This window comes from Sphaeramia orbicularis, chromosome 22 (assembly GCF_902148855.1).
Source record: "Sphaeramia orbicularis chromosome 22, fSphaOr1.1, whole genome shotgun sequence".
Lineage (NCBI taxonomy): Eukaryota > Metazoa > Chordata > Actinopteri > Kurtiformes > Apogonidae > Sphaeramia > Sphaeramia orbicularis.
In genome coordinates, this window is record NC_043978.1 from 25,295,185 (window position 1) to 25,367,273 (window position 72,089).

Below are 72,089 nucleotides of genomic sequence, written 5' to 3' on the forward strand. Positions count from 1 at the left end.
TTAGATAGAAAACCAGCCCAATTCTCCTCAAATTTAACCCATAAAGCCCCAGACAAGCACAAGTGACTAAAAGCATCCACTGATCTAAACTGTTTAATACTTGATGATCCACTAATCTTATCAACATGTAAATAATTAGTGTAAAATACAGTTTGTCATCTTTTCATGGTTATCAGATATGACCCATTTGGATGTTCAGAGGCTCTGTAGTTACCGTGGAGTTAGTCAAACATGTCGTTTTTCCATTCACCCTCAAACTGCGCAAATATAACTAGGGCATAAAAATTTACCTAATGGAAAAATGACAATTTCGCCAAAAGTCAGATTTTTTGATTAAAAGTTTTTACACTGGCAAGAGGTGATTTTTCGGGCATAGCGCAAATGGTATATCATGCAAAACTGCAATGGAAAGAGCTTTTTTCGCAACTAGAGTCAGGGGAATTAAAAAAAACGGATGTTGACGTACGTTACAACAAGTGAAGAAGAAGAAGAAACGTGTGTATGTGTGGACACACCAGGAAACCCAATCATTTTATAATTTAGTACAAGATAGAGGGGTAATATATAATAATAATGAATATATCTGTAAATCAACACCATATTTACATTCGTCACCATGTTTATGGAATGACTTCTCGTGTCATCTCGCAACAACAAATCATCGCATTTGTGATTTAATGGAAAAACCAACATTACGCACTTCTGTTTTTTCGACATTTAGTAAATATCGGTAAAGATTTGGGCAGATGTCCAATGGAAAAGCGACTACTGACAGAAATTTCACATGGGGGTAAATGAGAGGAAAGTGGTCACTGTGTGCTCAGAGGCCTGCAGATCCAAAACAAAATGTTTTAAGATTAACGTGTAAATAGTCTTTGAAAAAAAAGTTTTTCCAACATTTTGATGTATAAATTGTTACTGAAATCCCAGAAATGTGTGAGTTATGAAGAGTTGTTTTTAGATTTTCTACATAAACCCCAAGTCTCTCCACTCTTAGTTAAAGTGAGAGGGTCTCAGCCAATCAGCTGTCAGCATTCTGTTCCCTGTGTGTGTATGTGGTTTGGTGTTTTGTGATGTGCGAAAACTGTACATGATATCGTTACCATGTGTCACAGATAATCTTTTCATAAACATTTGTCTTATTACAGAATAAATTTAGGGTCAAATGTGGTAGCCACTTGAAAATGGCCCAGTTCATTTTGGATTGACAAATTTGGCCAGTTTTTCCACAACTTGAACAAAATCCGTGCATTGGAATGTTAATCTGAGTAATAGCACATATTTGGAGACCAGGCTGCACATTTTTGCAATAATATGTTTGGGTCCATTTTCCAATGCTCTGGGCTACTTTTTTTTTTTTTTTTTTTTTTAAGTTTTGTGATTATAATAAGTTAGAATGATAATAAATATGACAAATAACAGTACCCTGTGCTTTGCATTACATGCAAGTGCACAATAATTATGTTCCATGACCATTTTTGTATTACTACAAATATGTCGAAATTACCAAAAATCATAACTTAGGCAGTTATGCAATGAGGCAGTTTCAATCAGTAAGCACCAAATGCTTTTAAGACAACGAACAACACAATCAACAAAATGTGAATGTATCTTTGTATTTTTATATGATTTAAAAAAAATAGAGTAAAATAAATAGAAACAAAATATCTGGTGCTGTTCTTTAACTTGTGAAATATAGTCAATAGTCATTAAGGGGTTAAAATTGAACCCACCATCAATAATTCTTGGATGAAAATATATATAATTTATATAATCCATACATATTAAAACAGTTAAAGTAAGCAGAGATTATTCAGCTGTGCTTTAATTCATTCATGCTCATGCATTTATTATTGTATGATGCATAATGCAACAGTTAAATCTATCTATCTATCTATCTATCTATCTATCTATCTATCTATCTATCTATCTATCTATCTATCTATCTATCTATCTATCTATCTATCTATCTACTATCTACTATCTATCTATCTATCTATCTATATCTATCTATCTATCTATTTCTATCTATCCTTCCCACTCTTCAATTACATAGAGGTTGCATTTGTTGCTTTCTAGTTGTTATATTTCTGTTTTCTCTTGTGATCGATGGATCAGTTTATTAATTTTGCCCTTTTTCCAATATGTTCAAATAAGTTACTACATTTTTTTCAGAATCATTATGACTCTGTTACATTTAAGGTATTTATTCATGCATTTACTTGCATCAATAGTATAAATAGTGCAGCCGTTGATATTTCACTATGTGTTTTATTCATAAATCCTCGTGGTGCAGTGGATAGTAGTGGATAGTTGTACTTAATAGTCGTCTTCTATAAAAAAAAATGCTACCTCGTGGATTGTATTGTATGTGGATCTTTAAGGATGGATGAGTGGAAATGACAGCCATTGTTCAACTGTTCAGTAGTATATAAACCTGTTTAAAATATGGTGGAAAATGTAAGGGAGAGCAGGGGTTGGAAGATCATCGCTGTTGAAACATGTCTTGCATTTTTTCTTTCTAGTGTGTATTACAGAGATCTTGTAAAATGTTGGACTATGTATGACCTCCTTGATAAAAATAAAATTATAAAAAAAACAAAAAAACAATGCTAGCATTGAGATGGCAACCGCCTCATACTTTATCACAGCAACGATGGATCAATTATTTTTGTAGATATATGATGCAGAGGTCAGTGGTCCAGATATATGCAGCCAGTTGAAACACCCTTAGTATGTGGGACGGTGTTTACATTATGGTTAAAGAAAGAATGCAACACAATTGTCCATGACTATCCTGATCACAGTTTATAGCTGTAAATTATATTCATTTTCATCGATATGTGTTTTTTTTTTTTGTTTGTTTTTTGTTTTTTTGTGGTTTGTGCATTTTGAGATCCAAGTTGGGTTGATATGAGGGGTGGGGGGGGGTCGCCATCAGTCCTGGTGGGGGTTATATACTTTGTGTGTCACAAAATCTTGTATCATAAAATGTGAATTTCTTTCTTTTTTTTTTGTAGTGTACTTTTGGAGATGCACAATGAAAATAACCCCCCCAAAAAAACATTTGATTAAAAAAAAAGTCATCTTCTACCACAAGGTGGAGGCAGAGGCCTTTAGTTGAACTTGGCCTGTGTTTATAGACAGTGAATGAGCGATGAAGAGTTGCACTTATTCGGATGATAATCAGCAAATGGCCTTGGGGGGGGGGGGGTTATTAAGCATTACAGAGCACTAAAACAGATGTTCCACTGATTTCAGATCAGGTTGGTGGGGATGCAAACAGTATGCAAATTGTTAGATTTCATACTGTGAAACATCTGATGTCTTTCCTTTGCCAAGAATCTGTTTTCTTCATCTGCTTGTGTAAAAAAAAACAAACAAAAAAAAAAGAAACAGACTAAACGTACATCTGTTAATATATGAACTGGACAAAATTAACATGATGCCTTTACATCAGTGTGCCTCATTGTTAGACACTTTTTTTTCCATATATTTTATTAAAAGCAGTGACAACAAAAACAATATTTAGCCCAAAGTACAACAGCAAATAATGCGAAAACTGTAGGAATACTCATTAGTACTGCACAGTCACAGCCCCTCATGCCCAATGTAAATCATTATATTTGACTTCTGTACAATAATACACAGCTTGAAACAAAATTCAGGGAAGTTGTAAACGTAAGATAACTTCTCTGTTGTATCAGAGAGTTGAGATAAACAAAGCCCCCCCACTCCCCATTAGCAGAATCTCTGCACAAGCTAAACAAGAGCTGAAGGGGATTTATCATCATAAGAGGCAAAAGAAAAAAAAAAAAAAATCTAACGCTTTAAAACTAAAGTAATCCCCATATCAGCCATTAATGGATTTGAATATTTTACATGCACTGTGTTGCTCGTGTGCAACCGTGTCTTTACTGCAAAAACGAATATATGCTTTTTTATAGCCTTAAAAACCTTCATAAAATCGCTTTCCTTTAATCAAGAGTGGGTGGCCTCCTCATGCGTACGAAAACTTAGGCATTAAACAGTATTCCAGTAAAACACACAAAGAAAAAGAAATGAATGCAATATTAATTCCATAGAAAGGCATTTCTCGTGGGACTGTCAAATAACCTTCTTTATACAAGAAAACATCAATATACCTTTGAAATGAAAATGATAGGCTACAGTTACACAGACAAAACTGAATAGTGTGTGGGAAATTTAATTAAAAAAAAGCACAGCTGCAGCACCCTTTTTTTTCCCTACAAAATCACAATGTATATTATATAATCTAATGGTTGAATATGTAAAACTGCTAATGTGCTATTTGGGTTTGTTTTGTGCTGGGAGTTTATTGGAATTCATTTCTAAGCTAGAAACTGAATGATTACACTGGTCAACAACAAATTTATTGTTTAAGTTTTTTGAGCTGATCACATTAATTTTGCTCAATCAGGTCAATTTTCTGAACTATGCTACATATTGGCTTTTTAACATTTTTGCTTACATTTATGGGCATTTTCACATCATATGATACAAAATTCTTTCATATTTCTTGCAATAAACGAGTTCTGAAGATTTTACTTTTGCCAATTTATGATTAATGTTTTTTTTAATATTACAGGTGAATGAAATGGCTTCGACTAGAAGATCTTGCAAAAATAAGCCTGACGTATTCTGCTACAGTTTGTAACACTTAATAAATACATCCTGTTAGAAAAGGATTTTTTTTCTCTTAAAACCTATTTTGGGTGAGAACTATATAAAAAAAATCAACTGATAAAGTCAGAAAAATGTAATCAATTTTGTGAGAAGATCAAATTTTTCAAAATTAAATTAGCAAAAAAACCTGACCTGATTGAGAAAAACAGATGTCATTTTTGGATTTAGCGGTGCAAAATGGTCCTAATTCAGTTGAAAAAACCTAGACAACTTGCAAAAAATGTTTTTTTTGTAACCCAGTGTAATAGCCCGTACAATGGTTATTATTTTTGTTTTTTGCAGAATAATTCCTTAGTTCAGTCCTGAGCAAGGTTATCGTTAACGAAAACTAACGAAATGACGAAAACTAGACTTGATAAAACATTTTCGTTAACTGAAATAAATAAAAACTATAATTACAAAAAAAAAAAAAGATAACTAACTGAAACTGTATTGTGTGCTTACAAAACTAACTAAAACGTATAAAAATTATGTATAAAATTCCCTTTGTTTTCGTCTTTGTCAATGTCGGATTGATATGAAAGCGATTTATTTCGCTCTAACAATTTTAGCTAGCGGCACCATATGGTACTTCACGGTCCATCACTTCTCGTCACTTGTCGTTTATAGTCGTCTTCTCGTCCCAACTCCACCTGGCAACATGGAGATTAAAGTTGAGAGAAAGCAGCAGAGTCCTGTCTGGGATTTATTTGAATATGACGGCGAAGAAAATAAAAGATATGACAAAACTAAAATTAATACTAAAACTAAACTAAAATTAAGCATTAAGAAAAAAATGAAAACTAATTAAAACTAGCAAACCTGCTCTAAAAACTAATTAAAACTAACTGAATTAGAGAAAAAAAAAGTCAAAACTAAATAAAACTAAACTATAATGAAAAATCTAAAACTATTCGAACCTTGGTCCTGAGTTGTTGTCTCTCTTCGACTGTATAACGCTTGCTAATGTTAGCTTAGCCTAACGTCTACAAACAACTTGCTCCCAGCACCAAACAAGCACCACAAATGAGTCTTACATATTAAACCTTTAATAATCATATGGGAAATATTCTGCATAATTGCAGAATGCAGAACGATTACATAACTACTGATGTAAATAAATCATTTTAGAACTAACAGCCTACTGAAACATGGTCTAGTGTTTGCCTTTAAAACAACTCCACGTTTCATTTGTTGTAATATCAACCCTATGCAAAGATGAATTTAATAAATACAACGTGATGACATCATTTTACATCAGAACTGAACACATCTGCAGCTGGAGGATTGAAAGTAGGCTACATCTACAATCCTTCGTCACTGGTCTCTCCATTGTCTATGCCAGGGGTGTCAAACTCATTTTAGTTCAGGGGCCATATTCAGCTAAATTTGATCTGCAGTGGGCCGGACCAGAAAAATAATAAATAATAACCTATAAATAATGACAACTCCAAATTTTTGTCTTTGTTTTAGTGTAAAAAACCCAAAACATTAAATTATGAAAATACTTACTTTCATAAACTATCCAAAAAAAAAACAACCTGAAATTTAAATTAAAAAACATAAGAAAATTTAGTGCAATTTTAACAATATTCTGCCTCAACTCATCATTTGTCCATGTGCATTTATGGATCAGATCTACAAAGACACTAAACACTGAGGAACAGGCAGAAAATAGTTCAAATTGTGGTGAATTTTCTTTAGACATTTCAGGTTGTTCATATTTGTTCTGGTCATTCACATTTTAGTGTTACAGGATGGTTTGTAAATGTAAATATTTTTATAATTTAATGTTACTTTTGCACTAAAACAAAGAAAAAAAAAAGTTGTTGATTCTAGATTTTTTTTTGGCTTAATTGAAGATTTTTTTACTTAATTGAAGTTTTTTTTTTTTTTTTTTGCTTAATTGAAGATTTTTTTTAACTTAATTGAAGTTTTTTTTTTTCCCTAATTCAAGATTTTTTTTTTTGGCTTAATTCAAGATTTTTTTTACTTAATTGAAGATTTTTTTTTTTTTTTTTGCTCAATTAAAGATTTTTTCCTTAATTCGAGCTAATTTTTTTTTTTGCTTAATTCAATTCAAAACTGTTGAATTTTTGCACTTGGTAAAACCATCCCAGGGGCCTAACTGGACCCTTTAGCGGGCCGCATTTGGCCCCCGGGCCGCATGTTTGACACCCCTGGTCTATGCGGTACATTCAGACATATTCAAACGTCTTCCAGCACCTCAACACAACACGTCCTCAACACAACTGCACCACAGTCACAGTATGCCATTTGTTTCTATTTTTAGACATTCATATTAAACTCCTTCCAGAGGGAAAGAGCTCGAGGGACAGACGATTTAATCAGATGGAGGTGTAGTGTCTCCCAAAGCTTGTGAGTCTAATCTTCTCCGGCAGGATGATGTTTACCGAGTGCTCCGGCTCCTCCTGGCTCGAGCCGCCCGTCTCTCTCAGCAGGTGTTCTCTCTGCTGTCGAACAAGCTGGCTATACTTGGCATTAGCCAGCCAGGTCTCGCAACGGCCAAAAAACACAATACCCGTAGTGCCCAGGATGACCAGACAGGTAAGCAGGGCCAGCATGCCGAAACAGACGAGCTGACCGTGGGTGACGAGGACGCCAGGGGAGTGGACGGTCTCCTTTAGCGTGATCTTGAGCAGATCTCTATCGGGCGGTCGTAAGAGCTTGTGGAAGGCGTGAGCGGGGAGGGAGTAATGTTGAGGAGTCAGTGCAAACACTCTGTGGTCCACCGGTCTGGCGCTGACCTGTTTGGACCTGGCCTTCGATCTGTGCTGCACGGAGCATGTGGGGCCCGTAAACCATTTCTGGCAAACGCAGCGGAAGGTTCCGTCAGGTTGGCCCACACATGTTCCTCCGTTGGCGCAGGGCCTGCCGGCACACGGAGACAGGCTAGATGTGTCGTTACAGGTGAATCCGGTGAAGTTTTGCGGACACACGCAAGTGAAGGCCAGGCCGTGGTTTGTACAGTTGCCACCGTTGAGGCAGGGGTTAGGCTGGCAGCTGTCAATGTTGATCTCGCAGTAGTCGCCAGAAAATCCAGGGGGACACACGCAGGACGAGTAGGCGGCGGAACCATCGACGGCCAAACATGTGCCTCCGTTCTGACAAGGAGATCTAAAGGACAAAGCAAACAGGAAGTATGAGACCTAGGATCGAGACGGCGCTCGACTACAGCAATCAGACAACAGCAATCAAACGCAATCAATCCTGGCTTTGAGGTTGAGTTCAAAAGGAGGATGTGTGGTTGTTAGAATTTCTGGAGTCCCTCAGGAGACTGTTGTGGGGACCTTGTTGAGCCGCATTATGTAATAAATTCCCATTATGTAATAAAAGTTCAAAATGTAATAAGAATGTCACATCATCTTGTAATAAAGCCGCATTATGTAATAAACGGACACATTTTGTAATAAACTACGTCAACGCGTTTTGACACATTTTTATTTAACCCTTTCATGCACGAATTATGAGAACCTTAATCAAGATTTTTTTCCCTGAGTGTTTTCATTTCTCTTCAAACATGAAAAAACAATGTGATTGAAAAGTTTCTTATAAAATAAATAAATAATAAATAAATAGCTAAAATAAATAGAAAGTAAAAAAAAAAAAAAAAACATTAGAAAATAAAAAAGTAAAAAAATAAAATATAATAATAATGAGAAGAAGAAGAATCAGCTGAATCCGTGTATCATTCGTTCATTCGTTTTTCAATTTAAAACCAAAATCATCAAAAAACAAAAATACGACTCGTTTTTTGTTTTTCATTTTCAAAACCAGAATGAAAAACGGATAACGGTTTGTTTTTCCATTTCCTGATTTTGTGTCAAATGAAAAATGGAAAAAAAAAAAAAAGGATAACGACTGTTTCATCCGATTTTGCCATTTTCAATATAGTTAAGTTGTCTGACCCGGAATTAGTCGTAACTAGGGAAAAAATAAACAAATAGAATCATGGCTGGACTGGAGGAATATTTGCTATAATTAAAATGCTGTTAATCTCGTTAATTCAAAAAAATAGAGCCGAATTTATTTTTCTGAGTGAATGCAATACGCTTCAAACAGTAGCTTAATTATAGCAAAATATTCCTCCAGTCCGGCCATGATTCCGTTTGTTTATTTTTTCCCTAGTTACGACTACTTTCGGGTCAGACAACTTAACTGTATTGAAAATAGCAAAAATGGATTAAACGGTTGTTATCCGTTTTTTCCATTTTTTAAAATTTGAGCACAAAATCGGGAAATGTAAAAACGAACCGTTATCCATTTTTCATTCTGGTTTTGAAAATGAAAAACAAAAAAACGAGTCATTTTTTTAAATGTTTGATTTTTGATTTTAAATTGAAAAACAAATGAACGAATGATACACGGATTCAGCTGGACACCGTGCGTTTAATTTTTGAAGCAAAGAAACATGTATTTACCGATACATTGTGTGAAAACTATGGGGGGGGGGGGCTTGTGATTCTGGGGGTTTATGCTCAGGGGAGATCTACACAAGGTTACCAATTCATGTCAGAAATGATATGTAGTGTCTTAAAACTTTAATAAAGATATGTGTAAAAAAAAAAAAAATCAAAAAAAAAAAATCCATGAATATACAAGAGAACAGCTGTAGAATAGCTGTCCACTGTAGTGACCGCTATGCATGAAAGGGTAAAAAAAAAAAAAAAAATGTAATAACATGGTTCATTATGTAATAACAATCCAAATTAATATAATTTCAGAGCAATTTAGGAGAAATTAGTCACAGGAGCAACAGGTAATGTAATCACAACTTTAACCACACTGTTTAAAGATGAAAATAAAAAAGTATCAAGTGCATTTTGTAAGAAATTTCTCAAATTGTAATAACTTACTACATGATGTGAAAAAATTTACTACATAATGCGTTGACATAGTTTATTACAAAATGCGTCAGTTTATTACATAATGCGGCTTTAATACAAGATGATGTGACATTCTTATTACATTTTGAACTTTTATTACATAATAGGAATTTATTACATAATGCGGCTTAACAGGCCTGTTGATTTGATGTATTTTGTAACTTATATTTTATTAATTTTAAAAGAACAACAACAAACTGAAAACAAAACAACATGAACATGTCTGGGTAGCACAGTCTTACCAATTATTTTGCTTACATAATGTCCATTTTTTCCACTTTTTGTTCATTTGTGGTTCTTGTAGTCTCAATCTGCGTGTTAGTTTTTCCATTAGAAATACGTCCTCGATCGTAGTCATCCACTGATCCTTTGATGGTACGTTCATCTTCCCCCATTTCCTTGTTATACATTTTTTTGTAGCTATCAACATCACCTTTACCAAATATTTATCGTACTCACGTATAGTGCCATCACCAAAGTTGCACAAATAAAGGAATTTCAGGTTTCTTTGGAATTGCGTACCCTAATACTTGACATAGGACATTGTAGATCATTTCCCAATATTCCAAAAGTTTTGAACATTTCCAAAAAACAAGAGAATGCTCAACATCCATCTGCTCGCATTCTCTCCAACATTCCTGATGCCTCTGTAACTGTTTACTTTTAAACTTGGGTAGAATAAAAAATCTTGTAAGGTTTTTCCAGGCAAATTCCCTCCATGTCCGAGAGCTAGTAGTTGTATGATGTAATTTCCACGTTTAGCCAATCTATAACATCAATTTCTATGTCAAATTCTCTTTCCCATTTTACTTTTGCATAGTCAGTTGTTTGCTTATCAAGATTTATTAAGGCTTTATTGTTGATTTTATGTATTAATACTTCTGTCAAGGACGATATGTGATGGCCTCTATGTATCTGTTTGTGTTTCTGAAGGATTATGCACAAAATACAACAAAGATTTACACACGGATGTTGCTAATGAACAAAAATTAGGTTTGATTTTAAAAGTTGAGTGTGGAGGTAAAAGACTAAACTGTTGTGCATTTTGTAAACTGCTTTGTTAAACCCCATAATAGTGAAAAATTTCTCTGGTGTTGGACAGTTCTGTTGCAATATACTGACTTTGAGTTCTTGCCAATGTAAGTTTTATTTGTTGACGCTAATCAGTAACACAAGTCATAATAGGTCATAATTTATGGTTTGTTGCGTAATAACATATATTAACCCTCCGGTATCTGGGTGCGCTTTTTCGGCACACTTTGCACTTCGTGTTAAAAAACTTCATATTATTTTTCACAATTTAAATAAGGTTAGAATTCAAAAGTTGTTCATTTGTGCATGATCTTTAAAAATCTGGCCATCAACTTAAATGTGCACATTGTAAACAAAAGAAAATTACAAGGTTAGCATCTGTCTTCCAAATGTGCCTAAAACGCGCTATTTCTTCCATTATAACCACTGTTTTTGATCCGAAACCCATTAAAGCATAAATCCTGCTTTTACTGATATCTGGGCTTCATTTGAGAGGTGAGGGTCTAAATGAAATTATTAATGTTGTTAATGTTGCTGTTAATCACTGACATATGCCAGGCTGCAAAACTCAAATAATATGAAATCCAATTTTTATGTAATATTTAAAAAAAAAAAAAAAAAACAAACCAACATATTCTGTGTTTTTTGCATCAAAAAACGTAGTGACATCATGATGAAAAGAGATCGTTTAAAGGGTTAAAAAAATCTAAAATGAATGATTATTTGATATGTATGATTAGGGCTGACCTTGACTTACAAAAATAAAATCAAATTAAAGCAGAAAAATAAATCAATATATAATATTTAATAGTTTGATTTATAGGTGTGCATTTTACGCACACTTGGTGACAAATGCTAGTATTTTTGAACATTTGACCTAGTGCCAAAAATAATAATGCAAATTAACCAATGTTGGAGTTAATCATTGACATATGCCAGGCTGCAAAAATCAAATATGTGATCCACTTTTTATGTAGTATATTGGGAATTTTTTTTGTTTGTTTTTTTGTTTTTTGCATCCAAAAAATGGTTTGTTCACATTACAAACACGGCATTTAAAGGGTTAAAAATGTGACAATTATTGAGTATTTGGTATTTTTATTTACGGCTTAAGTTGATGAAATACAAAAAAGTGTAAAAGAATTAAAAACAAACTGTATGAAATTTTTTTTGACATTATTCCACAAGTGTGCATGTTGCAACAGAACTGAAATCCTGTAAATTTGCAGAACTTGCATTTACCAACACAAAGTTCCTTTGGGGATTCACTTACATTGATTTCTTATGCACAAAGACATAAATAACACCTCTAAGCAAATTTTAGCTGTTATACATTTTAATGGCTCAAATATTTGAGACAGTATACTTAAATATACTATAAAACCACAGCAATTAAATGCGATCAATCCTTTCTTTGAGGCTGAGTTCAAAAGGAGGATGTCTGATTGTTATAATTTCTGGAGTCCCTCAGGAGACTGTTCTGGGGACCTGTTGTTTTATGCATTTATACTTCTGTCAAGGACATTATGTGGTGACCCCTATTTATCTGTCTGTCTGTGTTTCTGAAGGATTATGCACAAAATATAACAAAGACTTTCATGAATGCTGGTGAAAGGGTAGGACGTGGGCCAAGGACAAACCCTCTTACATTTTGCAGCAGACATAAAAAGGAAATGTTTGGAATTGTTTTTGTTTTTTCATTTTCTTTAACAATGAAAAGCCCAAGGCTAGCTGTATAATTTGAGAGAAAATAATAACCCATGGCATGAACTGCTGAATTAGAACTAAGGTGCACACACAATGGTAGGTTTTCATTTCAAATCAGACTATCGCCGTCCACACAAGCATGTTCTTTAAGTTCCATTCTTAGATGAATAGAACATTACCGTTGCCAATTGCTTGAATAAGCAGCTTGGCTCCTGTGAATGTACAGCTGTATTCAGTGGCAGCACAACAGAATATAAATGCAACCGCACAACAGCTGCTAGCAGAAGCATCAATGATACAATTTAGTCCATGTTGAACTGCCCTGAATCAGCAGCCGACAGTCAGGGCTGATATTTTCTTTCTTTACAAATAATGGACGGACATATAGGAACTGATACGACCCAATCGAACAGAGAACACACATATATCTACATTATCGAGGTTTTGTCTGTGCATCACAACACAACCATGGAGTTTCCACAGTAAGACAGCATCAGCAGCACTCCCCCAAAAGCATCCGTTGGGACAGAACCAGACCTTTAACCTCTGTTACCATGGTTACAGGCATTTACACCAAAAGGATGTAGATGCAAAGATGTGGAACTGGAGCTTTCAGTGCACAGTGGGGGAGGTCGATACACACTGATGTTGCTAATGAACAAGAATTAGCTTTGATTTTTGAAAGTTGTGTGTGGAGGTAAAAGACTAAACCGTTGTGTATTTTGTGAACTGCTTTGTTCAGTCCCATAATAGTGGAAAAGTTCTCTGGTGTTGGACAGTTCTGTTGTAATATACTGATTTTCACTTCTTACCAATGTAAGTTATGGTTTTTTGTTGACATTAATCGGGGATACAGGTCATAATCGGTCATAATTTATTGTTTGTTTGTTGTGTAATAACATATATTAAAGGGGTCATATTTTGCTAAACCCACTTTTATTAGTCTTTGGTTCATTTATTTGTGTATTTGGACCCTAATAGTTCATAAAGTTTGAATTTGAACCCTCCAGGTGCTGCAAAGCTATCTTTATATTCATTTTGGCAAAAATCAGGTGGATTTCTACAACCTGTTTGAATTCCTGCTTCATTTGTTACGTCTATAACTAGTTACATCCCGACATTTCCACATATAAGGTCAAGACTTCTGATGAACATTTCTCCGAGTATGATATAATTGTACTGAAAATATGTCCAACCTTTGAGCTGATTACCTAAAATGTTCAGTTGTTGGTTGACCAGGACAGAGCAGCACAGCCAACAACCTGGAGGGGGCGGGGCATGAAGTGGCTCATTTGCATTTAAAGGGCCAGCGCTCAAAACAACCTTTCTGGTGTCATTACTCAGAAATAGGGTTGAAGATGGACCTGTGGAGTTGAATTAATGAAGAATTCAGACCCAAGCAGGGGTGTGAATTGGCAAGAATCTGGCGATACGATACAAACCACAATACTAGGATCATGATACGACAGCGTTTTTCAACCTTGGGGTCGGGACCCCACATGGGGTCGCTTGGAATTCAAATGGGGTCACCTGAAATTTCTAGTAATTGATAAAAAATTAAGAAAAACTTACTAATAAAAACTATATGTGAGTTGACAGAGACAATCCCAATCCATAAAAGACATGACAAACTGCGAGTCTGAAACTGAAGCACTGTGGTACTGTTTATCTGTCAAATGTTCATTGTGGTCAGTTTCAGATGCTGCAGCTCTTTCATAATTCATAGTTTGAGTTCTTGTTTGTTCAGTATTAATTGTCAGCCTTGTAAATCCAAGCTGGACTGACTGTACATATCCTGACCAAGGAAAATCAAATTCTCACTTTGTGCAGTAATCTACACCTGGCTTTTCTGCCTCCGTCCATAATAATATACATTATATAGCTTAAACGTTGTCTAAAATTAACGTTTATTTGCAACATAGTATAGCAAACTGCTACATGATCAAAAACAAATTAATTTTAGCAAAAAAATGTCTCAGTTCTGGGGTTGCCAGAAATTTGTAATGTTAAAATGGGGTCACGAGCCAAAAAAGGTTGGGAACCACTGTGATACAATATATCACGATATATCATGATACTGTTAAAAAGGCAATTTTTTGTTTCTTTTTTTTAAATGATTATTTCCTTGAAGAATTTAATTACACCCGAAATATGCACACATTCTAAACATATTTTTATTTGATCATAACAGGATCTAATGCTGTATCACAAAATGTTCCTGTGTTCAAACTTAAATTATATTTTACAGACATCACAGTTTAAGATCCTGTTCAAATGATCATATTCTAAAAGTTCATAACTAACATCATAACATTATTTTTGTGCAATCCCCAACTAAGGAACTAACATTATTTAATAAGAGTGTTAAATAATAATAAATAAAATATAAACAAAAAAGAAAAACAAATATTAACCTCCACAATATCTGCATTTGAATAAATACCTAAAAAATACTGATACAGTACTTTTTAATATCAATACAGTATCTTGAAATGAAATATCATGATATATTGCCGAACCGATATTTTTTTACACCCCTACACCCAAGTATAGCATTTACAGTTAATGTAGACCACAGGGAAATGTTTGAAAATGCAGAATTCTATTTTTAAAAAAACAAAATATCACTCCTTTAAAATGAAGCACAGACTACTGACTATGACTAGTTCTATTACACACCATATAATATACATTACAATTCATATGCAGCATTTAGGTAATTATACTCAAGAGTTATAATATATACCAGACATAAGTGACTGAGGGACATGCTTTGTACAAAAAAAATATTGAATCTTTTAACCCTGCTATTGTGTTTGTGTCAAATTTGACCTGTTTTATATAAAATACTGTTAGTTTGACATGGTTTAGCCCTAACTCTAATATAAGTATCTACAGAACTGGGGATATAATGACATAAGGGGAACATAGGACAAAGCTTCGACTCATGTTTTGACATTTCTTTCGTTTGTATTCAGTTTAATGGCTCAAATATTAGATTCAATATAGTTAAATATATTATACAATTACTATACAATATAATTTAGATATTTATGTTTAGCAGTGTTTTATATGTTTCATTGTGTGATTGTTTCTTTTATACTGCGAAGCGCTTTGTTCCATTCTATGTAGATAAAGATAATATTATATTATTGAAATAACAATTATTAAATGCATAAAAAATTGTCATCCATAGATTTTGTCTGCATGTTGTTTGCAGTGTAGCTAAATTAGACAATGTTTTGCTGCTTTTATGACTTTAATTACATTTTCATATCGGAAAAAACGTTGTCACATACAGTCGTGGAAAAAATTATTAGACCATCAAAAGTCATCAAAAACAATGGTTATGCAATCAAGTACTAACTCCTATGTGTATCATGTGACTAAAAAATATAGAAAAGAAAACATGGAATGCCTAAAAGCACTGTTTTTGTCAGTACAATGCCATAGATATTGATGTAAGAACTGAAGTGATTTTGGTTATTATCAAGAAAACATGGAAAATGGATAGATATCAGCTCTGAAATTAAACTGTTATGAGCTATTTTTGTTGTTATCATTATATTTGTCCAAACAAATGTACCTTTAGTTGAACCAGGCATTAAAATAAAAAAGAAATTAAAGAAAAATAGGGTGGTCTAATATTTTTTTCTGCAACTAGATTTGTTTTAAATGTTTTACTTGAACATTTCTGAGACATTGGCACATGTTTGTCACATTCTGCCCATTGAGAACGGTTTAAAACCAAAAAAAAAAAAAACTATTGCGTTTCTACAACTTCTACCCACAACCTAAAAGTATCCTTCAAATATGTGATAAATAATGAATTAACATTTATTATACTGACTTGCATGAAAATATTTATTGTAATATATGCCGAGCTCTTTTAATTAAAAAAAAAAAATCAAAGCAACTGATTTAGATTCATCCTCTTCTGACTCCAACATGACAGGAATATAAATAGGTATTGATTACAAAAAGAGCTCTTAATTAATCTTCTGTTAATGTACCAATCAATTATTCAACTGGTCATTTCAGCTTTATATATAAATACAGATGTATCGACCATCAAATAGACAGACCCTAATGAAAAAAAAAAACTGTATGGCACATTCTGAAAATAAATTATCTGTACCTGTAACGAGCTTTACAATGAAAGTCAGTGATCACACACCACCTCCACCTCCACCACACACACGAAACACAATAATCAATGGCAGCCACCTGAGTGCAATGATGAAAAAACAGGATTAAAGTAATCAATACCTCTCACAGGCAGCTTGTGTAATTACACAAACGCCCTAAAACGTCTCCCTGCTCATCAGAGGGAAAATATGTTTCAGATATCACTAGACCGTCACGGAGGATTCGATGAACAAAACCGTATGCCAGTCCTTTTTATTAGATAGGACAGGGGTGTCAAACTCATTTTCTTCCGGGGGCCACATTCAGCCCAATTTAATCTGAAGTGGGCCGGACCAGTAAAATAATAGCATGATAGCCAATAAATAATGACAACTCCAAATTGTTTTAGCGCAAAAAATAACATCCAATTATGCCAAAATTTACATTTACAAACTATCCAAACAAAAAGGATGTTGATAAGCTGAAAAAAAATTAAATTTGTTAAGAAATTCAAGTATAATTTTCTCAATATTCTGCCTCGACTTATCATTTCTACATATGCATTACAGATCTGATCTACAAAGGCACAAAACATTCAGTAACTGGCAGAATATTGTTAAAATTGCACTTAATTTACTTCAGACATTTCAGGTTGTTCACATTTTATTGTTAAAAAATAGTTTGTTAATGTAAACATTTTCCTAATTTAATGTTTTTTGCACTAAAATCAAAGAGAAAAAATTGGTGTTGTCATTATTTATAGATTATTATTAGTGCTGGGCAGTGATTAAAATTTTTTAATCGCAATTAATCGCATGGATTTCTGCGATTAATCGCATAGTTATGGGGGGGAGGGGAGGGGTGTGCCAGCATCAACAGCGTGTTTTGCCTTTAAGTGATACTTGAAGTACTCCGGTGATAAAAAAAAAATTCCACATTGCAGTGCTTACAAACAACTGTGTCCTTCTCAACCCCACCGTCTGAAGACATTTAAAATGAAAATGTCCATGGAAAAGACCGCTACTTTCCTCCATGTTTATGTCCACACCAGTGTATTTCTGCTTGTGAGTGATTGACAGGAGTCTTAAGCCCACTAATAAGTACTAATACTAATAAGCCCAATAATATGTGATGTTCAGTTGTTCAAAGCAAACAAAGGGGGCCATCTAGTGGTCGGAGTAAGTTGCACTAACGTATGTTTTGTCCTTTCAGTGTTCCCGTAGTCAGTTCAGACATAAGAAGGAACTAACAGACACATTTCTTTCACTCTGTTTGTATGGCCCCAAAAACGTTTGCCTGTGAGTATTTTATGTTCAGTTGTTGTAAGAATGAATAGTATAAAATATATAAAGGCTGGCATATTATACCTAAACACAACCAATGAATTTACATAAACTTAATATGAGCCTGCATAAAGAATTAGCAACCCATCTCTGACTGCTACCATAAACGAATTAGCTCAAACATGTTAATAACACATTGTAATAAACACATCCAAAATAACGTCATAAACATGTTTCTAACGGCACGTTTGCATGTGAAGTTATTTAGTAAACAACAGAATGATTGATACATACAGGCGTTGAACTGCAGGAGTTACACAAAATTTGATTCAGCATTACTTGTAAAGTTCACTTTCTCCTCTCAGCTCGTGCACAGTTCACACAGAGCACCGGCATGTGGAGTGCCAAAATAAAAGCATGAGTTTCAAAATAAGAGTCCGTATGTATAATGAACTAAGACTTGTTTGAAAGGCAGAACGGCATTAACGGGAGATTAAGAAAATTGTCGGCATTATTTAATGAATGAGTTAACGCGGTAATAACGCGTTAACTTGCCCAGCCCTAGTTATTATATTATTTTGAGTTTGATGCCCTAGCTTGCACTTTACAAATTCATCCAACCTTGGAACCTTTGGTGGGCCGGTTTTGGCCTCCGGGCCACATGTTTGACACCTGTGAGATAGGACATTGTTGAGCCGCATTATGTAATAAATTCCCATTATGTAATAAAAGTTCAAAATGTAATAAGAATGCCACGTCATCTTGTAATAAAGCCACATTATGTAATAAACTGACGCATTTTGTAATAAACTACGGCATATAGTATATATATATAGTAAATTTTTACATTGTTAAAGACACTTTCCCGACAATTTTTTTTTTCAGCTGCCATAGACACTTTATATTGATTGAAATATATTCAGCAAAATACATTTTAGTTACAAGTTAGCCCCCAAAGGTGAGACGGTTTAGCTCTTTTTTATATCCAGAAATGCTGTTTACATTGTTAAAGACACTTTCCTGAGTTTTTTTTTTTTTTTCAACTGGCCTAGACACCTTATATTGATCAAAATATTTAAATTTGCCTTAAAAAGGTTCTTTTTAGAAATAAAGCCATTTATTGTTCAACATCAGCATTTTCTATTTAGTGTGTGCATCTTGGAGTGTGTGTATTGATTGTGAATGTAATGGTAATAGATTGGCTATCATTACCACTACTACAGCTACTAATCTGCAGGACTACTTCAATTAAAGAGGGCAAAAAAATCTACTTGAATGTCGTTATTACGTAATGAACCATGTAATTACATTTTCCTGAAAATAAAAATGTGTCAAGTGCATTTTGTAATAAATTTCTCAAATTGTAATAACTTACTACATAATGCGAAAAAAATTTACTACATAATGCATTAAGGTAGTTTATTACAAAATGCGTCAGTTTATTACATAATGCGGCTTTATTACAAGATGACGTGACATTCTTATTACATTTTGAACTTTTATTACATAATGGGAGTTTATTACATAATGCGGCTCAACAGACGTCCCCTGGTACATAAGTCATCACCATCACCATCCCTCAACCTTCAGTCATCACTTTGTTGAAACTGTAATTACACTTAGATGAGTATTTCTTAAGCTAAAGCGGAGACTTGTCAATTTACTGACGCTGAGGTATAGCCTATTGAATTTTAGGCGTGTCTTTCAAGTCAATTACAAGGCTTTCTGACAGAACAAACGCACCGGGGTTTCTAATGTGAAGGCCTGTGTCAGCTCACTGAATCCCCCGAGTGTTTCATATGCATTTATGGGCAAGACGGGGATTTTCTTCACACATCAGTCCTGCCAGTCAACCAACAGAGAAGACACAGGAGATAATTCTAGGACTTAAAGGGGGCGATCCACTCTTTTGCTAAGGACATATCAACCTTGAATGTTTCCTACAGGCACAAAAAAAAAAAAAAAAAAAAAAACGTATTTCCATTTCTATAATAGCCACTGTCGGCTGTAAATTTTGCATTCAGAGGTGCACTCAGACTGGTCTTTGAGGCAGCTGTGACCAGATGCTTAAACGGATGTCATCCATGAAGGTGGGTACATCATGTGACCTTAAGGCATGGCTGAACCCGTAACTCCTCTTCTCAGCTGAGGATAAACCTACCGGTGCGTTCAGCTGGTCCTTGTAAAAGTAGGTCCTTGTTTAAGTGGGCAAAACACTGTTATTGCTGCTGGCCAAGGCCACAGCAGTGCATCATTTGTGTTTCCCAAATGTGGCTGTGTGGGTGAAACACTCGAGTCTGAATAAGTACCTCTCACAGCTCCTCTCAGAACAATCCCAGCAATCATTGGAAGACATGCTAAACACCAACTTAACGCCACAAAAGAGTCAATTGTGATTTTAACACTTTGCAGTCTATGGCACTTGGATCAGTCTCAAAGCTCTCAACCACCTTCATTTTCTCAGATATTTTAATATTGAACTGATGACAGTCTGCAACAAATGGTGCCAGGCACAACAAACCCCACCACTAGCACAGATTTTACCCATTGAAGTAAATGGGGAAGATTTAATAGAATTCATTAAAAAATTGAACTTTAACCTACTGTTCCCAAAATGTAGATGAGATCTATTCTGGGTCACTGGTAATCTAGAAGTCAGTTTGGTATGATTCAACAATAGTTTTTGTTTGCTACAGACATTTGAAATTTCACCCATTATAAGTAAATGGGGGAAAAGAGAATGAAAAAAATTCATAAAAAAATTGAAAACTTTGACCTATTTTTCCGAAATTGTTAATGACATCTATTCTGGTCACTGGCAATATATAAGACCATTTGGTAGGAATTCAACCAATAGTTGGGCTGCTACAGACATTTGAATTTCACCCAGTATAAGTAAAGGTGGGAAAAAATGATTTTAAAAAATTCATTAAAAATTTCAACTTTAACCTACGGTTCCCAAAAATGTAATGAGATCTATTCTGGGTCACTGGTAATCTATAAGTCAATTTGGTATGAATTCAACCAATAGTTTTGTTCCTACGACATGAGAATTTTGCCCATTATAAGTAAATGGGGGGAACAAAAAAGATGAAGAAAAATAATAAAAAAATGAAAACTTTGACCTACTTTTCTGGAAAATGGAATGACATCTATTCTGGGTCACTGGAATCTATAAACCAAATTTGGTATGAATTCACCAAATAGTTTTGCTGGTATAGACATTTGAGATTTTGCCCATTATAAGTAAATGGGAAAAAAAAAAAGATTTTAAAAATTCATTAAAAATCATAACTTTGACCTACTTTTCCCAAAATGTAATGAGATCTATTCTGGATTACTGGCAATCCATAAAGTCAATTTGGTATGAATTCAACCAATAATTTTACTGGTAGAGACATGTGAAATTTCTGCCATTATAAGTAAATTTGGGGGGGGGGGGGGACTGAAAAAAATTAGTACAAAATTTCAGCTTTGACCTACTTTTCCCAAAATGCAATGACATCTATTCTGGGTCACTGGAAATCTATAAAGTCAATTTGGTATGAATTTGCCCAAAAGTGTTGCTGCTACAGACATTTGAAATGTCAAGCATTATAAGTAAAATGGGGAAAAAAAAATTAAAAAAAGATTTTAAAAATTCATTGAAAATTGTAACTTCGACCTACTTTTCCTAAAATGTAAAGACTTCTATTCTCCGTCACTGGCATGCCTTAAACCAAATTTGGTCTGAATTCAACCAATAGTTTTTCTGCTACAGACATTTGAAATTTCACCCATTATATTAAATATATATATTATATTAAATAGGGAAAAAATAATGAAAAAAAATCATAAAAAATGTAAACTTTGACCTACTTTTTTCAAAATGTAATGAGATGTATTCTGGGCCACCAGCAATCGAGAAACCCAATTTGGTATGAATTCAACCAATAGTTTGCTGCTAGAGTGTTAACAAACAAACAACCAAACCAAAAACAATACCCTTGTGTCCCCTTTGGGGGCAGGATAATTAGATGAATATAGTGAATACAGGCTCAAAGGATTTTCTGGAGCAAGAGAATAGTGAAAATAACTGTCATCTAAATATGTTAGTGCTCTCTATCTTTAGATTCATAAGAATTCATAACATGTTCGGTATGCTGCAGTTTACAGGTTGTTATGGTGCACATCAGTGGTCAAATTAGTAATAACAGTAATCCAGTTTTGACACAGTACATTCATAAAAGGTCATACTAAACTGCAAAGCATGGTAGCGCTTTGCTTAATATGATCTCCATGCTTCCTTAATGCATCCTGAGTCAGTCATAGCCTCCATTAGAGGTGGCCAGCTGTGATCAGATCACTCCTCATGTATGTTAATATCAGGCCTGAATGGTGAATTTCACATTACAGCTGGAGGCTGTGATGACGTACAATGTGAGCAGCTCTGCTTTTGTGTACTGGTTTTCCTTTTTACTCTTGGTTACATTATATAGGGTGTTAATAGGTTTTTTAGTGGGCTTTTTTTCCTGACTAGTATGGGGTATTGGCATTATTTTTAAGTGCATTAAATATGTATATATATATAAAAAAAAAAAAGCTCATATTGTCTTAGAGCGTAAAGCCTTGTCTTCAACGTGCTTATTTCTGCAATGTTTGACTCCCTTATTAGACAAAACACTAATTAAATCTCAGAAGCTAGAACCGGAACAAAGTTTGACACTTTTTGCTTGAAAAGAAAATCACAAGAATGATTAATTGGTCATTAAAATAGTTGTCTTTTCATCCTGAAAATTGTTTTAACTTAACGTGATGTTCTTAATCTTGTCAGTTTCTCCACTGTACTTATTAAGGCATACACAGACACATTTATCAACTGTGAAATGAGAACTGGGAGATCATTCACATGGAGTTTTCCTTCCTGAAGTTGTCAACCTGCCAGTTTTTAGCACATTTGCATCTGAGAGTGTCTAGCAGACAGGCAAAAAAAGACACAAAAATCAAACATTCACAAGTTTTTCTAGCAGTCAAAATAAAAAATATCCTATATTATATCTATATCTATGTCATGGAATGCCTAAAAGCACTGTTTTTGTCAGTACAATGCCATAGATATTGATGTAAGAACTGAAGTGATTTTGGTTATTATCAAGAAAACATGGAAAATGGATAGATATCAGCTCTGAAATTAAACTATTATGAGCTATTTTTGTTATCATTATATTTGTCCAAACAAATGTACCTTTAGTTGTTCCAGGCATTAAAATGAACAAGAAATTGAAGAAAACAAGGATGGTCTAAGAACTTTTTTCGCAACTGTATACATCATTTTCACAGCTAATACAGCTATATTTCACTATTTTCACTATATTTCACAGCTATATATATTTCACAGCTATACACACCCAGGACAATGAAACACAAAACAATAAGAAAAGCACTCAGAGAGCGCAGACCTCTGCCAAGACAGATCTGCCCCCCCCCCCCCATCACCACCAAAATTTAATAATTTCTTCCTTGTGCCAGTATCAACATTTCCTGAAAATTTCATGAAAATCCGTCCATAACTTTGAGTTATCTTGCTAACAAACAAACAAACATGCAAACACACAAAGCAAAGCGATCACAAAACCTCCTGGCGGACATAATAATACAATAAAACAAGTGTTCAGAGAGCGCAAACCTCCGCCAAGCACCCCGAACAGTGTGCATGTGTGGATTGACTATTTCTTTTTAAAAAATGGGATTTTCGATGTTAAATTGAAATGTCCACAGAGTCCCCATTCCACAGTGGATGTGGACAATTTCGTGCCAGATACACGATATTGTTATAAGCTACGGGTGGATCAAATTGGAGGCTAATTGGAGTTGTTTTGAATTTTTCATGAATTTCCGAAAATTGCTCAGTGATGAGAGATAGGAAAATTTGAGATTTTGTGACCTTGCTGTGACCTTGAACTTTGGCCTACTTGGCCCAAAATTTAATGGCTTCATCCAAGGGCCTAGGCCTATCTGTGGGTAAAATAAAAAAAAGAGAAAATAACACATCTTGAATAGAATAGAAATAATAAATAATACAGAATAAAAAATAAATAAACAAAAAAAAAAAAAAATTCGGGGGGATTTATACATGATAATACAGATCCCTGAAATTGAGACATTTGGAAACGTTGTCATTTTAAATTGCATTGTGTAATGTTATCATTATATTTGTCCAAACAAATGTCCCTTTAGTTGTACCAGGCATTAAAATGAACAAGAAATGGAAGAAAAAAAAGGGGTGGTCTAATAATTTTTTCCGTGACTGTACATTAGCCACACTATGACTGTGTTTTGACTGGCTGCTTCTGTATACAGCACACAAGGCATTCCACAAGGTATTGATTATTGCACCTCATTATAAATAAATGGAGATAAGGATGTGGAGCAGTGAGTAGTTCAAATAGAAACAAAGACTAAATGCTGATACCTGTCTGCGAGACAGAGTCCTCTCTTCAGGTGGCAGTAATCACCAGTGTATCCATGGGGACAGATGCACAGGTACCCCCCCTCTCCAGTATCGATGCAGGTGGCGTTGGCAGAACAAGGCCTGGCTGAGCACAGACGAGTATCTGTTAGAAAAGAGACAAAAAACAACATGCTGTTTTTAGATCTCACTCTCTCCTCTGTGTCTGTCTTCGTCACTCTGTCCTTTGTTTCCATTCTCTCCCTCACATTCTCCAACCACAGCGTCCTGTCACCAAGAACAAAAGTGAACATAACCCACCATGTTAGACAGACAAGCAGCTCCTACTGTATGATCCAGCAAAAAAAAAAAAAAAAGACATGAACAGAATGTACTGACAGGGGGTCAAACTGTGCCGGCAGCTGAAAAAAGTATTTTCTTTTAATCTTCGGTCTCTTTTTTTCTTACGTCGCTTAAGGGGCAGCGTATAATTTTATGCAATAATGTGCTTTATAGGAAGGTCCTAAGTTTAGCCAGGGGGAGGGGGGGGTTAGACACGGAAATATGACTTTTAGATGGCTTTAACATTCACAGTGATTACTTTCAAAGAATGTTGCTTGAGGATCTGATGAGGTTTTAAGTGCCACCCGTAATGACACACAAGCACAAGTTGGCAATTTATGATAAGCAATTTCTCAGTTCTTTTGTGTCTTCAGCTTTTATCGTTGTCTCAGCTTTGTCCTCAATTATTTTTCCCTTATAGTCATATCTTCAATTCAAGCTGTCCTTGAAAAAACACAGACTGTATAGAAAGCATCCGTCACATCACGCATTAGTTTGCCAACTGCTGTTTTGAAGCATCAAGTTTGGCATTTTTATCGCAATCTTACGGAAACACAATTCCTTATATTTACATAAAATGGTCCAGTTATCAAAGCTACCAAAGCATCAACCCCACACACGAACACTGTCGCTGCCACACAAACAGTACTGTCAAATTTTGTAACGTATGCAGACTAATTAACGCTAACTGTTCTAATTAACAGGATAGCAGACACACCATATAGCAGCGGTCTCAAACATGTGGCCTGGGGGCCAAATGCGGCCCGCCAAAGCTTCCAGTCCAGCCTGTGTGATGAATTAGCAAACTGTAAAAATTCCACAGTCAAGGCTGTCGAATTTATGTTAGTTCAGGTTCCACATACAGACTAATATGATCTACAGTAAAATAACAGCATAATAACCTACAAAAAATATTGAATCCATGTTTTCTTCTCAGTTTGACGTGAAAAAAAAATTACATTATGCCTATAAATAATGACAACCTCAAATTTTTTGGCTTTGTCTTAGTGCAAAAAATAACATGAAATTATGAAAATATTTACATTTACAAACTATCCTGTAACAATAAAACATGAATAACCTGAACAAATATGAACAACCTGAAATGTCTAAAGAAAATCAAGCACAATTTTAACAATTTTCTGCCTGTTACTAAGTGTTTAGTGTCTTTGTAGATCCGATCCATAATGCACATGCTGTATATAAATAAAAAGTTGAGTCAAAATATTGTTAAAATTGCACTTATTTTTCTTAAGAAATTTCAGTTTTATTCAGGTTATTTACATCTTTTTTGTTTGGATAGTTTATAAAAGTAAGCATTTTCATAATTGAATGGGTTTTTTTTGCACTAAAACAAAGACAACAATTTGGAGTTGTCATTATTTATAGGTTATTATGTTGTTATTTTACTGGTCTGGCCCACTTGAGATCAAATTGGGCTGAATGTGGCCCCTGAAAGAAAATGAGTTTGAGACCCCTGCCATATAGCATCATCCAGACTTGCATTTTCACTATTGATGAAAACACTAACTTACACCTAATTATCTTTGATCACATGAATGGCAATGAACCCATCACATCAGTTTTATGACATCACTGAACACTGTCCTAATGTTTACAATTATGATATTTAGTGATTGGGACAGGACTGTAGATAATAGAGCTGTTGTAAATGGGCCTCATCTGTCGCAACATCTCAAAGTGATGATGATGATGATGATGGTGATGATGATGATGGTATTTTAACGTAGGATCTTTTGAAATGTTTTGATTCTGATTATGTTGAAGATTGTGAATTATTGATTTAAAAGAAAGAAAAATAAGCAACCTTAAGTTTATGGTGGGGTCTGATTATATGATATTATATAACAAAATACATCAATGATAATACAAAATGAATACTAAAAACTACAAATCTAGGAAGTACAAAGCAAACAAAACATAGGTAAATGAATACCTGATGAAATGATGCAAAACAATTACGATACCAGACCAGAATAAGTAAATAAATATGTCACAAGATGCAAAAACAAATTCGAAGCAAAATAGGAAAACTCATAACTGTTCATATAATCTCATTGTTCTGTCTTTATACACTTTTTCAGTTGGAATATGTTTTTACAGTCCTTCAGTTCATTATAAAGAGGGTCCAGTCATTCACTCCATCTCGATAAAAATGTTTTATTCAATAAACAGAAGTTGTAAAAGTCCAACTCTGCAGGCTAGCTAGCAGTCAATCCAAACCCACATGCACATGCACATGCACGTGCAGATACAGATGCCACTCATCCTGTCAGTCAAAATGACATCACCATTATTTATGCATAACACTCCAAACTGCACAGATGTATAAATATTCATCCCCCATATGTTTATCATGAAAAAAAACACTATTTTTACACTAGATTGTACACATCTTTTTCCCACTGTAAACCAGGCATATATACACATATAGGGACTGACCCGCTTTCGGCAATTGTGGAATTTCCACAAAACCTTCAAAAACAAATTCGAAGTAAAATGTAAAAACTCATAACTGTTCATATAATCTCATTGTTCTGTCTTTATACACTGTTTTCAGTTGGAATATGTTTTTACAGTCCTTCAGCTCATTATAAAGAGGGTCCAGTCATTCACTCTGTCTAGACAAAATGTTTTATTCAATAAACAGAAGTTGTAATAGCCTTAATGGTTAGCGATACACAACTAGCTGTAAAGTCAGACAAACCAAACAAAATCCATCCAAAGATAATACAAAATGAATACTAAAAACTACAAATCTAGGAAGTACAAAGCAAACAAAACATAGGTAAATGAATACCTGACGAAATGATGCAAAACAATTACGATACCAGACCAGAATAAGTAAATAAATATGTCACAAGATGCAAAAACAAATTCGAAGCAAATAGGAAAACTCATAACTGTTCATATAATCTCATTGTTCTGTCTTTATACACTTTTTTCAGTTGGAATATGTTTTTACAGTCCTTCAGTTCATTATAAAGAGGGTCCAGTCATTCACTCCATCTGGACAAAAATGTTTTATTCAATAAACAGAAGTTGTAAAAGTCCAACTCTGCAGGCTAGCTTGCTGTCAATCCAAATCCACATGCACATGCACATGCACATGCCACTCATCCTGTCAGTCAAATGACACCACCATTATTTATGCATAACACTCCAAACTGCACAGATGTATAATATTCATCCCCCATATGTTATCGTGAAAAAACCCCACTATTTTTACACCAGATTGTACACATCTTTTTCCCACTGTAAACCAGGCATATATACACATATAGGGACTGACCCGCTTTCGGCAATTGTGGAATTTCCACAAAACCTTCAAAAACAAATTCGAAGTAAAATGTAAAAACTCATAACTGTTCATATAATCTCATTGTTCTGTCTTTATACACTGTTTTCAGTTGGAATATGTTTTTACAGTCCTTCAGCTCATTATAAAGAGGGTCCAGTCATTCACTCTGTCTAGACAAAAATGTTTTATTCAATAAACAGAAGTTGTAATAGCCTTAATGGTTAGCGATACACAACTAGCTGTAAAGTCAGACAAACCAAACAAAATCCATCCAAAGATAATACAAAATGAATACTAAAAACTACAAATCTAGGAAGTACAAAGCAAACAAAACATAGGTAAATGAATACCTGATGAAATGATGCAAAACAATTACGATACCAGACCAGAATAAGTAAATAAATATGTCACAAGATGCAAAAACAAATTCGAAGCAAAATAGGAAAACTCATAACTGTTCATATAATCTCATTGTTCTGTCTTTATACACTTTTTTCAGTTGGAATATGTTTTTACAGTCCTTCAGTTCATTATAAAGAGGGTCCAGTCATTCACTCCATCTCGATAAAAATGTTTTATTCAATAAACAGAAGTTGTAAAAGTCCAACTCTGCAGGCTAGCTAGCAGTCAATCCAAACCCACATGCACATGCACATGCACGTGCAGATACAGATGCCACTCATCCTGTCAGTCAAATGACATCACCATTATTTATGCATAACACTCCAAACTGCACAGATGTATAAATATTCATCCCCCATATGTTTATCATGAAAAAAAACACTATTTTACACTAGATTGTACACATCTTTTTCCCACTGTAAACCAGGCATATATACACATATAGGGACTGACCCGCTTTCGGCAATTGTGGAATTTCCACAAAACCTTCAAAAACAAATTCGAAGTAAAATGTAAAAACTCATAACTGTTCATATAATCTCATTGTTCTGTCTTTATACACTGTTTTCAGTTGGAATATGTTTTTACAGTCCTTCAGCTCATTATAAAGAGGGTCCAGTCATTCACTCTGTCTAGACAAAAATGTTTTATTCAATAAACAGAAGTTGTAATAGCCTTAATGGTTAGCGATACACAACTAGCTGTAAAGTCAGACAAACCAAACAAAATCCATCCAAAGATAATACAAAATGAATACTAAAAACTACAAATCTAGGAAGTACAAAGCAAACAAAACATAGGTAAATGAATACCTGACGAAATGATGCAAAACAATTACGATACCAGACCAGAATAAGTAAATAAATATGTCACAAGATGCAAAAACAAATTCGAAGCAAATAGGAAAACTCATAACTGTTCATATAATCTCATTGTTCTGTCTTTATACACTTTTTTCAGTTGGAATATGTTTTTACAGTCCTTCAGTTCATTATAAAGAGGGTCCAGTCATTCACTCCATCTGGACAAAAATGTTTTATTCAATAAACAGAAGTTGTAAAAGTCCAACTCTGCAGGCTAGCTTGCTGTCAATCCAAATCCACATGCACATGCAGATACAGATGCCACTCATCCTGTCAGTCAAAATGACATCACCATTATTTATGCATAACACTCCAAACTGCACAGATGTGTAAATATTCATCCCCCATACGTTTATCATGAACAAAAACACTATTTTTACACTAGATTGTACACATCTTTTTCCCACTGTAAACCAGGCATATATACACATATAGGGACTGACCCGCTTTCAGCAATTGTGGAATTTCCACAATGCCTCCACCGTCAAGCCCCAGAGAGATCTGCTGGGTAAAAATATGCCTGTATACTAGACGCCTGCCTCCCTCGGTGTCAGCCTGTGTCTTTGTGAAGCTCTGACTCACTCTGACCTAGCTAAAGGCGCGCCCCAGACGCTCCTCCATGAGGCATCTTAAAATGTCTGGGGACTTTTATTGAGACTCACCTTGATCACAGAGGCTGCCCACCCATCCGTCCTCACAGAGACACTGCCAGGCCTTCTCACATGTGCCGTGCAGACATCCAGGGAAGGGCACGCACTGGTCACAGTTCTCTCCTTGCCACCCTGGTTTACACCTGAAAAAACAGGGGAAAAACAGGGGCAATCCTGAACTATTAATATACCACCCACAGAGCTTCACAGTCCTGCTTCTGTCCCTGAATTTGCCTACAGGCTCTTAAAGCCACAGTGGAATCAAACATCCTGATCATACACTCATTGATTAATTCTCTTTTACTACAAATATTTTCCAGATAAACAATGCAGTGCTTGTTACTGTTCAAACCAAAGGAGTAGTTTGGCGCAATACAAGCATCAAAACCAGGGAATGTAGTGATAATTTTTTTTTTTTTCCCTCAAACAGGGTGGTATATTTACAAAAGGGTTGATTTATGGAAATGAGGTTGTTAAAGACCATCAAACATCATCAAAAATAATAGTTATGCAATCTATTATTAACTCCTGTGTGCATCATGTGACTAAAACAGACAGAAAAGAAAACATGGAATGCCTAAAAGCACTGTTTTTGTCAGTACAATACCATAGATATTGCTTATTATCAAGAAAACATGGAAAATGGATAGATATCAGTTCTGAAATTAAATTATTATGAGCTATTTTTGTTGTTATCCAACCTTTTTTTGGCTCATGACCCCATTTTAACATCACAAATTTCTGATGACCCCAGACTTTCAAAACGGAGACTTTTTTTTTTTTGCTAAAATTAATTTGTATTTGATGATTATGTAATAGTTTGCTATACTATGTTGCAAATAAACATTAATTTTAGACGACATTTAGGCTATATAATGTACAGGCTCTTAAAACAACAGTGGAATCAAACAGCCTGATCATACACTCATTGATTGATTCTGTTTTACTACGAATATTTTCCAGATAAACAATGCAGTGCTTGTTACTGTTCAAACAAAAGGATTAGTTTGGCACAATACAAGCATCAAAACCAGAAAAAAAAACCCACATGGGAATGTAGTGATAACATTTTTTTTTTTCTTTTTTCAAATGGGGTGGTATATTTACAGAAGGGCTGATTTATAGAAATGAGGTTGTTAAAGACCATCAAACATCATCAAAAATAATAGTTATGCAATCTATTATTAACCCCTGTGTGCATCATGTGACTAAAACAGACAGAAAAGAAAACATGGAATGCCTAAAAGCACTGTTTTTGTCTGTACAGTGCCATAGATATTGATGTAAGAACTGAAGTGATTTTGGTTATTATCAAGAAAACATGGAAAATGGATAGATATCAGCTCTGAAATTAAATTATTATGAGCTATTTTTTGTTGTTATCCAACCTTTTTTTGGCTCGTGACCCCATTTTAACATCACAAATTTCTGATGACCCCAGACTTTCAAAACGGAGACTTTTTTTTTTTTGCTAAAATTAATTTGTATTTGATGATTATGTAATAGTTTGCTATACTATGTTGCAAATAAACATTAATTTTAGACGACATTTAGGCTATATAATGTACAGGCTCTTAAAACAACAGTGGAATCAAACAGCCTGATCATACACTCATTGATTGATTCTGTTTTACTACGAATATTTTCCAGATAAACAATGCAGTGCTTGTTACTGTTCAAACAAAAGGATTAGTTTGGCACAATACAAGCATCAAAACCAGAAAAAAAACCCCACATGGGAATGTAGTGATAACATTTTTTTTTTTCAAACAGGGTGGTATATTTACAGAAGGGCTGATTTATGGAAATGAGGTTGTTAAAGCCCACAGGATGCAGCCTATCATATACATCTTCATCTCTGAGGTGGTTTTCACAGTACCTGCACTTCCCAGGCTTTTCACAAAACCCATTTTCTGTGTTGCACCTTGCACTGCATTCCCAACCTTTTATAGAGAGAAAAGACAGAAAGAGACACAGCAGCGTTGTCTAAACATATTTGTATTAAAAAAAGAAAACACATCAAACATTCAGGGCAATGAAATATTCATTCCGTTACTTTCTGTTGTTTTTTTTTTTCTCGCAGTGACCACATTGGGTAAAAAAACAGAGTTAGTGTTTACTCCATTTATTTATTTATTTATTTATTTTTGCGTAAAATCCATATTTCTTTGTGTTGTCAGTTGTCTCATAGGATCAAAATCTCAGTTTACCTTTGGCTATGCCGGTCACGACCAGAATTAAGACCACTGCTGTGAGATGCATCGTAATTTCGAGCAAGATTCTCTTTGTCCTGGGAAAAAAAATGACAGAAAATAAAGCGGGTTAAGTCAAAAAAAAAAAAAAAAAAAAAAAAAAAAAATCCGCTCTTTGTGGAGAAGCGGTGCGTTTCTGTCGGAGATCACAATACTTAAAAGTTGCTTTAACGAAAAAAAAAAAACCAAGAGAATTCAGACATGAGGATATACATCTATTTCGAAGGCGACACACTCACATGCACGCTTATATTCGATTGAAAACAAAAAAAAAATTGCCCCATATTGTTTTCTTGTTCTTATTTCTAACCTAATTGACGCACCTGAACCATATGCGTCTGTCCCTTCATGTGTCCATTACGCACAAACATGCAGAAAAATCCAAAAAGCCTTTTCTTTTCCTAACATATTTAGATAGTGCCTCACCTATGTGGCTCCGGGTTTCCATATGGCTTCGGTCATATTTAATTCAGATGACTTTTTTTTTTTTTTTTTTAATCCAATACCACAGGTGAACGGCTGATCCGTCGGACTGCTACTCCAGGTTTGGATGGGACTACTGCTGCTGATGCTGCTGCTGCTGCTGCATCGTCCCTCTCTCGTCCCAGTGCATCACGCTCCTCCCACGAAATGAGAGAGGATTTGTGCTCCAGTCTGACCTCCACCAGGGATGAGATGCTTCAATTTAACAAACTGGTGCCTTTGCAAGTAGTTGAAAATGTCCTCCGAGGAAGAAGAAGAAAAAAAAAAGGATCCAAGCGTCTGATAAACAGGTAATAAGCAGTTCCACAAGGGGCTTTGGGTTACTTTGGTCTGCTCTTCTTTTTTTTATTTATATATTTATTTATTATTATCACAACCCAGTTCCATTTGCCCTCTTATACCCACAGTGTGAGAGAATATTATAGCAAAAAAAAGCAAGTTCAAGACTGTGGAAAGTGTTGTTTCTGAGAAAATTGACTTTTTTTTTTTTAACAAGGACAAAGAAGGTTTTGTGTTTTTTTTCCTGATGTAGTGGAATATTCCAGCTCATACTGAATAAGATATATTAATTTCCTAACTGTTTTTCTTATTTTGAGAGTCAGACTTGTACAACTCATACATATATATATAATATATAATTTTTTTTATTTTTTTTATTTTTTTTCATTTGGAAAAATACAAGAGTTAATAAAAAAAAATCAGCTTTGCACATGTAATAGAATATTCCAGCTAATACTGAATAAGATATATTAGTTTCCGTAATTGTTTTTCTTATTTTGAGAGTCAGACTTGTAGAACTTGTCTTTTTCTTTTTTTTCTTTTTTTTTCTTTTTTTTTGATAATTTTATCGTTTCATTTGGAAAAATACAACAGCGTAAAAAAAAAAAAAAATCAGCTTTGCACATGTAATAGAATATTCCAGCTAATACTGAATAGGATATATTAGTTTCCTTAATTTTTTCCTTATTTTGAGAGTCAGACTTGTAGAATTTGTCTTTTTCTTTTTTTTTTTTTTTTTTTTTTTTTTGATAATTTTGTTGTTTCATTTGGGAAAATACAACAGAGTAAAAAAAAACAAAATCAACTTTGCATATGTAATAGAATATTCCAGCTAATATTGAATAAGACATATTGGTTTCCTTAATGTTTTTTCTTATTTTGAGAGTCAGACTTGCAGAACTTCTCTTTTTTTATTTCATTTTTTTCATTTGGGATAACACAACAAATTAAAAAAAATCAACTTTGCACATGTAATAGAATATTCCAGCTAATACTGAATAAGATATATTAGTTTCCGTAATTGTTTTTCTTATTTTGAGAGTCAGACTTGTAGAACTTGTCTTTTTCTTTTTTCTTTTTTTTCTTTTCTTTTTTGATAATTTTATTGTTTCATTTGGGAAAATACAACAGTGTAAAAAAAACAAACAAACAAAATCAACTTTGCATATGTAATAGAATATTCCAGCTAATACTGAATAAGATATATTCGTTTCCTTAATTGTTTTTCTTATTTTGAGAGTCAGATTTGTAGAACTTGTCTTTTTCTTTTTTTTTTTTTTCTTTTTTTTTTTTTTTTTTTTTTGATAATTTTATTGTTTCATTTGGGAAAATACAACAGAGTAAAAAAAACAAAATCAACTTTGCATATGTAATAGAATATTCCAGCTAATACTGAATAAGATATATTAGTTTCTTTAATTGTTTTTTCTTATTTTGAGAGTCGCACTTGTAGAACTTCTCACTCTCTCTCTCTTTTTTATTTATTTTTTTCATTTGAGAAAATCCAACAGAGTAAAAAAAAAAAAAAAAAAAAAAAAAAACTTTGCACATGTAATGAAATATTCCATCTAATTCTGAAGAAGATTTATGTGCTTTGACTATGCGTTAATAGAAAAGTGCTATCTAAATCTAATCCATCATTATTATTATTAAGGTATATTTATTTCCTTCATTGTTTTGCTTATTTTGAGAGTCATACTTGTAGAACCTCGCTTTTTTTTTTTTTTTTTTTCATTTGGGAAAATAAAGTAAAAAAAACAAAACAACAAAACATCAACTTAACACTTTTGTATATCATACACAGATAGATAGATAGATAGATAGATAGATAGATAGATAGATAGATAGATAGATAGATAGATAGATAGATAGATAGATAGATAGATAGATAGATAGATAGATAGATAGATAGATAGATAACTTTCAAATCCATTACATTCAACCAGTACAAATCTAACTCCATTTCCAGTTAAGTTAAATCTGGCTTCAGTGGGGCGACTTTGACCACATTTCCATAAATGTATCCTGCTTTACTGTTAATAAAAAGGACAGTTTCTTCATTACATAGATTTCATAGATTGCTTTTAACCAGTCTTCAAGTTATGGTCCATCTGTTTGTAGTCACTTCCTAGTCAGAGCTGTTTTTTCCTCTAATAAGTAGTACTGTCATTAAATATTTGCCTCCTTTAGTTTGAATGTTCTGTGTCATGGCGCCCATATACGATGTCAAAGCATCAAATGGGACTGTGGTCTTAAATATAGAGTTCAAACAATTGTGAATGTTCTTCCAGAATGACTTGACTTTTGGACATTCCCAAAGTAGATGGTAGTGATTAGCCACATAACCTCCAATAAGAACTGTCTGTCCTAAAAACCTGCATTTTTATTGGTTATAGTAACTCAATAGGTTTTTTGTGTGTTGTTTTAATTCCAGTTTTATCGCTTACTTCAGCGGAAAGATTTTTTTCTGCTTAACACAAGACAGTTGTGTTTGTTTCAAGTCTGCCTGTGCACTATTTACAGTCGCGGAAAAAATGATTAGACCATTAAAAGTCATCAAAAACAATGGTTATGCAATCGAGCACTAACTCCTGTGTGTATCATGTGACTAAAACAGACAGAAAAGAAAACATGGAATGCCTAAAAGCACTGTTTTTGTCAGTACGATGTCATAGATATTAATGTAAGAACTGAAGTGATTTTGGTTATTATCAAGAAAACATGGAAAATGGATAGATATCAGCTCTGAAATTAAATTATTATAAGCTATTTTTTGTTGTTATCCAACCTTTTTAGGCTTGTCACCCCATTTTAACATCACAAATTTCTGGCGACCCCAGACATTCAAATTGGAGCCTTTTTTTTTTTTTTTTTTTTTGGCTAATATTAATTTGGTTTTGATCATGTAATAGTTTGCTATACTATGTTGCAAATAAACATTAATTTTAGACAACATTTAGGCTATATAATGTATATTATTATGGACAGAGACAGAAAAACCAAGTGTAGATTACTGCACAAAGTGAGAATTTTATTCAGAACTGTCACAGTTTAGTCTGAACTGTGAATCAACAAATTGAACGCAAATTAATACATTCAAAATTGTATTAATCAAACTCTCCAGCAGAGAAGAAATGTGATTTGAGTATTTTTTTTTTTTTTATTTTAGAGCTGTGTCCTGTCGTGAAAACACTTCTATTTTTTATCACCTTATCAGATGTTTCTTTACAGTTCTCACCCTAAACATGGCCTTAGTTTTCATCACTATGGGAGACCTGCAAAGTCACTCACTACTCCCTCTAGTGGTCACAGCTCTGTAATTACAATACATTGAAATTTTGACATAAAATCTGAAGTCTTTATTCTAAATCAGCAGTTCCCAACCTTTTTTGGCTCGTGACCCCATTTTAACATCACAAATTTCTGGCGACCCCAGACATTCAAAACAGACTTTTTTTTTTTTTTTTTGTTCTAAAATTAATTTGTTTTTGATCGTGTAATAGTTGGCTATACTATGTTAAAAATAAACATTAATTTTAAATAACATTTAGTCTATATAATGTATATTATTATGGACAGAGGCAGAAAAGCCAGGTGTAGATTACTGCACAAAGTGAGAATTTTATTTTCCTTGGTCAGGATATGTACAGTCAGTCCAGCTTGGATTTACAAGGCTGACAATTAATTCTGAACAAACAAGAACTCAAACTATGAATTATGAAAGAGCTGCAGCATCTGAAACTGACCACAATGAACATTTGAAAGATAAACAGTACCACAGTGCTTCAGTTTCACTTTCAGTTTGTCATGTCTTTTATGGATTGTGATTGTCTCTGTCCGCTCATCATATATTTTTTATTATAAAGTTGTTGTTGTTTTTTTTTTAATCAATTACTAGAAATTTCAGGCAGCCCCATTTGAATTCCAAGGTTGAAAAACACTGTTGTTGCCTAAAATTACTGTTTTTGTCAGTACAATGCCAAAGATATTGATGTAAGAACTGAAGTGATTTTGGTTATTATCAAGAAAAACATGGAAAATGTCTAGATATCAGCTCTGAAATTAAACTCTTATGAGCTATGTTTGTTGTTATCATTATATTTGTCCAAACAAATGTACCTTTAGTTGTGCCAGGCATTAAAATGAACAAGATATTGAAGAAAACAAAGGGTGGTCTAATCATTTTTTCTGTGACTGTACTATACAAACAGCAATTTCAACTTATAAAATGGTCATTTTCTTCGAATTTCAAAATGATATTGAATGACTTTCAACACAGTGCCTACCTGTCATACATAATAATGACCTATTCTATTTTTAATCCACTTATTGCTGTCCGCTATTTCCCTTTATTCTTCCCAAGGGCAGGTGATAGTATTTCCCCTCCTCCAGACTATAAGGCTTAAATGCAAAAGCCTAATTATGAGTTTCAGTTTTATCAGATGTTATTAGATCAGTAATAAAGATCATGATGATGATAGCAAGCCAACCGAGCACCATGGGAAATCTGTTCTGTCTGTCAGATCCTCTTGACTGTTTTTCCTTTCAGACCGTATATGAACACTTAGATCACAGGTGTCAAACATGCGGCACGGGGACCAAATCCAGCCCACCAAAGAGTCCAATCCGGCCCTTAGGATGAATTTGTGAAATGCAAAAATTACACTAAGATATTAACAATCCTTTTAGTTCAGGTTCCACATTCAGAACAATTCAATCTCAAGTGGGCAGGATTCAGTCAAATACTATCATAATAGCAAAGAAATAATGACAACTTCAATTTTCTCTCCTTGGAAATGTAAATATTTTCATGTATTTACACTAAAACAAAGTATAATTTACAATTTCGCAAAAAAAATATGAACTAGAAGCACTCGGAGAGCGCAGAGCTCCGCCAAGGCTGATCAGTGGCCCCCCCCCCCCCCCCCCCCCCCCCCCCCCCCCCCCCGTGGGCCCCCCCACCCCCGATCACCACTAAAATTTAATCATTTCTTCCTTATCCCATTTCCAACAAACCCTGAAAATTTCATCAAAATCTGTCCATAACTTTTTGAGTTATGTTGCACACTAACGGACAGACAAACAAACAGACAGACAAACAAACCCTGGCAAAAACATAACCTCCTTGGCGGAGGTAATAACCTGAACAAATATGAACTGGAACTGGAAATGTCTTAAGCAAAGTACAATTTTAACACGATTCTGCCCGTTATTAAATGTTTTGTATGTTTGTAGATCCACTGTGATCTGTAAGTTATAATGTGTAAATGATAAACTGAGGCAGAATGTTGTTAAAATTACAGTTATTTTGTCAGTTTGTTAATGTAATTCACATCTTTTGAAAGGATAGTTTGTAGATGTAAAACTTTTCATAATGTAATTTTAAGTTTTTTGCTCTAAAACAGAGAAAAGTTTGGAGTTGACATTATTTATATATTATTATGTTATTATTTTACTCAGTGGTACAGTGGTCCCTGGAGAAGTGGGTATACCCCTTTTTTTTGTTTTAAAGTCCACAAAAACACCATTTTAGAAATAGTGACATGTAAGACTACTCTATTTAGTTTACCCAAAAATCCCTCAGTAGTATTTGTTCACTATAATAAAATGATCATGACTTGATCAGGATTAGTTTGTAGGTTTTACTGGTCACACAAGCAGCTGCATAAATGGAAATGAATTCAACATGAGGCAAACATAGGATAACATTAGCCTTTCATAACGTTAGTCTTCTATAATGTTAGCGTTACATAACGTTAGCCTTTCATAACGTTACCCTTACTTAACGTTAGCCTTACTTAACATTAGCCTTTCATAACTTTAGCCTACTCGTATAGTTGAACTATTGGTGACGAAATCGCTTCTTCTCTAAATGTGCAGTCATATGGACAGTAGTTTAAAAAAGTGACTCATTCTGAAACCACCTTAAAACTTACCTCAGTATTATGTATTCCATCAAAGTAGGTTCTCTCAATAAGTAGTCGCTTTTCCACTGACCCTCAAATTGCGCAAATATAACTTGCTCATAAAAATTTACCTAACGGAAAAACAACAATTTCGCCAAAAGTCTCATTTTTCGATTAAAAGTTTTGCGCTGGCAAGAGATGTTTTTTTGGGTGTAGCGCAAATGGTATATCACATAAAACTGCAATGGAAAGACCTTTTTTTGCAACTGGAGTCAGGTGAATTTAAAAAATGAATGTTGACAGACGTTACAACAAATGAAGAAGAAGAAGAAACATGTCGTGGTATGTGTGGACACACCACGAAACCCGATCATTTTGTAATTTAGTACGAGATAGAGGGGTAATATATAATAACTAGAAGCACTCGGAGAGCGCAGACCTCCGCCAAGGCTGATCAGTGGCCCCCCCTGTGGGCCCCCCCACCCCCGATCACCACCAAAATTTAATCATTTCTTCCTTATCCCATTTCCAACAAACCCTGAAAATTTCATCAAAATCTGTCCATAACTTTTTGAGTTATGTTGCACACTAACGGACAGACAAACAAACAGACAAACAAACCCTGGCAAAAACATAACCTCCTTGGCGGAGGTAATAATGAATATATCTGTAAATCAACACCATATTTATGTTTGTCACCATGTTTATGGAATGACTTTTCGTGTCATCTTGTGATAATAAACAAATCATCGCATTAGTGAGTTACTGGAAAAACCGACATTACGCACTTCTGTTTTTTCAACATTTAGTAAATATTGATAAAGTTTTGCGCAGATGTCCAATGGAAAAGCAACTAGTGTTACTCACTTGAAAGACATTTATTCTGTCTTTCTCATTCACATTTCCAATTATCGTGCATCTTCCAACAAGACGTGCAGTGACCTGTCAATCAACTGGGGTGGCACTGGCACCTGAGGTGTCCAATCAGATTCCAGAGGTGGACAGCACTAGTTAGCAATATTTTCCTCAGCATGACCCGCCCTACTCTGCCTCTGATTGGCTCAACAGTCCTCATGCGTAAAGTTAACCAATCTTATCAGTGAAGGCAGTGAGTACTGGCCAATTAGAGGCAGAGTAGGGCGGGTCATGGCTTCACCATCCTAGGGTAAACAATGAGCAGTTTGGTTCAGATACTACTGAATGGAGCACATCTGGGGGATTTAGAAGTGGGTATATGCAATGATGACTGGAAAATAAGTAGGTATACTCCATATACTGCCGTATACATTAGTTCTTAATAATGACTCCCATCCTTTACGAGTTGAATTCCAGTTCCTTTCCTTTGGATGAAGGTTTTTAGTCCCAAGGTGCAGGACACAGCGTTATAAAAACAGCTTTGTTCCTGTCGCCGTCACTGAGCTCAATAAGAAATAGTGACATTGCACGTTATTAACGTATTTTAGTTATTTATTCTATCTCTTTGCTCTATTTATTATTATTGTGACTTCAAATGTTTAAATTTTTATGTTCTTATCCTGGTTTTTTATCCAAGACTGTTTTTATCTTCTGGGATTTTATTGTGTTTGATTGCATCATGTTTTTATTTATTTGATCTTATTTATTTATTTTATTCTTTTACTTATCCATGCTGCTATACTGGTGAATGGTGGAACACTGAGCAGTTTTTGTCCTTTCTGGAAGCTCCATCAAGTACCTGTCTAACATGTTCAACGTATGTCTTGCTGTAACACCAAAAGCAATCACCTCGTCTGCAAAACAAATCTACCCACGGGTACAAATAAAGTTACCTTGAACCTTGTACATTTGCATTTATGCATTTGGCAGATGCTTTTTTTCCAAAGCGACTTACAGGGGAAAACCAAAATAAAAGAATAAAATACAAGAACAGATTAAAGACATAAAGCAGCTGCACAATTAAAAACAGTGTCGTACAGAAGAATACAAAAGCAAAATGACAGACTAAAACACAAAAATAGACTAAGAAGACATAAAAACAGCTGTACAATTTAAAAACAGTGAAATAAAAATGCCAAGTAAAACAACAGAATAAACATACAGGGTGGGGAAGCAAAATTTACAATGAACATTTAGTTGTTTTTTCTCAGCAGGCACTACGTCAATTGTTTTGAAACCAAACATATATTGATGTCATAATCATACCTAACACTATTATCCATACCTTTTCAGAAACTTTTGCCCATATGAGTAATCAGGAAAGCAAACGTCAAAGAGTGTGTGATTTGCTGAATGCACTCGTCACACCAAAGGAGATTTCAAAAATAGTTGGAGTGTCCATAAAGACTGTTTATAATGGAAAGAAGAGAATGACTACGAGCAAAACTATTACGAGAAAGTCTGGAAGATACTATTAAAGAAGAATGGGAGAAGTTGTCACCCCAATATTTGAGGAACACTTGCGCAAGTTTCAGGAAGTGTGTGACGGCAGTTAATGAGAAAAAACGAGGACACATAGAATAAAACATTTTCTATTATGTAAATTTTCTTGTGGCAAATAAATTCTCATGACTTTCAATAAACTAATTGGTCATACACTGTCTTTCAATCCCTGCCTCAAAACATTGTAAATTTTGCTTCCCCACCCTGTAATTTATTAACGTTGTTAATGTTGCTGTTAATCACTGATATATGCCAGGCTGCAAAAATCAAATAATATGTAATCCAATTTTTATGTAGTATTTTGAAAAACAAACAAACAAACAAACATATTTTGTGTTTTTTGCATCAAAAAACGTAGTGACATCATGATCAAAAGAGATCATTTAAAGGGTTAAAAAAAATCTAAAATGAATGATTATTTGATATGTATGATTAGGGCTGACCTTGATTTACAAAAATAAAATCAAATTAAAGCAGAAAAATAAATCAATATATAATATTTAATAGTTTTATTTGTAGGTGTGCATTTTACGCACACTTGGTGAGAGATGCTAGTATTTTTGAACATTTGACCTAGCGCCAAAAATAATAATGCAAATTAACCGATGTTGGAGTTAATCATTGACATATGCCAGGCAGCAAAAATCAAATATGTGATCCACTTTTTATGTAGTATATTGGGAATTTTTTTTTGTTTGTTTGTTTTGTTTTTTGCATCCAAAAAATGGTTTGTTTACATTACAAACACGGCATTTAAAGGGTTAAAAATGTGACAGTTATAGAGTATTTGGTATTTTTATTTACGGCTTAAGTTGATGAAATAGAAAAAGGTGTAAAAGAATTAAAAACAAACTGTATGAAAATTTTTTTGACATTATTCCACAAGTGTGCATGTTGCAACAGAACTGAAATCCTGTAAATTTGCAGAACTTGCATTTACCAACACAAAGTTCCTTTGGGGATTCACTTATATTGATTTCTTATGCACAAAGACATAAATAAGACCTCTAAGCAAATTTTAGCTGTTATACATTTTAATGGCTCAAATATTCGAGACAGTATACTTAAATATACTATAAAACCACAGCAATTAAATGCGATCAATCCTTTCTTTGAGGCTGAGTTCAAAAGGAGGCATTTTCTATTATGTAAATTTTCTTGTGGCAAATAAATTCTCATGACTTTCAATAAACTAATTGGTCATACACTGTCTTTCAATCCCTGCCTCAAAATATTGTAAATTTTGCTTCCTTACCCTGTAATAATACATTTCATATGGAACGTTTGAAAGTGCTAGGACAGGAGGTGTTCTCTGAAGAGCTGGGTCTTCAAGAGCTTCTTGAAGACAGGTAGGGACGCCCCTGTTCTAGTACACCCTGGACTACAACCACTGGTTTTACTGGTCCTGCCCACTTCAGATCAAACTCAGCTGAATGCAGCCCCTGAGCTAAAATGAGTTGGACACCCCTGCCTTAGATCCATCTGTACCAAGTTCTGGATGCAAACTGTACCAGAAAAATAGTGTCTCTGGGTTGAGCGCATACTAAATTTACAGCACGACTGAATTTAAATGACAGTTTTCAGGCATTTTGTTATACATGAATCATCTTCAGGGAGGAATTCTGGATGAAACAGGTGTGTGGGTTTTTCACAGTCTAACCAACACAAGCACAAGGGAGACATATGCAGTACAGCAGCAAGTGATTTCATTCTTTTCAGCCCTTTGGGGGTAAAGGGAATACACCAAGCCATTGTTTTTTGTCTTTTCTTCACGCTTTTGCATTTTTCAGAGGAAGTCAGAAACAAGGACACCTCTGTCATAAACAGACGCAGAAACAGTTAAATCCCCTCTGGTTTGATTTCATCTTTGGAGAGGTCTCCGGTCTCTGCTGCTTGGTTTCGCCTCGTGTGTTTATTTCTCAAATCTCCAGAGATAGTTCTCACAGCCGGAATGTAACAAACAGGCTGTGAATCGCTATCACGGCCACAAACTGGATCCACATCAGTCAGTTCTTTTTAATGAAATGTCTGAGGCTTGTATGTGCTTTATTAAAGTGAAGAGAGTCATCCATCGATTTTTCTTTTTTCTTTTTGTTTTTTTTTTTCTTTCTCAGCGCCGATCTCATCTGGTATCTTGATCTTGTATCTGCTCTGGTCTGAGGGTGCTCCAGGTTTCAATTGGACATTATGGATCTGAGGATATGAGCGCACACATATGTTTGTAGGCCACGTCATTGAGCTAAGAGAGAGAATATGCTTCCCTATAGAGACACATGCAGAAAATATTTGATTTTTTTTTTTTTTTTTTTAACCTTATTCAGAAAAAGGCACCATTTCTAATAAGCTGTTTCCGTGACTAATAAAAATGAATACCAATATTCCCATTTACGTGCATACTCTGAATAAAAATAATGTTTTTTCAAGGATTTTCATCAGAGGTAGAAATTCTCTTGTGTGAACTCAACCTTCCTCTTTTGTTCTCTCAAAAAACCTTCGAGAATAAGTTTGGCTTTTCGATATTTTTTCATATCCATAAACCTGATGACATCCTCTGTCATAATGTTTAAAAGTAGATGTGTGAGGATTTTTCTTCCAATTCATCCATTTCTACCAGAGGGGGTTTTTGTTTTTACTGCAGCTGACCATAAATAGAGAATGTGCATTTTTAACCTGCAGTAAAACATGCAAATTAGACTCATTTACTCAATGTGCTGTAGAATCCTCATAAAAACAGAATAATTTAAGCATATAGAACATGTAATAATTGGAAAATGCTTCTTTTGAGAAAAGGCCTAATTCTGAATATCCACTTGGAATATGCTGTTTAGTGGACTTTAGTAATAGTGGAACAATAGTGTACATGTGGAAAAACTAATGAGAGGAAATAGTAGATATTTGAGTCTAAAGCCTGTTAAAGTGGATACATGTACACTGTAAGATTTAGATTTCATTGGTCCCATTGTTTCCACATGATTGTACAAATGTAAAAAATGTAGTTGAAACTTGGGTGAATGTTGTATTGTTGGTATTTATTTTCATAATGTTCTGTAAATAATGTGTAAAAACTAGAAGCTGGTGTTAGTCTGTGGTGTACTCATCACTTCCTAGTTAATTCCATTTCTAAACTTTAACCCTTTCATGCATGAGTTATGAAAAAAAGTATCAAGATTATTTTAGATGGATTTTATTTCTCAAAATTAGGCAAAAGTTAAAATGCTTTTTTTTTTTTTTTTTTTTAATATGGTTTTATTAAGAAGATATTTAACCTCTTGAGACCCCAAGAAAGTAGAAGTTTGGACTTTTTTTTTTTTTTTAATTAAATAATGGCCCATATTGGAAACATCATGTGCAACAGTTTTTCCAGAGGCCTTTTTTTTTTTTTTTTTTTTTTTTTTTTTTCATTTTTATGGAATGTCCTTTGTGGTGGACAGTTTTTTGTTTGTTTGTCTTTTTGTATAAAGCTGTGAAACTCCTGTCCACAAACAAGGACAGAAAACCCATATTCTAGGTCATAGGAGGTTAACTTTATGAGATCACAAAGCAGTCCAAATTCTACAACTCCAAAGATCCTTTTTTTTTTTCATTGCATTTCTGTAATTTATTCATTGTATTTTTCATTGGAAGACTTAGACGTAGACTTTATTCATTCCAGACGGAAGATGTGTTTCCACATGACTGTACAAATGTAAAAAATGTCGTTAAAACTTGGTGAATGTTATATTGTTGGTATTTATTTTCATATCGTTCTGTAAATAATGTGTAAAAACTAGAAGCTGGTGTTATTCTGTGGTGTACTCATTACTTTTATAGTTTCTAAACTTTAACCCTCTTCATGCATGAGTTATGAAAAAATGTATTGATTTTTTTTTTAGATAGATTTTATTTCTCAAAATTAGGCCAAAGTTGAAATGCATTTAGAATTTTTGTTAAAATATGGTTTTATTTAAAATATATTTAACCTCCTAAGACCCAGAAAAGTACAAGTTTGGGCTTTTTTTAATTAAATATTTGCCCATATTGGAAAGATCATGATGCAACAGTTATTTCAGATGCTTTTTTTTTTGTGTGTGCATTTTTATGGAATGTCCTTTGCGGTGGAAAGTTTTTTGTATTTGTCTTTTTATATAAAGCTGTGAAACTCCTGTCCACAAACATGGACAGAAAACCAATATTCTGAGTCATAGGAGGTTAACTTTATGAGATCACAAAGCAGTCCAAATTCTACAACTCAGATGATCCTTTATTTTCATTGTATTTCTTTTATTTTTTCATTGTATTTTTCATTGTAAGACTTAGACTTATTCGTCTTTAGGGAGATTTGTTTCCACATGACTGTACAAATGTAAAAAATGTAGTTAAAACTTGGGTGAATGTTATATTGTTGGTATTTATTTTCATATCATTCTGTAAATAATGTGTAAAAAATAGAAGCTGGTGTTAGTCTGTGGCGTACTCATCACTTCCTAGTTAATCCCATTTCTAAACTTTAACCCTTTCATGCATGAGTTATGAAAAACAGTGTTGAGTTTTTAGATTGATTTTATTTCTCAAAATAAGGACAATGTTAAAATGCATTTTTTTTTTTTTTTTAATATGGTTTTATTAAGAAGATATGTAACCTTCTGAGACCTGGGAAAGTAGAACTTTGGGCTTTTTTTTTTTAATTAAATAATTGCCTGTATTGGATGCAACAGTTTTTTCAGATGCATTTTTTAAACGTTTTTATGTCCTTTGCGGTGGACAGTTTCTTGGGGTTTTTTTGTCTTTTTGTATAAAGCTGTGAAACTCTTGTCCATAAACGTGGACAGACAACTCATATCTGGTTCTTCAGAGATTACCTTTATGAGATCACAGAGCAGTCCAAATTCTACAACTCAGATGATCCTTTTTTTATTATTGTTTTTCTTAGGCTCTATAGAGACTGCCCCCATGTGGTTTGGAGAATATTGGAATATTGCCTTTTATAACCCTTTGAAAGTGAGCTTAAACTACAGTCATGGAAAAAAAATTATTAGACCACCCCTTGTTTTCTTCAGTTTCTTGTTCATTTTAATGCCTGGTACAGCTAAAGGTACATTTATTTGGATAAATATAATGATAACAACAACAGCTCATAACAGTTTAATTTCAGAGCTGATATCTATCCATTTTCCATGTTTTCTTGATAATAACCAAAATCCCTTCAGTTCTTACATCAATATCTATGGCATTGCACTGACAAAAACAGTGCTTTTAGGCATTCCATGTTTTCTTTTCTGTCTGTTTTAGTCACATGATACACACAGGAGTTTTTATTTGATTGCATAACCATTGTTTTTGATTACTTTTGATGGTCTAATAATTTTTTCCTTGACTGTATGTGTCCACAAATGCAAACATCATACATGAAAGGGTTAACCAAGTGAACTGACGATCCAATACAATGGACAATTTTAATTTAGCAAAAGCAAAACTGTCATATTGCACTGATATTCATCATAAATGGCTTGAATACACGGCAAATTCATTTATATAGCCTCATTCAGATGCGCAGCAACACATGGTGCTTTACAGTATAGTATAATAACAGCAATAATGACAACAGGCACAAGTGGAAAAACATACTCATCAGACATCAGATTTAATGAATGGATGATTGTAGCCTTGATTTAAAACATTTTTTAATAGTTTATTTGTATTGTAGGCTGTTTGTACCATTAATACTGCTATAGAGAGTGTATTTACATATGTTTATAGTGATGCTAATAGTACCTGCCTGCGTTCAAAGTGTTCAGTTCATCCACTTTAAGCTGCAGTTTGTGTAACACGTTGGTTTGCTGAAAGGACATCACAGGACATTTGGTTTGTCTTCATTATGTCCATTTAGCTGCAGAGTCATGTCTCTTCACTGCAGCACTGACCATTACACAAGCTCCTTCATCCCCAAAGCCATCAGACTGAACACTGAACCAGACAAATGCTTTGGTTTCTCTTACCAGGTGTATTTAGTATTCTGGTCATCAAGTAGAAATTATTTCTTTTAACCCATAAAGACCCAGTGCTACTTTCATGGCAGTTCCCAAATTCATTTATTTCTCTGTTTAACCTTTCTTAAGTGATTTGTCGCCAGTTATTATAATTTTATCTTCTTTATTTAGCATTTTTCCACTGTGAATCATATATTTTCCTATATTTAATTCGCACACTATGTTGATGTTTATTAAAGCTGAGAGCAAATTCTGAGGTTTTTTTTATATCAAAACAGAGAAAACTGAAGAAAAAGGATGTTTTTTAGCAAAGATATCAATAACTGAACATAAAAACATGCATCTCCATTCACTGTCATTGATCCAACTCCATGGGTTTTACTGGTGAGTCAATGTTGTAAAAGATGATGGTGTTTCCATGGTAACTACAGAGCTTCTGAACGTCCTAATGGGTCATATCTGCTGAACATGAAAAGATGACAAACTGTATTTTACACCAGTTATTTCCATGTATTGATAGGATTAGTGGATCAACATGTATTAAACAGTTCAGATCAGTAGATGGTTGTTTGGGTCTTTATGGGTTAATTCTCTTCTTTTTAATGTGAGCTCAAATACAATTTAATTTCATTTGGAGGACGAATACAGTGAATCTCAGTTTCTATAATGTCTTAGGACAGTAAATGTTTGAGTCAAATCCAATGTGTAACAGTGATTATATATAGATGCTTGTATATGTAAAACACAGTAGAAAAGTGCAATAATATTGGTTCCAAAAGGTGAAAAAGTTGTTTTTAGTCTAGATAAAGCTTAGTTGCTTGTAACTAGTCTACAATTGTCTAGAGGTGAGAACAATTGTGATTCCGGTCATGGATTGTGATGCTGCCTCTGAAGGTCGTCATATGACCTTCTAGCCAGATTGGTGTGTTCTAACAGTAGCTGGTGTTGAAACTGCACTCTGGAGTGAACATAAGTTATTTCAAAGAAAATCTGACCCAAGACATAGAAGTCATGGATGTGGGCAACTGAGAAAGGTGGAAAAGGAGGTCATTTATTATTATTATTATTATTGTTGTTGTTGTTGTTGTTAATATTATTATTGTTGTTATCATTATTGTTGCTATTGTTAATAGTAGTAGTATTGTTATTGTTTTTATTGTTGTTGTTGTTGTTGTTGTTGTTGTTGGTGGTGGTGGTAGTAGTAGTAATAGTAGTAGCTGTATTATTATTATTATTATTATTATTAACATTATTAATATTATTATTGTTATTATTATTTCTATTGTTGTTGTTGTTGTTGGTGGTGGTGGTAATAGTAGTAGTTGTATTATTATTATTATTATTATTATTATTGTTGTTGTTGTTGTTGTTGTTGTTATCATTATTATTATCATTATCAATTTATTATCATCATTATTTTTGTTGTTATTATTAATACTGTTATTATTATTTTTATTGTTGTTGTTTTTGTTGTTGTTGTTGGTGGTGGTAGTAGTAATAGTAGTAGTTGTAGTACAATTATTATTATTATTATTATTATTATTATTATTATTATTATCATTATTATTATTATTGTTGTTGTTGTTGTTGTTGGAGTAAGGTCTACCAAGTTTGTTCACAGAATTGGGAAATATTGATTTTTGAGTTTTTAATGAATTTTTGAAATTTTAAAAATCTCCATTGGTTTTTTATAATGGGACAGATTTCAAAGTGCTATAACTTGAAAACAGTTGAAGATATTGATAAAATGACTATTGGTGATCGATAGGAAGTCACATATGGGGTTTCATTTGATGCCATGACCTTTGACCTTGAGTGACCTTGAAAGATGTTATACTGTTATATTATTGTTGTTGTTATTCTTCTTATTCTTATTATTATGTCATTGACCTTTCATAGAAAAAAGGGAATGGAAATAAAAAATAAAATGTAAACGTTTTGACTTCAAGTTGTCAGGAAAAAGTTATATAAGACTTGCAGACATCTTCTCAAGCGTCCCCCCCGAACATTAGTGACCAAGCTTAATTCATCACCAAATTATTTCTACTTAGTCACTGAAGTAATTAACAGATGAATCCATGAGGAAGATAGTCATTAATTTTTTTTTTTTTTTTTTTTTTGCCTTGCCCTTATGCAACCCAGTCCAAACTCATTTCTTCTTACTCCGCCTCTGCAGGGAACGAGACATTTTAACTCTAATCTCAGTGTAATGGAGGTGTCGTATTTCTAATCTCCATAAAGGTTAGTCATACTCTGAACAAATTTCCACGTAGGTGTAGAAGCAGTACATGCCATTGGGGCCCAGTTATATTTGCATATGACCAATGTACATGATTTCATTTCAGGTTCATCGGAGACTGAAATAATTGCATTGGAATTCTCTGCACGTGGATGAAAATAGGAGGAAAAAGTCTATCAGTTCAGTGTAAAATCTGATTAAATAAATCCCCATTCAGCTGACACACAGCAGCCGTGATGATACAGATCATTTCATTCAAGCTCTCGGTTTGGCACATGTTAGTTTGCAGGAAATTAATCTTGAGTACTGCATTCTAAACACAATTACAAGGAAGATAAGGTGTGGTGTTACCTCTGGTGGGTTTCACATGGATCATTAGAAAGGATGGATCATTAAACGGGGGGTCATTCCAGGTGGACTCTACTTATAACCATACTGCAACGCTAAATCTGCCTTTCTCTAATTCACTGCAAATCCACTACACGGACTCTCACGCGTGCACATAAAACAGATTATTGATAGTTGTGTGAAGTAGTGCAGAATAGCATCATATAGCACAGGACAAAGCTGCGAAACCTCTTTAAATTTCTAGTCTTGAAGCCCATTGAAGACCTCTGTGATGTGATCAAGGGGAAGATAGATGCTCACAATCCATCAGAAAAAAAAAGGCAGAGCTGTGGCAGTTTTCGCTCCAGGAGTGACAGAAAGCACCGAGCAGCAACGTGAAAAACTAGCAGAGGGTATGACGAGACACGTGGAAGAAGGGCTGAAAAACCAGAGCTGTTTTACCAAAAATACTGACGACGGAACTCCTACTGAGCAATATAGTATCTGTACAATTGTGTTTAACCCTTTCATGCATGAATTATGAGAACCTTAATGGGTCAAAACACAGTAATGTCCTGTCAGAGAACGCATTTTATTTGATTGCCATTCCAATGTTTATTTCACTATAAATTAGCTCCTCGTTTTGGATAATCCCTTATGATCCCACTAAAGCAAAATTGGATTTAAAGGTAAAAATATGGGTCAAATTGTCTCTAAAATGTCCCGTCAGAGAAATTTTGATTACCGTTTTTTGACCCTAATCAAGATATTTTTCCTGAGTGTTTTTATTCCTCTTTAGGCCTGAAAAAAACAATGCGATTAATTTTTTTCTTTATGAACCTATTTTTCATGGAATTGCAAAAATATCCACTCAGCTGGACCTCATGCATTTAATTTTTGAAGCAAAGAAACATGTATTTACTGATATACTGTGTGAAAACTACGAAATATTTTTTTTAAAAAATGCTGTTAATCTGGTGTTTGTCACATTTTAACATACTCTAATATTAGTTATAACTCATTTTATGGAGATAACATGCAAAAAAACCCAAAAAAACATTTTTGTTTAAGAAACACGGTTAATTACGGTCTAATAAAAATAACAAGCAACTGATTTACACTCAAACATGTAAGTGCAGATCAGGTTTATCAAGAACAGCAAAGTTACAGTAACAGTATGAATTGCAGTGTATGGGATGATGTATAGGCGTCCACTGTGTTGGCTGATATAGAACTAAAACAATAAAATCCATGAATATACAAGAGAACAGTTTTGAATAACTGTCCACTGTAGTGACCACTATGCATGAAAGGGTTAAAAATGAGTGCAAATAAATGTTCTAAATCAGGGGTGTCAAACATGCGGCCAATGCCACGACTACTGCAACTGGAGAGAGCTCAGGCCATTGGCATGTTTCAAGCTGGATGGAGCAGACGGGCCGTAGCCAGGGTGTTTGGAGTCCACCACTCTACCGTTGGACTCCTTGCTGAGCGTTACCACACCACCGGCTCCTCCAACGACCGTCCCAGATCTGGTCGACCGCGTGTTACAACCGCTGCACAGGACCATCCCAATCGGCTGTCACATCTCCGTGACAGGTTTTGGCCGGCAATAGCCCCATCTCTCTCCAGTTGCAGAAGTCGTGGCCATGGTTATTATCGTTAACGAAAACGAACGAAATGACGAAAACTAAAATTGAAAAAACGTTTTCGTTAACTGAAATAAATAAAAACTGTAATTAAAAGAAAAAAACGATAACTAACTGAAACTGTATTGTGAGCTTACAAAACTGACTAAAACATATAAAAATTATGGATAAAATTTCCTTCGTTTTCGTCTTTGTCAATGTCGGATTGATATCAAATTGATTTATTTCGCTCCAGCAGTTTTAGCTAGCGGCACCATACGACACTACACAATCTGTCATGTCTGGTCATTGTGGTTTCCAGTCGTCTTCTGGTCCCCACTCTACCTGGAACATACAGACTAAAGCTGGGACACAGCAGCACAGTCCTGTCTGGGATTTACTTTAGTGATGAGTGGGGTCGGGTTTTTTTTTTTTTTTTTTTTTTTTGCTCAGTGTGTGTGTGTGAGTGACAGAGTCAGTGTTGAACTACCATCCAGGTAAAAACTGGAGAGTTTATCACCATAAAAAGGCCTTCCAAGGCCTGAATGGCACAGTTTAAAAGAGGAGAAAAGAGGAGGATGAAAACTAATCCAATTACAGAGGTATGGAACCTGTTAGAATGTTAAAAAAAACATTTGATGTTGCTAGCTACAGCTAGCTGAACTTAAATGAAGCAAAGTTGGCTAATAATGGAACTGGAGATGATTAAGATATGACATATCTGCTAAGGTGTGGTTTACTGATGAGGAACGGGGTTATATATGTTTATAAGTGGTTTATATATGTTTTTGTATGGTTTATATATGTTTCTATTTGGTTCACTGCTGGTTAGCTGGTTTATAAATGCTTCTATCTGGTTTACTGCTGGCTGCTTTGTGCATCTCCTCTCACGCTTTGCTCATCTTCACATTGTTTTCACGTAAGTGACGTTGTGTATGGATCACACACACACCCCCAACCTGCCATAGGGAATTTACACATCATTATGTACATGTGTTTGTGTCTCTGCTCAGTCAATGAGCCGGCCTAACCCGACCCCCAAATAAAGTGTCCAGGGTAACCCGCTGATTCGCACCTCACTAATTTCTTTGAATAGGATGGTGAGGAAGATAAAATATGTGAAATAACTAAAACTAATACTAAAACTAAACTAAAACTAAGCATTCAGAAAAAAACGACAACTAATAAAAACTAGCAAACCTGCTCTAAAAACTAATTTAAAACTAACTGAATTAGAGAAAAAGTCAAAACTAATTAAAACTAAACTATAATTAAAAATCCAAAACTATTATAACCTTGGTCGTGGCATTGTGGACAAATGTGTTTTTGCTCCATTTTGATGTCTTTTTTATAGGGAATGGTTGTGCACAATTGAGAAGAGGTCCAATTCATCTGTGAGTTTCACTCTTGAGCAGACATGGCTGAGGAATATAGAAATACAGTTCTTATTGCTAATCAGAATCAATCAACCGGAACCAGGAAAACAATCATTTCATTTTGACTCAAAATAGTACTAAACTCATTGTAGTTTGCAATTTTGCAATAACTGTCATATTTCAGAAAAAATCGAGAAAATGAAAATGGTGCGTTTCTTTTTTCCTTGAGTGTAGTTGAATATTTGATTCCAGAAGGACCCATCTTATGATGTTATATATTGATATTCTACAACTATCTAAACCTCCAGGTGCTTCTACAACAGTAGCTGAACTCAGCCCCATCTGCCAAAACCATGTACTAGCAATATTTCCGAAAAATCACATCAAAGCTCTGATGCCATTTTATCAACTTATGTATCATTCATGCATATAATACTGAAAGGGGTCATATTTTGCTAAACCCACTTTTATTAGTCTTTGGTTCATTTATTTGTGTATTTGGACCCTAATAGTTCAGAAAGTTGGAATTTGAACCCTCCAGGTGCTGCAAAGTTATCATTATATTCATTTTGGCAAAAAAATCGAGTGGATTTCTACAACCTGTTTTAATTTTTTCTTAATTAGTTACGTCTATAACTAGTTACATGACAACATTTGCACATATAAGGTCCAGACCTCCGACGAACATTTTTCCAAGTATGACATACTTGTTTGTCAGCAGCAGTGGTTGTAGTCCATACTAAAAATATGTCCAAACTTCGAGCTGATTACCTAAAATGTTCAGTTGTTGGTTGAACAGGACAGAGCAGCACAGTCAACAACCTGGAGGGGGAGGGGCCTGAAGTGGCTCATTTGCATTTAAAGGGCCAGTGCTCAAAATGACCTTTCTGGTGTCATTACTCAGAAACAGGGTTGAAGATGGACCTGTGGAGTTGAATTAATGAAGAATTCAGATCCAAGCATAGCATTTACAGTTTATGTAGACCACAGGGAAATGTTTGTTAATGCATAATTCCCTTTAAAAAAAGCAAAATATCCCTCCTTTAAATAGTGCCTTTAATACATATCCAGCTCCATATAATGACCAAACATGACCTTTGACCTGAACTCATTTGAATATCATGTTGGAAAATACAGCAAAATCATTAAGTTTGACTTTTAAAATCTAAAATAACATTATTGCCTGCCTTGTAGATTCTATTGCTTGAAATATGTTAAACACATTATATTTACACATAAAATATATCAAGCTTTAGAGTCTACGAGGAGGGTAAGATGTTCAATCTGAAGGCAAACTAAGAAGGTTGAAAAATTATGCAGTTCATGCAGAAGTGAATGGAACATCCCAAAGGATCACCTAAACATGTCTGATTTACTAATGTTTGTTGTTATTCTGATCAGAAGTGTTTGTTCTTTTAATGGAACTCCTTTCCAGTTGATTAAATCATGTCGTTATTAATCCAAAACAGTTCCAGACGTAGTATTACAGACATTATCAGGCTGAAAGGGATCCATTTTGGAGATGCTTGATATTACTGTTTTGCTTCAGTAACTGAGTCATGCATCGGTGAACATGTTCCAAAAGGATTTTCGAGATATAATTATGCATTTTACTGCAACACACACCTGTTTTTAAACTAAACCCAGTGTGGGTAAAACAGATGGGATACCAGAACATGTCCTTTAAGGCTGTGGCTGATTGACACCATCACAAACAGATGTTCTATGAAAGATAAAAAATAAGTGGTATTTATACATTTATTTATCTACAGACTGCTTGAAAAATGTGTACCTTTATTCATTGTAATGGGATATAATTATTTTTTTTAATGTTATATTGTCTTTATGAACATTGACATTAATTATGGCTATTTCATTACAAATAAATGACATAACTTTAATATGTAAGACTTAATACTTCACTTGTAAATATAATACGTTTTCCTTAGTATTGGCAGTGAAAAACACTCCCATAATTCCATGCTACTTTGCAATGTCATCAAACTACTGTATGTCTTTTCTTATTCTTTCATTTTATGGACTTGTAGTGGTCGGACCGAAAGATTCTGTGAATATATTTCTCCGTGTTTTTGTCTGGAAACAAATTCTTTGTGACAATGACAATTTGTTATTTTCTACAAATAAATGTTAAACAATTGCAAATATAAATAAAGAATAAATAAGAACTATAAGTGGCACATTATCCCACAAAGACCCAGTGCTAATTTTATGGCAGTTCCTAAATGAATTTTTCTCGGTATTTAACCTTTCTTAAGTCATTTATGACCATTCTTTACAATATTGTACTCTGTTTTTTTATGTTTCAGTGAAAATCAAGTTTTTTATTATATTTAATTCACTGATCATGTAGATGTTCATTAAAGCTGTGTATGACTTTCATCCCCAATTTTTCATCAAATCTGTAAAACCCGAGTCATACCCTAAATATCATGAATCTGTGAGTATTTCATTGATTATGCACCTGAATCTCTCCCCTCACGGTGAACAGTTTTGAAGTGTATTCCACCATGAACAATCCAGAGCCGGTAGGTCACTCGAGAATTTTCGGAAATTTGTCGTGACATGCATTGTGGGAAGCGGAGCTACACGCACCTGCTTTCGCTTGGTCAACATGTTTGTTGTTGCTGCTACTGCAGCTGCGTGGAGCTCCACTTCCCACAGTGCATGTTGCGACAAATTTCCAAAAATGCACGAGTGACCTACCAACTCTGTTTGTAAACAAATGGAGTGTTTATGGTGGAGTACACTTCAAAAGTGTTCACCGTAAGGGAAGAGATTCAGGTGAGTAATCATAGAAAGATTTATAGATTCATGATACTTAGGCTATGACTCCGGTTTTGATGATTTGTGATCAGTCATACGCAGCTTTAAAGCTCATATTAGAATTGAGGGTTACTGTATCAAAAACAGAGAAAAAGGGACTTTTTCAGTAAAATATATCAATAACTGAATGTAAAAACAAGTGTCTCCATCCACTGTCACTGATTCAACTCCATGGGTTTTACTGATGAATCAGTGTTGTAGAAGATGGTGTTTCCACGGTAACTACAGAGCCTCTGAACGTCCAAATGGGTCATATCTGATGACCATGAAAAGATGACAAACTGCATTTTACACCAATTAGTTACATGTATTGATAGGATTGGTGGATCAACAGTTATTAAACAGTTTAGATCATTAGATGGTTTTGGTCGACAGTGGATATTTCATTTCATTTCATTTATTAAGATCCCCATTAGCAAGTGAAACATCAGTTACTATTCTTCCTAAGGTCTCCTCTACCACCATCAATTTTAATTATTTACATTAATTTTACACCATTCACACAACACACACACACACACACATACAAATGGGACACATACAACAGCCCAATGCAATAAAAATAAATAAACAAACAGAATAAGCGCTATACATTTATACTCATTCACCAAACAATAGCTGTCTGATACAAATCATAAGACATCTTTCAGTATTATCAATACTCTTTCCATTTCATGTCCATCATTTAAACAAGAAAAGTGGATGTTTGGGTCTTTATGGGTTATTGAAAAGTTAACAAAAAGCAGCAATATTAACCCTTTCATGCATAGTGGTCACTCCAGTGGACAGTTATTGTACAGCTGTTCTTTTGTATATTCATGGATTTTGTTGTTTTAGTTTCATATCAGCCTACACATTGGATGCTTATGCTGATCCCATACACTGACATTGAAAACATTACTGTAACTTTGCTGTTCTTGATAAACCCGATCTAACATGTTTGAGTGTATATCAATTCCTTGTTATTGTTATTAGACTGTAATTAACAATTTTTTTTTGGCATATTATCTCCATGAAGTGAGTAATGACTAGTATTAGAGTACACTACAAACAAAAAGTAAAAGATATTTCTTTTTTTTTTTTGGGTAATTTTTGCCATTTGTAAATAAAACTATGTCTGGTCAATAAAAAAAATTGTTTCAATTCACACACAAAAAAAGTAAAAAGCGTTGTACAAAAATTCCAACTGATAAAAATAACCCAACAATTTAAAATATCCATAACTTTTTATTTGTAATGTATGTTAAAATGTGAGAAAACATCAAATTAGCAGCATTAAATGTTTTTATTTCATAATTTTCACACAGTATATCAGTAAATACATGTATCATTACTTTAAAAATTCAATGTACATTTTTGCAACTCCATGATAAATACCTTCATTAAAAAAATAATAATAATAATTTCATTGTTTTTTTAAATGCCTAAAGAGGAATAAAGAAAAAAGTCTTAATTAATGTTCTCATAATTCATGCATGAAAGGGTTAACATTGACTTTGACTTGCATTTATTGTAGACAGTGAATTCAACGTACTGTATTCTGTATAATTAAAAACATGAATTATTTAATCTGATTAGTTTTTTTTCACTTGTACACATTCATCCATTCAGGCTGCAACACATTCAGGAAAAGTTAGACGCCATTTTAATGCTAATCATAAGTTAAATTAACGAAACATGGGGAATTTAATTGTGGTTTGCTACATTAGAAATAAGAAGCCCCGCTTTGCCAACAAATGTGTGAAAAAATAGTTCAAATAATCTAATAATGACAGTAATTTTCCAACCTATTTGGTGCTATGTTGCCACTACCAGTAGTACTTATCACATCAAAATGATCCCGTGTAGAAAAATCGGAGATGAACGTTGTAGAAGTGTGAAATGGGTGCCACTTTAAGGGACTCTGAATCACAGTCTGTAGTTGATAGCTGATAGTCAGAGGCAATGTTGTTCTCTTGTTACCGATTTTTTTCTGTCACAAAGATCCCCTTACAATTACAGATCATTACCCAGCCTTCAGCGCTCCTGTGTGACAGACAGGATGAAGTCTGACATGTTGACTAATTCCATTTTGTGGCTCGTCTCTGTTCAGATACATGCAGTAATTAGCCACAAAAGGGGAAAACCTGCATCTGTCTTTGGGGATAAGTGGCTGGTTTAATTGCACAATAAGGTGAAAAGTGAAAAGATAAAATGGTGCTATGGCTTCATTTCCTCTCTGCTGTATGAGTCCCAACTGTCAGCGCGCTGGCTATGATTACCAAACAGGATACAGAAGTCATTATTTCTCCTCCGCTGAGGCCTTTAACAAATGATACATTACTTGTAGCACAAAAAAACCTCAGCTCCAGAAAGATGCTTTTAGTGCCACCGACAGCTCGGAGAAAACAGCCCAGAATAATACATCACTCTGTTTATTTTCAGTATGCTGAGGACGGGGTGGAGGGGGGTGGGAGGGAATACTGTCTTCTTTTAGCTCCAGTGCCCCTAACAAGCCTGAGATAGTGGCCAGAGAGGGAGAAGAGATTTCAATATCTAAGTGTGCGAGTGAAATGATAGACGGGAAAAAAAAAAAAAGGGGATCCGACTCCCGCTGACTGGCAGCACACCCTGCGTTTTCCTGACTCTATCCTCGGGGCTAACTACTCTGTAGCCTCAGCCTCCGGGGTGTTGGCTGAACATCAAACACCTTTCACAGAGCTTTCATATTTGTGCAAAGTCTGGTCAAGAATATCTTTCAGTAAGAAAATGAAGCCGCAAGCAACAGTGATCATGCCTTTGCAACTCAGCCGACGTTGGAACTGTCAGACTTGTATCTTTGTTGAAGCTGAAGCACTGGGATTATACTGTGGCTGTGTAGACATCTTCAAGTATTGTCTCTTTTTTTGAAGTTATAGGAGTTAACCCTTTATAGTGCACTCATAGACATACTCCAAAATTCAAAATGTCAGCCTTAGTGTGTTACTGGAGGACCGAGCAAGACTTTTGTGAAATATAAAAAGAAATTAAAAATGCGAGCAGTGTTAAGGCCCTCGCCCTCCTGTATGCTTCCCAACCGCCAAGGCCCCCGACAGTGAGAGGACACCATATCGTGCGCTCAATCTGACATTCTGTGAGACACACTCATATTTATACGTCTGAAAATGGCCACTTTGTTGCAAGGTCGTCACAGCCACGCCCAACATTTGATCAAAAATGTAACTGATCACTTTTGATCACACATGTGTATAGGTGATTTTCATCAAGTTTGGTGCAAATTGGATGAAACCCCCTTGGAGGAGATGTTGAAAGTATGAGGGGTATGATTTTATAGGTCCAAACTTTTATAGGTGTAGGGCGGGGCCATAATGTAATTTTTAGTCGTCCTACCATGGGCTATGTGTGTACCAAGTTTCATATTTCTATGTGGAAAAAAAATTGGGTAGGTCTCCCATCTGCATAATGTACAGGGTGTCCCAAAAAAATGTATACACACTTTAAATAATTGTAAAGTAGGTGTTTATTAAAATTCATTTTATTACCTCCACCAAGGAGGTTATGTTTTTGTCGGCATTGGTTTGTCTGTTTGTCTGTTAGTAAGATAACTCAAAAAGTTATGGACGGATTTGGATGAAAATTTCAGGAAATGTTGATACTGGCACAAGGAACAAATGATTAAATTTTGGTGGTGGTGGGGGGATGGGGGGCCACCGATCTGCCTTGGCGGAGGTCTGCGCTCTACAAGTGCTTTTCTAGAAAAGAGAGCACAGACCTCCACCATGGCAGATCAGTACCCCCCCACCCCCCCATCCCCAGTCACCACCAAAATGTAATCATTTGTTCCTTGTGCCAGTTTCAATATTTCCTGAAATTTTCATCCAGATCCGGGGCACTGATCTGCCTTGGTCTGCGCTCTCCAAGTCCTTCTAGTTTTCAAAATGTAATACAATTTACAAACATCCTTTTTTTTTTTTTGTCACTGCCTGTTCTCAAACTGACGTTTGTTCTGGTCCAAACAACGCTGACAACGCCAAGCAATGGAATCGCACACATCACCAAACAATTCCCTTGGTATTTGGTGCATTCACGTTCAATGGCTGCTCTCAATTCAGCGACTGTTGCAGGTCTCATAGCGTAGACTTTGTCTTTTAGGTATCCCCATTAAAAAAGTCTAGTCGTGTGAGGTGTGGTGAACTTGCGAAACAGGTGGATTGGACAGAGGGGTTTCGTTGAATACCCTCCGTGTTCACCATGAACATGTATTTTAGGACATTACAACAACATTACGACACCCTGTCCACATGCACATTCTCCCTTTGAACATCATTCCGTACATTAGTACCATTACTTCATTGTACCTAACAAAGCAGGTACACTCACTGACCTTCCAGACCCTGTAGACCACATTGGACCTGAGATTGTTGACTCACTGTCCTCACTGGAACTGTAGCTGCCACTGTCTTGTAATGTGTGTGCAGAAATTACCAAAAATAGTCACTTGCCTGTTAAAGGGTTAAAAGTGCACTGCTTGATTGTTTTGCATTTCAGTCTACTGTGATTCAAGTTGCCTGAATCTGCCCCTTGTATGTATTTTCAGGCGGTTGAAAATCTACTCCATTACACCCCAATTTTGGATAATCACAGGTATTTTCAGACAAGAAAGATTGCTATGTAGTTAATTGATAGCTACAGTTACCAATTATTAATCAGACTAATTACATTCTGTCAGAGGTGACCCGGAAACAGCTCTGTAGTCCTACTCAGTGTCTTGGGTTAAAAGCTTGGAAAAGTGGCTTCACTTTCCAATCACGACAGAAAATGACATCAGGTCATCTGTACTGATAGTTAATCTTTTGATTCGAGAGATGAGATCTGCAAAAGGAAGGTGTGTATTTTCAATTTCTGGTGGTTTTTCCATCTGATTTAAGCTCCCGCAGCTTTAAAATTGTGGTTATCATTTCCATCCACCTCAGGGTTAGAAGGTTCAATGACCAATTCCCAGTTGGAGAGGGTTTCCTCCCAGTCCTCACGTATATGTGAGTTAATTCTCCTGTCTGTGTCCTTGACCAAGGTGCTGATGAAGATCTGTAGGTGGTCCCTGAGCGCCTTCACTGGTGGCTCACTGCTGGTAATGTGATTAGTGCAAATGCTAATCAATACTGTTGATGCTAGGTGCCCTGTGTGTTAGGACTGGTCAAATTCAGAGGCCAAATTTATAATAATTACAATAAAGTGAGTTCCCTATTGAGTATTAATTAAACAGTACAGTGGATTGAAAGGTGGAAAAAAAACAGGCAAAAATGAATTCCTCTTGGAAGTGGGTGCAAAAGTGATTCAAGTCCTGCCACATGTGACGACTAATCACATGGTACATCCACTTTACTTTGCATCTTATAGGTTTATTACATTATAGTGAGCACACATATGACGTTCTCAGTTTCTGTGTTAGGATACAACCAGAATATACAGGAAATATGTACAGCATTAAAAGCAAAGTATCAGGCGCAAAACAGATTCAACTCTATTACTTTAATTAAGACTATATGTTATTTGCTGCATTCACTTTCTGATGTTTTACTCCAGGTTTCATTCATTATATATTAGCCCTTATGAGAGAGAGAGAGAGAGAGAGAGAGAGAGAGAGAGAGAGAGAGAGAGAGAGAGAGAGAGAGAGAGAGAGAGAGAGAGAGAGAGAGAGAGAGAGAGAGAGAGAGAGAGAGAGAGAGAGAGAGAGAGAGAGAGAGAGATTAATGAAGGGATAGATGGACAATAGACAGAGAGTCAAGCAGACAAACAGACAGAGAGAGAGATGGATGGGTGGACAGAAAGAGAGGGGGATGGATGGATGGATGGATGGATGGATGGATGAAAGGGCATACAGCAAGAGAGAGGGAGAGAGATTAATGGATGGATGGACGGACACAAAGAGAGATGGATGGATGGATGGATGGATGGACAGAAAGAGAGAGAGAGAGATTAATGGATAGATGGACGGACAGAAAGAGAGAGATGGATGGATGGATGGATGGATGGATGGATGGATGGATGGAAGGGCAGACAGCAAGAGAGAGGGAGAGAGATTAATGGATGGATGGACGGACACAAAGAGAGATGGATGGATGGATGGATGGATGGACAGAAAGAGAGAGAGAGAGATTAATGGATGGATGGACGGACACAAAGAGAGATGGATGGATGGATGGATGGATGGACAGAAAGAGAGAGAGAGAGATTAATGGATAGATGGACGGACAGAAAGAGAGAGATGGATGGATGGATGGATGGAGAGATAGATTAATGGATGGATGGATGGATGGATGGACAGCAAGAGAGAGAGAGAGAGATTAATGGATGGATGGACAGAAAGAGAGATGGATGGATGGATGCATGGATGGATGGAGAGATAGATTAATGGATGGATGGACGGACAGAAAGAGAGATGGATGGATGGATGCATGGATGGATGGAGAGATAGATTAATGGATGGATGGATGGATGGATGGATAGATGGACAGAAAGAGAGAGAGAGAGAGATTAATGGATAGATGGACGGACAGAAAGAGAGAGATGGATGGATAGATGGATGGATGGATGGATGGATGGATGGATGGATGGATTGATGGATGGATGGATGGATGGATGGATGGATGGAAGGACAGACAGAGAGAGAGAGAGAGTGATAGATAGATAGATAGATAGATAGATAGATAGATAGATAGATAGATAGATAGATAGATAGATAGATAGATAGATAGATAGATAGATAGATAGATAGATAGATAGATAGCAGTATAAAGGTTAAAAGATACAATCAATTAAAAGTCAAATATATAAGCAGTATAAAAATATAAAACAGAAATCTTTAACTCAGATTTTTTGTGTGTTTTTTGTTCTGCTCATACATTTCCTTATTGTCTCATTGTATCTGGAGAACAGTGATAAATAAACATGTATGCTCAGTGCAGCGATGGAAAGACACTTAACAAACCACTGCAGTTTTTATGCATGATAATCTGTCAGTGTGTATGTGACATGTGGATATGAAACACACACTTCCACTGAGCCTCTGTTAACTGAACGTGCAGGAACACACCACACACTGCAGACCACAGGCACTGGGCTGCCATGCTGGGCGCCCAGGGACGAAATGGGGTTAAGTACTTTGCTCAAGGGCACATCAGCCAGCAATTTCTCTTCCTGGTCCAGGGATCTTCTAGGCCACAGCTGCCTTTTTAGTGCAGTACTGGAGGAGAAACTGATCCAGTTTGGAATAACACAGTGGAGTATGGAAGAGATTGTTAATAATAGTTTTTAAAAAATGGCTAGAATTTGCATTTTTAATGAATATACATCAGCTGAAATTTACTTAGGGGGTCAAATGAGTGGCCATTTTTGTAAAAAAAAAAAAAAAAAAAAAAAGTTGTAAGAAATGCATAGAACTGTGTTGAAATAATGCTAATCCATTTGTGCACAGACTACTGATATTATTTGACAGTGGAAGCTCTATTTTCAGACATACTGGATTTTGAATAGCACGTGTATGTGAAAACTTTTGCTGGTGGACGGACATGACATTACCCATGATGATCTGGTCAGTACCAGTACTTTATTAGTAATAAACTTATATACTTACTATTGCTAATTCTCCTCTTCTTCATAAATGTTAGTATTGTGGATCTAAAACAATAACAGCTGACACAAAAACACAAAATGTGGCAGTGGACGGATGTGACATGGTTGTTACAGATCCCATCATACTGATGCTCAGCAGCCATGTCACCGTTTACACTAATGATCCCTGTGCAAAAACTAGGATCAGAATTATTTATTGTATAGTTTATCATCATACTAAAGAGTAAATAACAATATAGAATTGTTATTTCTTTATAAAAATGCTTATTATTAGAAAACTTTTGATTTAAAAAGTGACGTGTGACATTCTTAACCCTTTCATGCACAAATTATGAGAACCTTAATCAAAATTTTTTCCTGAGTGTTTTTATTCCTCGTTAGGCATGAAATAAACAATGCGATTGAAAATTTTCTTCTGAAAAATAAACAAAAATAAATAAATAAATAAAAAATAAAAAATAAAAAATTTCTTATGAACCTATTTTTAATGAAGTTGCAAAAATGTCCACTCACCTGGACACCATGTGTTTAATTTTTGACGCACAGAAACATGTATTTACTGATAAATTGTGTGAAAACTACAGGGAGGGCTTGTGATTCTGGGGGTTTATGCTCAAGAGCGATCTTCATAATGTTACCAATTCATGTCAGAAAAGATATGTAGTGTCTTAAAACTTTAATAAAGATATGTGTAAAAAAAAAAAAAAAAAAAAAAAAAAAAGAACAACAAAATCCATGAATATACAAGAGAACAGCTGTAGAATAGTTGTCCACTGTAGTGACCAGTATGCATGAAAGGGTTAATGTATGTATTGGCGTAACATAAGCAGGATGGATAAACACCATACTCCATATTGAACCTGTAAAAATAAAACATGTGATATGTAGTGTATAATCTTGTAAGAAAAACTGGGGAATCTAAAATAATAGAATATTTGTTTTTCAGGTAAATTCAGTTCAAATATAACTTGGCCATTGGTGACATGAAAATATAGCATTAATTGTGATGAAATTGGACATTTTTGATCTGAAAACATAGTTCATATGACCATCAACATGTTGCAACAGAACTGAAATCCTGTAAATTTGCATAACTTGCATTTACCAACACAAAGTTCCTTTGGGGATTCACTTAGATTGATTTCTTATGCACAAAGACAGAAATAAGACCTCTAAGCAAATTTTAGCCGACATGTCTATAACTTATGTAACTTTACACAGTTACCTCTGCAGAAATGGGATTCCCTTATCAGACACTTTCGGGCTTCACACTCGTCTATGTTTCTGCCCAATCGAAGGTGTGAGAAATATTAAAGGTCATGTTGTTTATCTCAGAGTCAGTGTTCCAGCTCCTGCAGGAATGGATGAATAGTTAAACCAGTTGTATCATACTGATTGTATCGACGAATTAGTGAAGTCATCGGCTGCTTAAAAGCATCCAGTCTTTTAATTGTTCCGTATTGATCTCAGGATGATTGAAGATGTCACTTTCTTGTCTTTAAATCAGACGAGTCGAGCGCTTTGGTCAGTGTATGTTAACAGAACCTGCAGATGACTGAACCGTTTTAAGTATTTCCTTTGTTGGTGTGTTGCTTCAGCTTTGTCACAGTTCACTGTTCCTCCTGGACCTGTATGCCTCACCATATTGCAGTGGTGTTACATCAACTACAAACCTTCTCTCTCTGTAGAGTCTGATTAGTCTTTTTTAAAAATGCAGGGGTTCTTTTTTTGGCCTTTTTTTTTTTAGCCTTTCTCAGAACTCGCTGCTCCTGGAAACTGGATAAACTCTTTTGAACTTGTTTCCTGCTGTAGTATGCCCCCTAATCTCCTGCCAAACATGAAAAAAAAAGCCCCTGAAGTAGAAAATATGAAAGATGTGAAGGAGCCAGTCTCTTGCCCAAATTTAACACAAAGGAAAATGTCTCACAAATGCCCGAAAGTTTGATTCACAGATCCATTTTACAAATAAAAAATGTACCCATCAAATAAATACACAACATATTTATAATACATTGTGCTTCTGAACTATAGTGTACAATTACAACTACAATTCCCATAATGCTGTGCAATATTAAACGCTGCCATTTAATTTATAATCACCTAATTTTTTTATTAAAATCATGCATTTTCTCAGTTTAATTATTCGATATGTTGCATTATTGTAAATAATATACAGGTTCAGGATACTTGCGCATCATTACATGCTAATTTACTAACATTATACAATATAGTGTTACAAGTTTTTGGGATTTGTGGTTACAAAAATGCAAAAAAAAAAAAAGGTCAACCCAGTCTCATATCGAAATGTGAAATAGCTATGTCATTTCTCTCATATTTAGTGAAAAAATCAACATCTTGAGTTAGTTTCTGCATAAAAATGTGTTTTGGTTACATTTCTAGCCAGAAATATATGTATATATGTGTGTATATATATATATATATATATATATATATATATATATATTTGCTTGCTCGTTGTTGTGAAGATTTTTCAGATCTCACCAGAATAATGTGAAACTCCAGCTAAATTTTTTTAATCCAATAGAAAATTGACTTATTTTTTTTACCATGAGCTGAAAAACTCTGGGAACCACTACTCTAGAATGTAATTGTTCAACCCAGTCTCATATCAAAATGTGAAATAACTGTTTGTCCACAATACAAAACGTATCAGTCTCACAATTAGGGCCTGAAAATTCTAACATGTTCACATTTTTTTTTATCCTAATCTTTTCCTCAGACCTCAGACGCAACACATGCAGTAGGTGAGGGAGGGTTTGATCTGTCAGACAGTGAAATCACAAGAAAATATGTTACGTGGAAATGTGCAGCCACAGCTATGCTAAGTGATAGCAGCATCCTTAGCAACCGACTAATGTTGCAGTTTCACATTATTCTGGCGAGATCTGAAAAATCTTCGCAACAACGAGCAAGCGACTATATATATTTCTCGCTAGAAATGTAACCAAAATGTATTTTTATGCAAAAACTAACTCAAGATATTGATTTTTTTCACTAAATATGAGAGAAATGTCCACAATGTTTTTTGTTCTAACGGCCTGAATCTTGAAAGTCACCTGACTCGGATGCAAGCCAATGGAAAAGAATAGGATGAACAAAAAAATGTGGAGATTTTACAGTTTTCAGGCTGTAATTGTGAGACTGATGTGTTTTGCACTGTGGACAAATGTTGCTATTTCATATTCTGATATGAGACTGGGTTGACTTTATTTATAGTGTCACGAATTTTTGGGATTTGTGGTTACAAAAATGCAAAAATAAAGTCAACCCAGTCTCATATCGAAATGTGAAATAGCTACGTCATTTCTCTCATATTTAGTGAAAAAATCAATATCTTGAGTTAGTTTCTGCATAAAAATGTGTTTTGGTTACATTTCCAGTGAGAAATATATGTATATATATATATATACTTGCTTGCTCGTTGTTGTGAAGATTTTTCAGATCTCGCCAGAATAATGTGAAACTGCAGCGTTAGTCGGTTGCTAAGGACGTTGTTATCACTTAGCATAGCTTTGGCCGCACATTTCCACGTAGCATATTTTCTTGCGATTTCGCACTATGTGATGGATCAAACCTTCCTTCCACTACTGCATGTGTTGCGTCTGAGATCTGAGGAAAAGAATAGGATAAAAAAACGCGAACATTTTATAATTTTCAGACCCGAATTGTGAGACTGATACGTTTTGTGCTGTGGATAAACGTAGCTATGAGACTGGGTTGGACAATTACATCCTAGAGTAGTGGTTCCCAGAGTTTTTCAGCTCACGGTAAAAAAAATAAGTCTATTTTCTATTGGATTAAAAAAAATTAGCTGGAATGTCATGAAGTCTTTTGGATATTTTCGTAGTTTTTCTTTTCATCTATTTATATAGTTTTTCTTATCTTTTATCTCGTTTTCATCTAGTGACATCTCAGACATAACAAAACCTTTCTACAAAACACTCTTCTACTTTATTCAGGACAATGTATTCACACATCACACATATCACACTTCTTCCTACTCCTTTTCGACATTGCGATATTCAGACTTGTATGTGCTTGAAGATAGATTCTATTTAAATGTTATTTTGTTTATATCTTAATTTGCTTTGTTTTGTTTTATTTTTATTAGCATGTTTGAAATATAAATAAATAAATAAATAAATAAATAAAAATAAAAATAAAAATAAAATAAAATAAAATACATATATTTTTCAGTCTGACAGTCAGAAACCCAATAAAAACAGTCCCATGACCTATGTTGGGCCCTGACCCTAAGTTTGGAAAAGCCCATCATGGACTTGTATTCTTCATATGACTTCAGATACACTGCGCTGTGGTTGTGCTGATGCTTTTTATCATAAATATCCAGAGCAATTTCAGCGTAACAATGTGGATTTCACACATGTAGGCAGAAAATGACAGTCTTGGCTATAAAATCAACTGTGCTGAATAATGCATCTTCATAGGGATCAAATACAATAATTCATCCATATCCATAAATATATATGAGCCAGCATAAGAAAGAAAGTAAGAGAAGAATGAAAGAGTATTTCATGTAAAATAGTAATAAATAGGCATAGAAAGTAGATATCAGCAACATCCATAACCCCCCCTCCTGCAGACATGATGTCAAACAGCCACATGTTTCTATCACAACAGCACATAAAATACCTTTAAGATATTTAAGGGGAGAATTTGCACATGAAGGGATGTTTTTCTATTCATTCCATGCCCATGGTGCATGAACAGAAAAGGGTGTTTTTTCCAAGCTGGGAACATTCTGATAATGTTTTGAATGGAGAATTATTCCAAGCATTAGTGAGAAAATTGTAACCACAAACAACACAAATGGTGCAAAAATTGTGTCTCAGATACAGTCGTGGAAAAAATGATCAGACCACTTCTTGAATTTCTCGTTCATTTTAATGCCTGGTACAACTAAAGGTACATTTGTTGGGACAAATATAATGATAACAACAAAAATAGCTCATAAGAGTTTAATTTCAGAACTGATATCTATCCATTTTCCATGTTTTCTTGATAATAACCAAAATCACTTCAGTTCTTACATCAATATCTATGGCATTGTACTGACAAAAACAGTGCTTTTAGGCATTCCATGTTTTCGTTTCTGTCTGTTTTAGTCACATGATACACACAGGAGTTAGTACTGGATTGCATAACTATTGTTTCTGATGACTTTTGATGGTCTAATATTTTTTTTCCGTGGCTATATGTGTAATTCTATGTATTTTTTGCACTTGTAAAACATGCTGTAACCGTTCCTGAAATGTGATGTATTAGGAACATGTTGTGTACTGATCTGACATTTAACTGTGTTTGTTAGCGATTTGCAGAGCATTTATAAAGCATGTTTTGTTTGACATTAGCTCCATATTGGGTTGCTTCTCTAATCAGTGGTGTGTATTGTGTAGTAGCCACACACAGCACTGCTGCATGTGGTGAAAAATATGGAAAAACCTTGAGGGAAATATGAGAAATATGATTTTCTGTCTAATGGAACCTTGAGCTCTGGTATTGGTGTCATGATTGGCATGATAACGATGGACTAAACTATGGACTAAACTACGGACTAAACTATGGACTAAACTATGGACTAAACTACGGACTAAACTATGGGCTAAGCTATGGACTAAGTTATGGACTAAACTATGGCCTAAACTATGGACTAAGCTATGGGCTAAGCTATGGACTAAGTTATGGACTAAACTATGGACTAAGCTATGGGCTAAGCTATGGACTAAGTTATGGACTAAGCTATGGACTAAACTATGGACTAAGTTATGGACTAAACTATGGACTAAGTTATGGACTAAGCTATAGGCTAAGCTATGGACTAAGCTATGGGCTAAGCTATGGACTAAGCTATGGGCTAAGCTATGGACTAAGTTATGGACTAAGTTATGGACTAAACTATGGACTAAGTTATCGACTAAACTATGGACTAAGTTATGGACTAAGCTATGGACTAAGTTATGGACTAAGCTATGGGCTAAGATATGGACTAAGTTATGGACTAAGCTATGGGCTAAGCTATGGACTAAGCTATGGACTAAACTATGGACTAAGCTATGGGCTAAGCTATGGACTAAGCTATGGACTAAACTATGGACTAAGCTATGGGCTAAGCTATGGACTAAGCTATGGACTAAACTATGGACTAAACTATGGACTAAACTATGGACTAAGCCATGGGCTAAGCTATGGACTAAACTATGGACTAAACTATGGACTAAACTATGGACTAAACTATGGACTAAGCTTTGGACTAAATTATGGACTAAACTACGGACTAAACTGTGGACTAAACTATGGACTAAACTACGGACTAAGCTACGGACTAAACTGTGGACTAAACTACGGACTAAGCTATGCACTAAACTATGGACTAAGCTATGGACTAAGCTATGGACTAAGCTATGAACTAAACTATGGACTAAACTATGGACTAAGCTATGGACTAAACTGTGGACTAAACTATGGACTAAACTACGGACTAAGCTATGAACTAAGATATGGACTAAACTATGGACTAAGCTACGGACTAAACTGTGGACTAAACTATGGACTAAACTACGGACTAAGCTACGGACTAAACTGTGGACTAAACTACGGACTAAGCTATGCACTAAACTATGGACTAAGCTATGGACTAAGCTATGGACTAAGCTATGAACTAAACTATGGACTAAACTATGGACTAAGCTATGGACTAAGCTATGAACTAAACTATGGACTAAACTATGGACTAAGCTATGGACTAAGCTATGGACTAAACTATGGACTAAGCTACGGACTAAACTGTGGACTAAACTATGGACTAAACTACGGACTAAGCTACGGACTAAACTGTGGACTAAACTACGGACTAAGCTATGCACTAAACTATGGACTAAGCTATGGACTAAGCTATGGACTAAGCTATGAACTAAACTATGGACTAAACTATGGACTAAGCTATGGACTAAGCTATGGACTAAACTATGGACTAAGCTATGGACTAAGCTATGGACTAAACTATGGACTAAGCTATGGACTAAGCTATGGACTAAGCTATGGACTAAACTATGGACTAAACTATGGACTAAGCTATGAACTAAGCTATGAACTAAACTATGGACTAAACTATGGACTAAGCTATGGACTAAACTATGGACTAAGCTATGGACTAAACTATGGACTAAACTATGGACTAAGCTATGAACTAAGCTATGAACTAAACTATGGACTAAACTATGGACTAAGCTATGAACTAAGCTATGAACTAAACTATGGACTAAACTATGGACTAAGCTATGAACTAAGCTATGGACTAAGCTATGGACTAAACTATGGACTAAGCTATGGACTAAGCTATGGACTAAGCTATGAACTAAACTATGGACTAAACTATGGACTAAGCTATGGACTAAGCTATGGACTAAACTGTGGACTAAACTACGGACTAAGCTATGGACTAAACTACGGACTAAGCTACGGACTAAACTGTGGACTAAACTACGGACTAAGCTATGCACTAAACTATGGACTAAACTATGGACTAAACTATGGACTAAGCTAAAAATGGTATGCAGGGCAATTGTTGAAGTTTACAGTTGTTAAGATCTAATAATTAATAAGTAAATAATTTATTTTCTACTCTACATTAAATTACCATTAATTTGTTTTCATTTCATTTCATTTCTTTGGATCTCCATTACCTTTGGCTTAAACCATCGCTGTTCTTCCTTGAGTCCACACCCATCACATTTGTCTTTTTACTGCAGTACACAAATGACCAAAAACACCCACACACAAAATAACACAGAACAACACAAACAACAACTAAAAACCATTCATCACAATTACAAAACAAAAACAACATACATGTTATACAGGACCTAGTTCAATTAACAGTACCTCCCAAAAAGTAGTTTTTTAGCATAATTTGTAAATGGTCAGATATACTGTATTTCACAGTTATATATCAATAGTCACTTTTCCATTCACCCTCAAATTGTGCAAATATAACTTCACCTAATGAAAAAACAACAATTTCGCCCAAAGTCTCATTTTTCGATTAAAAGTTTTTGTGCTGGCAAGAGGTGATTTTTCAGGCGTAGTGCAAATGGTATATCACACAAAACTGTAATGGAAAGACCTTTTTTCACAACTAGAGTCAGGTGTATTAAAAAAACGCATATTGATGTACGTTACAACAAGCGAAAAAGAAGAAGAAACATGTTGCGGTATGTGTGGACACACCAGGAAACCCTATTATTTTTAATTTAGTTTTTAATTTAGAGGGGTAATATATAATAATAATGAATATATCTGTAAATCAACACCATACTTACGTTCGTCGCCATGTTTATGGAATGACTTCTCGACCGTCATACCGCGATAATAAATAAACAAATCATCGCATTTGTGATTTAATGGAAAAACCGATATTACGCACTTCTGTTTTTTTTTGACATTTAGTAAATATCAGTAAAGTTTTGCGCAGATGTCCAATGGAAAAGCGACTAATGTAATGTCAATCAACTAAACATTAGCAGACACCCAGCATTGTTTTGCAAAAAAATGCTCTTTTAGTAATTCTTTAAATCTGTATTTGTTATTTTCTTGAATGATATGTCCCGGCAGAGCATTCCATATCTCTGTGGTTCTATACATCACAGTACTTTTCATTTTATTTGTTTTCACTCCAGGTAGGGTAAATCATCTTCTGTAGCCTTGTGTTGTATAGATGTTCAGCGGAACTCAAGGACAGATGTTCATGTAATATGTAATACCCTTGGCAGTTAAGTCATTGATATTTTCCGAATAAAAACAAGTAATGAGGCAATAAATCTGTTCTTTACCTTTAGCCAAGCAAGACAGTTATGTATTTTATTGACATTTGTTCTATATGGACAACAAAGTAAACATCGTGCAGCCTTATTCTGAACCATTTGCATTCTGTTTTTTTGGTTTAGTTTCACTTCTTTATGTTTTTGCTTGTT

At 34.8% G+C, this 72,089-nt stretch overlaps 1 protein-coding gene across 1 annotated transcript; it reads right to left on the reverse strand.

Annotated features, from left to right (window-relative positions):
• Positions 1-5,613: 5,613 nt before the first annotated feature.
• On the reverse strand, positions 5,614-32,551 carry dlk1 (delta like non-canonical Notch ligand 1). Its single transcript, XM_030126718.1, has 7 exons — positions 32,428-32,551; positions 31,960-32,039; positions 31,629-31,692; positions 29,762-29,892; positions 24,195-24,336; positions 6,863-7,824; positions 5,614-6,013 (listed from the first exon to the last, which is right to left on the reverse strand). The coding sequence occupies exons 2-6, from the start codon at positions 32,009-32,011 to the stop codon at positions 7,035-7,037; spliced, it is 1,179 nt and encodes a 392-aa protein (XP_029982578.1). The 5' UTR covers positions 32,012-32,039; positions 32,428-32,551; the 3' UTR covers positions 5,614-6,013; positions 6,863-7,034.
• Positions 32,552-72,089: the final 39,538 nt, after the last annotated feature.

Excerpts from the sequence above, each read along its gene's own strand:
- dlk1 (XM_030126718.1), bottom strand. The coding sequence starts at position 32,011 with ATGCATCTCACAGCAGTGGTCTTAATTCTGGTCGTGACCGGCATAGCC. Across the intron at positions 31,693-31,959 it reads CGTGACCGGCATAGCCAAAG|GTTGGGAATGCAGTGCAAGG; the intron begins GTAAACTGAGAT and ends TCTCTATAAAAG. Across the intron at positions 24,337-29,761 it reads GGGCAGCCTCTGTGATCAAG|ATACTCGTCTGTGCTCAGCC; the intron begins GTGAGTCTCAAT and ends CTTTTCTAACAG.